We start from the raw sequence: 72,089 nt of genomic DNA, 5'->3' as shown, positions 1-72,089 counted from the left end.
TTATGCTACAAAAATCAGGTAATGCCACTAAGTTACCATAATTTTGCTTGTTGGGAAACACAGGTACAATATCGTGAGAATGGGGTCGAAGAACTTATGCGGTCAACCTTGATCACGTGCAGTCGATGCGGTCAGATAGGGCACAACAGGAGAACCTGTCAAAACGATCCTCGACCCCCGACACCGACTAGTCAAAGGAGTGGAGCATCTTCTAGCCAGCCGCAATCTGGTGCGGGGCCATCTTCAAGTCGATCAACTGCCGCACCGCGGGCTGCTCCGGCCAGACGAGCACTAGCAGCTGGGAGAGGGCAGCCTACTCGGGGGACAGCAGGAGCGGCAGGTCCACCTCGTCCAATAAGCGTCACCAGGAGGGCTCAGAGGTGTGGCCGTCGCAGAAACGCAGATTAAACTTGTGGGTGTCATTGTGGGATTTTGTTGTGGTGTTGTGTTTCATTTTGTGAAAATCACGTGCAGTCTGCCTTGTTTTGTCATGAACTTTGAACTTTACGGACTTCGATTGAAGCCTAGCATTTCAGGTGGTTTTTGATTTTTTGGACATGGTATCCCCATGGGGATGGCAGACTGGTGATGATTTTTGTCAGGTTTATAGTGAATCTATGATCCAACTTTCGTTTGTTGTAAGCATAACAATCTACAGTTTATGGTTATGAACTTTGCATAGATATTTTTGGCTTTCATGTTTGATATGTCTTACTTTTCGCAATCATTTTAGGGTGTCGAAATTTAATTTACGTTTTATTATCGCCAATAGTACCAAATATAATTCACATTTTATTATCACCATCAGTACTAAAATAATAACAAATGTAGTACCAAAATATTAACACACCAATAGACATTTTATTATCACCATTATACGAAAATAATAACAATGTAGTATCAAAATAATTAGTCGTAGTTTACTATTACCAAAATAATAACAAATGTAGTGCCAAAATAATAACAACTGCAGTACCAAAACCAATAGTACTAAATGTTATTCGCATTTAATTAACACCATTACTACCAAAATAATAACAAATGTAGTACCAAAATAATAACAAATGTAGTTGTCTTCCCCAAATCAACTGAACATAATTGTATTACACTAAGCTTCCAATAGACGGATCTAATTTACCAAACTAATAACCATAGCAGCAATTGCAACAACTAAAGAACAACAAGCAACACATACAAGAAAAAATTCTTTCCCTTTACATCCAGCTCCCACTGTCCGACCACACTTTCGATCTTCACAACTTTGTGATTCAACTTCGTCAACGTCTTCTCGACGAATCTGCCCAACAGAATCCTTGTCCATCGACTTTGGATAACACCATCGAAAAAAATGACAACCCCCAACCTTACCTTTCTTCTCGCAAACGAAGTACAACATACCGTAAGATTCTCGTCGTGCGTCAGCCACTATTTTGAGACTTGCTCTTTGGCGACACCAACAATTTTCGTACTCAACTCTAAGCCAACGACACCCGTTTCTTCCTTCACCCGAGTAACTTTCCTAAGTACTTGACAACCTAGACATTGAAGAAACAAAGAAGAAAGAAGGAAATGAGAGAAGAAATAGACAAAAGGTGAGTTGAGTAAAATATATATAAGAAAGGGAAAAAAAAAGTTTGATATAACTTGGTGCTAAAATCCAAATATAGTAGTGAGGCAATCTGCCACAATAATAATGACATCAATTGGAATTACAAACCTACCCTATGGGACATGGATGTCATTCTGAATTGGAAAGGGGGTATTTTAGTGACGAGGTACCATAAACGATATAAAATAAAGATCAGGTACCGTTTTCGTGCGAAAGTGAAAGATCAGGTACCATTTATGTAATTCACTCTAGAATAAAAGCAAAGTAATTAACAAACGAATATTAAATAAATAGGAACTGTGTAAACCAAAGTCGTTACTAACACATCCCTAAAATTCTATGAGTTTAGTTACACATAATGAAATAATCTAAACACATAGAAAACATAAGAACTTTAATAATTGAACCCGGAGGTTGAATCTTGCAGTCTTGATCTTCTCTTGAATCCACTCTTCAAACTCCTTAAGCAATGATAAACAATGGAGGCAACTCTCAAATATTATGCTCTGAAAAATATGCATCAAAAGGATCATTTGATGAAGCTTTAGGGGGTATTCATATCCTCCAAGTCGTGTGTCATGATATTGTAAACCTTTAGCATAGTATGGTAAGTCTTGGAGAGAAAATAGGGCAATTTCTGTGCGCTTCGTTTTTCCAGCGGTCACAGGCAATGATTCCGTAGCTTCTGTATCTCGATCAACGGTCGCTGCACTTGTTACGGCGGTCACTGGCAATTATTCCGTAGCTAGTCGCTGGGCATGTTCTTCTTTTCAACTCTATTTTCCAAAGCGGGCCGCTACATGTGCAACGATCGACAGCGTCTAACGGTCGCTGGTTAAGATGCAACGGACCGCTAGCTGGCTCGAAAACTCTAGATTTCTAATTTCGACTTTTGCTACCGTTTTAGGCTTTATTTTACACATTTCTCACAAAACACGTCAAAATACTATAATAGATCAAATATGCAAATAATGGACATATAATGCAACTTTGACACTAAAAACGGGCCCAATAAAGGCTAGAAAACAGTTCAAAATCAGAGCATATCAAGATCCATATTATTACTAGTATTTAATGGTGGGTCATAGCATATCAAGATCCATATTATTACTAGTATTTAATGGTGGGCCCTAGTGATATAAGCGGTAAATAAATTGATGTATATAGGTAATGAGTTTGAGAGAAGTTTCCGTAAATAAATGTAATTCTAATGAATTTGTAGTATTACTATGGTTCCTTGTATTAGTTTACTCAGGTTGATCATTTCTTTGTAAGGATGATCATTGTTGAAAATATGAGCGTTTCTACCCGACTAGAACAACCTAGATTTTACATAGTCTGCTATCTACCTATTGTTTGGATCTAATCAAGTTTATGGTGATTGTATTGCAATCAACAAATATTAGATTATGTTTGATTGGGGCTATTCAAGTGGAGAAGCGATGTTCAAAAATATTAAATTTACAAAATAAAAATAAACGAAACTATATACATGAATTTACGATAAACTAACTTACAATTGTAATTTCAATATAAAGAATGACTAAAAAAGATCTATATCTATACAGGATTGTGATCAATTGAGATTATTTAAGCTAATTGAGAAATAAGATGCAATATTAGCCACTCATTTTTATTAAATGAGTGGTCTAGATTTTGTCATACAATAAATAATTTTAGATTAATTTAATATGAAAGGGTATAATGGTCATTTCGTGTTTTAATTAGGGTTCAACCACTCATTCTTCAGCCACTCATCCTCCCAAAACTCGCCTCCTAACTCAGACGAGTCCGACTTGACCGTCACCAGCTCCTTCCTCACCGGAGTCGCTGCCGGAGGTGGAATCCTTAGCTCGTCGTCTGATGCCTCGAGCAGATAGCCTATATCCGGCCGCGATTCGCCGGAATCCGACGCCAATTCGATGATTTCTTCCTCTAACCCCTCTGGATTCGCCGCTCAGCTGGTTCTTCTGGCTGCTCACGCTCAATCCGGCGGCGGAGGAGAAGATCCTAATCGAGCTCTGCACTCCTCAAGGAGTCTTGCGGCGGTGAATCGCCAAGTGACTCGCCGAGGCCGTGCACCTCATCATGGAGCTCTGCGAGGGCGGGAAGCTGTTCGACCGGATCAGATCTCTCCAGATCGATTTCCTAACTTTGTATTCACAATTTAGCTAGGTGTATTTTCAGTTTCTCTCTCAACAATTGATTATTTGATGCTTTTCTGCTGCTGCATTTGGATTTTGATCGATTGTGTTGCTGTAATTTTAATGGAGATGTAGCTAAATGCATTTAGATTTGATTGGATAATTCTAGTTAATTCTGGGGCTAATTCTTCGATTGAGTTTGAAATTGATAGGGTCTTGTTAGGTTGAGATTATTTAGCTAAATTGAAGAATTAGCCCCAGAATTAACTAGAATTATCCAATCAAATCTAAATGCATTTAGCTACATCTCCATTAAAATTACAGCAACACAATCGATCAAAATCCAAATGCAGCAGCAGAAAAGCATCAAATAATCAATTGTTGAGAGAGAAACTGAAAATACACCTAGCCAAATTGTGAATACAAAGTTAGGAAATCGATCTGGAGAGATCTGATCCGGTCGAACAGCTTCCCGCCCTCGCAGAGCTCCATGATGAGGTGCACGGCCTCGGCGAGTCACTTGGCGATTCACCGCCGCAAGACTCCTTGAGGAGTGCAGAGCTCGATTAGGATCTTCTCCTCCGCCGCCGGATTGAGCGTGAGCAGCCAGAAGAACCAGCTGAGCGGCGAATCCAGAGGGGTTAGAGGAAGAAATCATCGAATTGGCGTCGGATTCCGGTGAATCGCGGCCGGATATAGGCTATCTGCTCGAGGCATCAGACGACGAGCTAAGGATTCCACCTCCGGCGGCGACTCCGGTGAGGAAGGAGCTGGTGACGGTCAAGTCGGACTCGTCTGAGTTAGGAGGCGAGTTTTGGGAGGATAAGTGGCTGAAGAATGAGTGGTTGAACCCTAATTAAAACACGAAATGACCATTATACCCTTTCATATTAAATTAATCTAAAATTATTTATTGTATGACAAAATCTAGACCACTCATTTAATAAAAATGAGTGGCTAATATTGCATCTCATTTCTCAATTAGCTTAAATAATCTCAATTGATCACAATCCTTAATAGATATAACTAAATTTTAGAAATTGTTGCATATAGAGTGAGATCTTTCCACATATCTATTCCTCTACATTCCTCATAACTTTTGCATGCCTATATATAGAGAGAGATCTTTCTAGTCCAACAACCAAGTACATCATGAAAAGCACGTTATTCACGGAGACATCAAGCCTGAAATCTTTTTTCTTTGATCAAGAGGTATGGTTCAAAAGTCAAATATATGCAATTTTACCTACGCTAAAATATGTTATTAAGTCATATACATTGAATCATAAGGTTGATATTCCAATTCAGAATTGCTGTTACAATTTTTCTCACCATTGATAATTATATAAATATATATTCAAATAGAGTATTAAAGCCACCCCAGATCAAACAAAGTCTACTACATAGCTATTGTTTGGATCTAATCAAGTTCATGTTGATTGTACTATAATCCGCAAATATCAGACTATCTGGACTATTCAATTGTAGAAGTGATTCTCATGCCTTCGCCATGACCAACCTTGCACAGATGGTCACTCCCCAAAACAAACAATAATGATGGAGAACTACGGGACCTGTAGTGAATAAAGCTGATGGTATGCTCGTTAATGTTCTTGCATACTATTGGCCTTAGTACACGGCCATCGTCACACCTGCAGATCACGACGTCATGCTCTTCACTGTCTCCAAATGCAACGGACACGCAGGGTCGTGTATCGGGTAGTAGATCTAATTATAATGTTTTGGTTTTCATAGAAAGAATTTAACTTGTTTATGTGTTTTAATACATGGTTCCATTTTCCTTTTTGGTGTATGTGAAGAATGGCGATAGTGAAGGTCCCGAGTGTGGCGAAGCGGAAGGTGAATTTCATGGAAGTCAACACCACCACTGGGGTGTCAAAGGAAGCTCAACTGGATACTCTAAGTTGAGCTTCCTTTGACACCCACATTCGAGACCTTCACTATCGCCCATCTTCATATGCACCAAAAAGGAAAGTCTAACCATGAATTAAAACACACCAACAAGGTAACTTCATTCCATGAAAACCAAAGTATTATAATTAGATCCTTTACCCGATTCACGACTCCGCAAGTCTGGTTTATTTGGAGACGGTGAATAGCATGATGTCGTGGTGGTCATGTACTAAGGCTAGTAGGCAAGGTCATGAACAAGCATGCCATTGGCCCTGTTCACAACTAAAGGTCATGTTATGTTTTGTATATCCAATTTATCTCATAATTGTTTACTAATGTTGCTATATGCCACACTCCATAACGTATATTGCGGTAAAGCGGTGCATGCAATTATAATTAAAGAAGGTATAATATTGACAAACTCAAATTTTTTGTTGTATCATTTGTGCATTCTCATCCAATTAATTGTTATTTTGGAGTTTGATGTGTTTGGCATTGGTCCATCAGAATTCAGATAACCCGGATGGGCGCTAATGTTTATGAAGGTAGATTACATTGAGTTTCACTCGCACGGGTACCATTGGTCCAGTAGACCACTTGGGCAGGGTAGACGCTAAATTTTATAAAGGAAGTGTCCAGAGAGTTTCAAATTATTTAAGTCCGTGCATCGCATGGGCGTGACACTAGTTTTGAATAATACTCTGTAACATCCCGAGTTTTCGTACACTAATTTTAGAGTATAAAAAAAATTGGACGAAAAGACGATAGGAATTTAAATTGCAAGGAAATTTAAGTTAGTAAACTACAATTATTGGAAGAAGGAAAAGAGAATAAATTAGTACAAAGTACAACACATGCTATACAACGTGGATACATAGAGCTACGAGTAAGATTCCGAGCTATAAGATTCCTTTCAAAGCTACATTTCTACGGTACAAGATCTTATACTCTACTCTCTTCTCTTCCCCATCCTTCTCGAATTTGGCATCCCATAAGACTCTAAATTTGACAACCAATAACACCAAGGATCCTGCAAGAATTTAACACCAAAAGGATTATTTGAAATAGACTTCACAAATACTCAAGGTTGGGGACTTCTCCAAAATAGCAAGCATGACCAAACTTACACCAAAATGGTATACAATTGGATAAACACAAGGAAGAGACAAGCTGGCAGCCCCAAAAATAGGAGCCTTTGCCCCCAAGACTTGCACAATTAAGTAAAGAAATATGATGCCAAGAAAGAGATGAGCTGGCAGCCAAATATGAGAGTCTTTGTCCCCAAGTTTCCAACACAAGAGGCCTATATAAGCAGCCCCATACCCTTCCCCTCCCCTCTCCTTCAGACACCACAAATTCACTCAAAATCAAGGAGTGCAGCAAGGAAATGGGAGGAGCAAGAAGGCGAGGAGAGGCAGCGGCAACACGGAGGAACAGCCGCATAAACCGAGGATCCACCGAGTGAGGTAAATACCTCAACACCCCATGATTAGGCAGGAACTTAGAAAATTTAGAAGCCTCAACAGTAGCAAAGAACAGAATTTCCATGTTAAGCTCAAGAACTTAGAGCTTTAGAGATCTTTCATCACAAGATAAAATAAGAATCGATCATAAGCTGCCTTAGCTAATTCAATGACAAAAGATGCACCAAGGTTTCACCAACAATCAATTTCAAGAGACTTTAATACCACAAAGCTACTGCCCAAAGAGGAACTCAAGATACTAACTAGATAATGGAAGTGAAAGAACTTAGCTTTAGGCTGATCGAGAAGCTGTCCGACAATGGTCGAGCGACGAAGGAGATCTCGTCGGAGGGAGCCGGGGAGAGCGCATGCAGCAGCGCTGCTTGCCGGAGGGAAAGCTCGGCGGAAAGCTCGATGCAGAGAGCTGATGCAGGGCGCTGGCAGCAGCGACGGAGATTCGGCGAGCGGCGGATGACGAGCAACGTCGGCGGCGGTGCCGTGAGCTCTCCAAGCCAGAGTGAGAGGAACCGGCGGAGGGGAAAGGCGACGCCTTCTTCCCTGTCGGCGAGATCGCTGGAGGAGGCGAGAGGTGGAGAGAGGTTCCGTCTCTGTCAGAAGAAGAGGGAGTTCGATAAAGAGAAAGCTCGACGGAGTGTCCGGTGACGGTGCTGCGATCCCCGGAGAAGAGCGGCGACGGAGAAAGCCGAGAAGAGTTTTAGGAATTTCAATTAAAAAAGAAATGAGATTTGGGGGAGAGAAACCGATGGTGGAGAAGGAGTATATTGGGTCTTTGTTGGGCCTATTCCATTACTCTTGATTTAATGCTATTTGGGGCTGATTGTGTTTAAGCTTGGGGCCAATAAGTAAATAAGTTAAGGTGGACCGATGCTAGTTGATTTAAGAAATGAGTTGAGAATATTAATTACATAATAGACCAAGTAATTCAAGTCAAGAAGTGGGCTACGAGATTGGGCCAAGAAAATTTATTAGTATGGGCTGAGATTAATTTTGTTGGATCGATATTAATTTAAGGGTTGAGTTGGAGCTCAATTAAGTAATTTTTCCCGAATAAAACCAAGTTCCCGATGATTGGAAATATTAAAGTTTGAGACGCGAAGGGGCCGACCGTCGACGCCATGGGCGGCCTTAAGAAAATTCAAAGAAAAGATTTAAGAAAGGATTTTCCAAGAACCCATAGTTTATTATTAATTGCTCAAGTAATTATTTTAAAGATAATGGAATTTCTCCGAACATAGTAAAGTGAATAAATAAATTCTACAAAGTAATGAAGCCGAGGTGGGATCTAGAAAATCCTATAAGCCAAGACTAAGGATATAGGTGCTATACCATAGGGTACATGCATTCCTTCTAAGGAGAAATAGTTCAAGTACTAATTAGCGTGCTACGCTATTTATTTTCAAAGGATAAATTGCTCGAGGGCAAGTGGGGTCAAAGCGAATAATTGAATTGAAGAATAAGCATATCAGGTGGGCTTTCTTTATCCAGCACACTAGTGTGGATAAAAATCAAATACTTGCGAAATTATGAAAAATCATCTTTTCTCAAAATGGAGCTATGATTCTTTTCAAATTGTTGTCATGCCATAAATGTTCTGTTTTGATGAATGTCATGGACTTTCATGGATTGTCACGGAATGGATTGTCATGGATTTTCATGGACTGTCACGGAATGGATTGTCATGGATTGTCACGGAATGGATTATTATGGATTTTTATGGATTGTCGTGGAATGGATTGTCATGGATTTTCATGGAATGATGGGTGACCGTTGGAGCGGCACTTGACTGGAATGAATGATGAACGATGAATGATGAACGATGAATGATGAACGATGAATGATGAATGATGAATGATGAGTGAGGATTTATGACAGAACCTAGTCTGCAGTCGAACTTTTAGCTCACAAAAGAACTTAGTAAGCTCGGGCCCTTTTAAGAAAACCCCCCGTGTGTTACTGTGATGGCTTGACAACTATATAATGCATGTTTTGTTTTCGGCACGTGTCCACTGAGTACTCCTGTACTCAGCCCTACATGTATTTATAAATGTGCAGGTTGAACGTCAAGAGGATGGAGTGATGATCGGAGTCGATGTTATCAAGTTGATCTCCCAACGATTCGTGTCTTCATACACGAAGTCGTTTAGCAATGACTTATTCCGCTGTGCTTTTGTGCTTTTAGAATTATGGAACCTCACCATCAACTCTGATTTAATTGAGGGGATGTCTATTCTGTTTTCAAGACCATATAATGAAATACTTGGCTTCTATGATATCAATTGACTTGGCCTTGTGAAATTCTCAAGTTCTAGCCCTTTTCTTTTCCCCGCTTCTTTAATCCCTCTTATTAGTCACAGTTTACCCGTTTTCGCTATCCTTAACAAAATGCGGTCGTGACATACTCATAATTTAACAATTCCTATATAGAAAGGTGAAACCATTTACATTAAATTAAATTCAAATGAATTTGTAGTATTACTATGTTTACTTGTAGGGGTGTCAAAATGGATATTGGGTAATTGGATATCCGATACCCGATTTTTCAGGTTTCGGGATCGGGATCAGGTTCGGGTATAAGATTTTTGGATTATTGGATATCGTGTTACCCGATACCCGATCGCGTATACCCAAATTATCCGAATTACCTGATTTTCTAATTTTATTTTAAAATTTAATAAATTATTTATTTATTCTATTATTTTAAAAATTAAATAATTAAATTTTAGTAGTTTTTTTTCTCTTAACCCTGAACTACTTCAAGTTTGTATCAAAATTCGAACTACAAGTTGTATTTCTAAAAGTTTATAGTTAGTTTTCTTAAAAAAATAATTAAAAAAAATAAAACAAAAATCCAAAATTGGGACTTGATATCCGAAATAATTTTTGGATCGGGTATCGGGTATTAGATTTTGAGAAATTCGGGATCGGGTATCCGCGGATACCGGATACCCGATTTGACAGGCCTAATACTTGTATTAGTTTACTTAGTTGTTGGCGACTCACTTCATAATAATTGAGTTCCTTTTTCTTCCTTATTATTACTACAATCGCTATGCATCCGCATTAAAAAATATGAAATGACTCTACATGTAACAATAGTTAATATATTGTTGCATTGGAATATATGTATATAGTGCAGTTACAACTCAAGCAGTTGTTTCAACTTTCAACTTTCAACAAATTCAAAGAATGCATGTTGACATGGGTATGTGGTTTATCTTTTTCTCTTGAAGCATTGATTGCGTATACATGATTACAAAATATAGATAGTAACGAAATCAAAATTGAATTTCATTTTCAGAGCTTCATTAACAATTTCTCTCACCATTTATAATTATATAAATATATGTACAATAATAGTATTAAATACACCCATCAGAATTGTTTGGGGAACTGATAATTTCTTTGTAAGGCTGATCATTGTCGAAAACATGAGGGTCTCTACCCGACTAGAACAACGTATATCGTACTTAGTCTGCTCAGCGTTGCATGTCAAGTCAGTTCCGCTTGCTGATATGTCGAATTTGCAAAATCGTATAAACAGAGTAATCTGAATCGACTTTTCTTCAAAACTCTTAGATATGTCAACTGTACATAAAAAAATGTGTAAACTTTTCACTTATAAATAATTGGACCAACTAATTGGAAAGTCCATTACTAATAAACAATTTAGGCTAAAATGTCCACCTTCGACTTCTCTTCTCATCCAATACGCCTCAATCTTATCTTTTCCCCCAACATCTTCTGGCTGACTCCACCTATCTCCAGTACCCTTGATCTTCACCGGTCGTCTCCTGCACTTTCCTTGTCCTACACTGGCACCATCTTCTCCATCAGCCAATATGCCTCCACTACATGTAAGAATTTCAAATTAAAATCAACTATACATTGTATATTGCAATTTCAACAAATATTTATTATTGAATGCTTAATCACACCGGAAAATATGTTTTCAATTGCCCTTAGAGATGCTCTTAAGTCTTATCCATCGGAATAAATCACTTCTGATACTTGTTCTTATCTACGGGAAAAAAAATCTCCATTCGTAGTCGTCAATCGCCGACTTAGCTTATTATCTCCTTTTTCCCTACCCGCTCTCTCCCCGGAGCCCCCATACAAATATCAAGCACAAAGAAAGAAACACGCTTTTGATTAATAGAATTGGTTTTTGTAGAAATTTTCCGTGTCCATATACCAAACAATCTATTCCAATTTACTTATGGAGATATCAAGTCAGAGAATTGTGCATAAGAAATTCATCCTCATTCATGTGTGATCTTGAGGCTGCTGACCAGAGAAGAGCAAAGAAGAGGAAAACAATTCATGATTTAGAAAAGAAAAACAATTCAATTTCGGTGGTTCTGCCGAAATATGTTTGAAGAGGAAAACAATTGCAGGAGATGGTCCAGCTGATACGCTCAAAAATGTTTGAACAATTCGAGGACCTGCGGCAAAACATGTTCGAGCTCGAATTGAGGTCCTCGAATGTTTGAACAGTACAAGGTCCTCGAATGTTTGAACAACCAATGAGGTCCTCGAATTGAGCAGTACAAGGTCCTCGAACATGTTTTCCCGAAGGTCCTCGAATTTCGGTGGTTCTGCCAAAAAAAAATTCAATTCAATTGCAGGAGATGATCCAACTCGAAGAGGAAAACAATTCAATTTAGCAAAGAAGAGGGAACAATTCATGATTTAGAAGAGGAAAACAATTCATAAGAAAGAAAAAAAGAAAAAAAAAAAAGAGAGAAAAAGTGTGAAAGGTTGTGAAAATAAGAAAAGAAAATAAAAGGATTGGAAAGTAAGTGAAGGAGATATATAAGTGTTGAAAGTGTCTTGAGTTTAGAAAAGTGGAATCAATTTTACTCTACTTGGGATATTTTTATTTTGAGTCACTTTTTAGCCAAATATTCCTCACCTACCAAAGAGCCTACATTACAAACAAAGATAAAGACCTTTCGGACTTTTGTTGTTTAATCACATCTAGTAGAGGAGGGAATAGACTTTGAGCAAGGCTATGGTAAACTTTGCATGATGCATGATTTGAGTGCTATTTATACACATTACCTTTATACACTTTGAGAGTGAGAGAACACTTCCCATCTTTGGAAGTTTGCCACATGTGAGTGCATGAATTCAAGGTGTTCCACGAGTTAGTAATGAAAGTTCACTAATAAGCCTTGCTTGATTTGATTGCGTTAGTACATGCTTAATCTATTATTTCATCTTTTGAGACAATTATGACGTCTAGTCCTTGTGCATTCCGTGCATCTATTTTGTGTCTTTATTGTTTTGTTCGAGGACAAACAAAAATATAAGTTTGGGGGAGTTGATACGCTCGGATTTTGCACTGTTTTAAGGCCATTATTTGGTCCGTTTTTTATGTCAAAGTCACTCTACACGTCCATTATTTGCATATTTTTATCTATTTTGGTATTTTGACGTGTTTTGTGAGAAATGTGCATAATTGAGCCGAAAAAGGGAGCCAAAACGCAAAGTCTGGAAATCTGGAGTCAGACGGTGACCGGCGACCGCCGCGAAGTTGCGCGGCGACCGCCGGCGCCTGGCGGGCAGAGTAGTGCAGCGGACTGAAAATTACACTTGGAAGAGAAGTCTCGCCCGGAGACCGCCGGAAGTCATGCGGCGGTGCGCCGCCGGAGAAACAGACTCTCTGGACTCCAACGTGGCAACCACCGGCCAACGTGCGGCGGCCCGCCAGAGAAAGGTGGCGAATCCGAGATGCCCCTGATTTGCTCCAAGATTTACCATATTTTGAAGATCTTTTCCTTCTATAACAAGGATTGGCTTTCCCCTATAAATAAGACCTCAAGCTTCATCAAATTAGAGAGCTTGTACTTGCAAAATAATTCATAGAGATTAAAAGTTAGAGTACTTCACTTGTGCAAGGAGTTGGAGAAGGATTTCAAGAACATCAAGAACGACAAGGATTCAACCTACGGGTTTTATTTGCTTTAGTTTTATGTTCAAATTGTCTTCCCTTCAATCTATGTGTTTAGCTTATTTCATTATGTGTAACTAAACTCATAGGATTCTAGGGATGTGTTAGTAACGACTTTGGTTATATAATTCTTTTTTCTATTTAATATCCGTTTTGTTTTTACTTTGTTTCTTCCCTAAGTAGTTCTGATTTTGCATGATTGAGTGACACAATCTTGTATGATTTAATATAACTTGCTTCACAACTGTGAGAGAGTTCTAGCGAGTTAGATTCACTTAGTAGACGCTACAGTTAGCTTCCCTTAAAACGACACTGTTAATTGAGAGTGAGGACTTTCAAGGGTCTTAGGAGCTTTATGGAGTTACGTGTTAGGATTGACAACCCTAATTTTGTAATCAACGTTTGCGTCGCATGAGCATAAGCTAGGTGACTCGTCTTATCAAAGTAATAACTGTGCTAGGGTATTGTAGTTTGGAATTTGTATAACCATAACTGTGAACGCACATCCCTGGAATTCCCTTATCTCTATATTTTATCTCGTGATTTATTTGCATCTAGTTGTTATTTGCTTTCGAATATTTTCTGTTTTCAAAAGTTTTCAAAATCTCTTGTTTCTCCAGATAGTAATTGAGTTCTAGTAGAGGATAGACACTTTGTGTTTGCCTTCCCCGTGTTCGATATCCTGGTACTGACCTTTAGCTATACTATATATACTTTGTATACTTGCAAGTTTATTTAGTGCTAATAAAAAGTGCATCAGGGTCCCCAGATCAAACAACGACATCAACGCGCTCAACCAATCCGACCTCTTCAGCGAAGTTTTGAATGGTAAAGCGCCGACCATCAATTTCACCGCTAACAACCGCCAGTATAAAATAGAGTACTATCTTGCCGACAACATCTATTCGAAGTGGACAACCTTCGTGAAGACGTTCAACAGCCTTATATACGAAAAACATGATCTTTTTGCGCAGAAGCAAGCGGCTGCTCGCAAGGATGTGGAGAGACCATTGGGGGTTCTACAAGCTCGATTCCACATTATCAAATCTCCGGCTCGTACATGGTTTATGAAGAATATGGCCGACATCATGTATACGTGCATAATCTTGCACAACATGATTGTCGCTGACTAAGGACCTAATGCCGGAGTTTTGTTCGAAACTTCGAGAAGCTCTACCGCAAGTAATCCGCCTCGCAGTGGAGTGCATTCTTCTTTGCAAGAGCAAATGTGTGTTCGGGCAAGGACACGTGATTCTATCGCTCATGCCCAATTCTAGGAGGATCTAATGAAGCATATTTGGGGCAAAATTTGGCAACCGTTAGACGATCACCGCATCACTTTCCATGATTATGCGGATTTCAATTATGTATTTTTCGTATTTTCAAATGTTGTAATTTTCGTGGTTTTTAATGATTTTATGAGTTATTAGTATTAATTTAATATTTAATTGAAATATTAATTGAATTTGTTGGAAATAAAAATAAAAAATGAAATTGAATGAATAGTTAAGGGATGAGATGGTTAAGTGATGGAAGGTTGCAGGTGCTGTCTCTTAGTTAAGAGATGAGGTTGCAGGTGCTGTCTCTTAGTTAAGAGATGGGGTAAAAAGTATAGTGGGGGCCATGAACAGTGAAGGAATGAGACGGTATTGAGACAGGGGTAGTAAAGCAACAATGAATTGTCTTAAATACAACCGGTAATACTCTTCCTTTTCGAATAAACAATAATACAATAAATTCTTTAATTTTCCCATATTATATTAATGATTCAAACTTTTATAATACTATTTTGATAGTTCTTCTATGCTCTTCGACCAGAAAAAATTCATGATGAAATTAAATTCTAATTGAATAATTATGCAAACATTTATTTAAAAGCAATCATCATTTAAATGTTTTACTAATACATAAGTCAAGATACCACATATTATAAATCTATAATATAGAATATTGTAAATAATAATTCTGAAGAGTATAATTCACGTAAAAGATGTAAACAAAACATAAATAATAAATCTGCAATATATAATTTGGTATATATATATTTCATCAATTCACGAAAAATAGTCTTATTTGCTATTTTTGCGTGTCCACGAAAAGAGTCTTATTTCAAAAATGGAAATATTCTCTTATACTTTATTCACATTTTCTCATTTTCTTTCTTACTATTTTTTTATCTTCTCTCTCTTACTTTTTCTCTTTTTTTTTTTCTATCCTTCTTTATCTACCTTTTCACCCCCTCTATTAATTCACAAATTTCTCATTAAAACACATGTCGTTCACAATTAAGACTATTTTTCGTGAATGGAATAGGGAGTAATAATTATAAAAATAGTCTCATTTGCCATTTGTGCGTGTCCACGAAAATAGTCTTATTTCAAAAATGTAAACATATTTACATTTTCTCATTTTCTTTCTTACTACTTTTTATCTTCTCTCTCTTACTTTTTCTTTTTTTTTCTTAATCCTTCTTTATCTATCTTTTCACCCCCTCTCCTAATTCACAAATTTCTCATTAAAACACATGTCGTTCACAAATAAGACTATTTTCTGTGGACGGAATAGGGGGTAATAATTATAAAAATATATTTTCACATAAAATGAATAAAAATATAAAATATTACAGAGATTGCACAAAAATACTACCATATAGGTCATAGAAGTTGGGATACAAACCGACAACCTCAAAGCAGCAAGACTAAAGAGTAAGAAAGAGATAGATAGACAAATAGATAGAAAAGTTTTTAGGCCATGTTTGGTTGATAGGAAAGTAAAGTTGGCAAGGAATATAATTATTGGGAAAATGAATCCCGGGAATATGATTCCTAATAACTTTACTTTCCCGTGTTTGGAAAATATCAAGATTTTAAATTTTATATTTAAAACCAAAAAGGAATAATATTTTAAATTTACATGGCAAAAAAAAATAAAGAAAAAAAACCGCGAAACCGAACCGAAACCACTACGAATCGTCCAAAAACCGGTGGTTCGGAACCGATACCGAAACCGCCGGTTTTCGAACCTAAACCGAAACCGTGAAATAGCCTCACGGTTCGGTTCCGGTTCCATATTTTCCAAAACCGGAACCGGCAGTTCCGAACCAAAACCGCCGGTTCATGAACCGTGGGCAGGTCTATGGTAGGCGGGTTGACGGTGGTCGCAATTTCTTGGGCAGGGGTCGGTATCGCCGGCATTCCTCCGGCCAGGCTAAATCCAGCCAGGGTCGCCGTCCAATCCTTGTTCGGGTCTTGCTGCCTGAGATACGCCGCCAGTGCGTCTAAAGGAACCATCGCCGAAATTTGTGGCGTCGGTGTTGGTTGCGATCATTGTGGACTTGGCGGCCGCGTCTCCGCTGTCGTTCGAACTTCTGGGTGGTTGTCGTTGGTGGTAGAGGCTGGGTTGTTGGTTGCTTTCTTCTTTCCCATGGTTTGTTTCGGTGATGGTTCTGTGTTTCCGGTAGTGGTTCACGGTGGTTATTTGGGGGTGGTTGCCGAGAGCGGTTGTTTGGGGCGAGATAATGCAGGTAAGGGTTTGTAAAGTGAAGGGAGATAGGCGGTTGGAGCTATTATAGAGTGGTGGGTGGTTAAGGGTTTTGATCGGTTATAGGCGGTTCCAGGCTGCGACGTTTCGGGAGAGAGGCGGTTGGGCGTCCTTGCTGCTGATTGGACGTCTCCTGTCACATCTCTGTTTCACGCGCCTTCCCAATCACTGTCCTCGCCATGCAAAGCTGCACCACATGGCTAAATTCAAACCTTCACTTAATACCTCCCTTTACTTAACTAAAATAGAAATAAAGTGAACAAAGGGACTCTTAAATAAAATTCAGAGTTTCACCAAATTGGTATCCTCGTGGTCCGTACGTACTCCAAATTAATATTTAAGGTCCAAAAATCTTTTTCGTATATTTAATATTTTCCTACTTGCTTAAAATCAAATAACTAAATATTCACAATATTTACATCATTGCTAAGGGCGTTTGAAATTCTACCTGGTTAATAAGCACAAATCATATAAAGTTGGCCCGGTGGAACTCCAAACCCCTTTCTTACTGGTCATTAGACGCTATTAAGATGTAGTGGAATTTCTTCCGCTACACACATCTCCGCATTTTCTCTATATATTTTCAGCCTATGCCCATTTACGACAAAAGGTTCGGAGTTAGGGATACTCCCTGAAATCTCGACCGCTCCATTAGCACGCAGTGCGGTGATAATGTAAGGTCCTTCCCATTTTGACTTGAGTTTCCCAGGCAATCTTCAGCCTCGACTGGAAGAGTAGTACTTTCTGTCCAACTTGGAGATCTTTGGTCCTCAGATTCTTATCGTGCCACATCTTTGTTTTTTCCTTGTACCACATGGCTTAGTCGAATGACTCCAATCTGAGTTCTTCCAGCTCTTGTAGTTGTAGCTTCCTTTCCTCCTCACAGGCTCTTGCATCCATGTTAACTTGTTGAACTGCCCAATACGCTCGGTGTTCAATTCCCACTGGTAAGTGACACATCTTTCCAAAAACAATACGGTATGGGAACATCCCTATAGGCGTCTTGTAGGCTGTTCTATATGCCCATAGAGCATCTTCCAACCTTGTGCTCCAATCCTTCCTAGAAGGGTTGACTGTCTTCTCCAGGATGCTTTTTATCTCTCTGTTAAAGATCTCCGCTTGCCCGTTGGCTTGAGGATGGTAGGGACTAGATTGGCGGTGATGGACCCCGTACTTTTTCATCAAGGCTTCAACTGTACGGTTGCAAAAATGAGTTCCCTGATTGGATATGATTGCCCTTGGTATCCCGAATCGGCTGAATATATGACTCTTGAGGAACTTAGCAACCTCCTTGGATTCACAAGTGCTCGTGGCCTTGGTTTCGATCCACTTTGATTAGGGATGTCAATTCAACCCGTGGGCCGGCCCGAACAACCTGGTAATATGAGCGGGTTAGGGCTGTAATTTTATTACCTGAATACAAAACAGGCTAAATGGGTTGGCCCGAACGGGTTGCGGGTCGGCCTGATGGTAAAGTAAAAGAGAAAATAATGTTGAGAAGACTCTTGTCAACATTATCCTCTTTCTTACTTTACCATTTCTCCACTTTAACTATTTTTTATGATTTTTATAAAACGGGCGTCCAAAAGTGACCGGGACTCCTAATCGCGGACGAAGGGAGTATTATCTAATTCTATGGATTTACTCCAAGAAAAATCCTAGATGGATTAGGATTAATATTAATATTAATTTATTTTATCCTATGGACTTGAATAGATTTAATTCTATTAAGACAAATTCTAGATGGATTGAAATAAACATTAATCAAAGTTATCCTTATCTTTTGGATTTATATCCTAGATAGATTAGGATAAGGATAATATATAAGAAAATCCTATTTAATTGGATTTAGATAAATTAATTTATCGAAGAAATCCTATGTAATGTTTGATATATTCTAGATGTCTATTCTAAATTGAATTAAGATTTGTATAAATCTTGGTTGATAGGATTTTATTTTTATCTTATGGAGTATGATGGAATTGTTTCTATCTAGTAATATCCTAGTACGATTTAAATAATGATAATCCTAGATCAACGTTGTCTTGAATTGAAGGATTTGATTTTATCGAAATAAAATCTAGAATAATCCTAAATTGGTTTAGATAGTTAACTCTATCTTGATAAATTCTAAATGAATTTGGATAATTATTATCCAAGATAAAACTTAATTGTGTAACTGATTCTCTCTTGACTAGATTAAATAATTGTCGTTACTTATCAAGTGTGTTTAAATGCCATGCATTAAATGGATTTATCTGTTTATTTGGTGTTTACCTTTTTAAGTGGATTGTCTGTCTTATCTGCTTATGTGATAATTATGCAAAAATCATATAAAATATCTAAGCGATAATTACAACAAGTGCGTTGTATACGGTCTCCATCGGTTGGTTTGCAAATTTGTGAAGCTAGTTTCTAATATTATCGTCACCCATGCTGTGGGGACAATAATCCTAAGAAATATCAAGTTCATAAGGGCAGACTTCTCAAATATAAATAGTATGAACTAGAAAGTAATTTCTAATATTATGCCACCCATGCTGTGGGGACGTTCACTTTAAGGTAACACAGTCGGTTCTATGCAATGCTTTGCAAAAGAAAAAGAAGAATTTCACTACCCAGATAGGCTTAGACTACCTATCGTGAAAGGTTGCAATGTCAGTCCGATTATTTCTAAGCCTTTCTGAAATAAGATGACGTTGGTGTGGTATAGCACTGAATGGATCTAACAGCAAAACGTGTCTTTATGCTATCTACTGAAAGACTATGTCTTGATAAAATACTATTTCTTAATCTACCTACGTTAGCATTGAGCATACGGTATTGATTATGCACTACTTTGACTTATCAAATGGTGCGGGTTTTTCGCACCCAATAATCCTGATATATTGGGTAGTGGTGATTAATATCTAGCGGTGCTAGGATTGCTATTATGTTGAATCGTGCGCGAGGTGAGTCTCGTTTGATAATGTCCTCAAGAGGAGCTCAAACAAGGTTTTATTATTCAGAAAACTGGCCAGTTGGAGTTTTATCGCTCTATGAATAATAAATAAGTGTTTCTTGCTAAGTCCACTCTTGGAATTAATAAGATGTTAATTAATTAAGTCCATAGCAGACATTAATTAATTAATGGACATTTATATCTTAAGCGCGAGAAATAAATAATATAAATATTGGAAACCCGAATTACTTGTAGTTTCGGATTTGGATGGGGAGTGCAATATTACTTCTGTAGTGGCTGCTCGTAATATTCCAATTAAAAGCTTATAATAAATTGGGGTTCAATTTAATTAGTAAATAGCTAATTGAAGGAGCCCATATCCAAAACCTTCCATAGATCCCTGACTGGGCCCAATATGAACTTAATATAAATAGGAGAATAAAGGAGAGACATAATGACAATAATTAGTAGAGGAAATTTTCGCCCCCCTCTCTAATTAGTAGAGGAGCTCGAAAATTCTTCAGCTCTCCTCCGTGAGGAATTTCTGTCTTCTTTTTTTTATTCGAGTCCTAGTATTTTGATAAGATTAGTCCACCCTGATATCGAGATACAGTTCGAGAACCAGTCAGAAGATTCGTGGTCTAGTATTGAAGATCATCGCGGAGAAGGCGCGAGCAATCGTCGATTCTTTGGAGAATCAAATCGGTAACCCTAAACCGTAGAAAGCATGTTTAGGATTTATATTTTCTAAGCATGAATTATTTGCGTTCTAGCATGCAATTATCTGATTAACATGTGAATTGATTAATCGCATAATCGGTCAAATAGATCCGTATCTGATTTATTTGATTAATCGCATAATCGGTCAATTTGGCTGGAGGATCATATGGGGCAGCAGTCGCAGCAGCGAGGACAACTCTCGTTGGCGGCTGGGCTGTTCTACGCAGCAGCATCGGAGACACAGCAGCGTCGGAGATCACCCGGACAGCAGCTGCTGCGAAGGCGGAGTCGCAGCAGCGACGGCGACGCAGCAGCAGGCTTGGACGGAGAGGGTTTCCTGGGCTCGAATGTCGACGGAGATGGCTGCGTTGTGCACGAGTTTGTGACAGCAGCGACGTCTTCGAGCAACGGCAGTTTTTGTTCTAGTGGAAGCCCCAAGGTGGGGTGCATGCAGTGACGTCGTCACGCAGGCAGCAGCGGCGAATTTCGAGTGGGAGAACGATGGCGTTAGATTAGGGTTTTCCCTATGTGCAACGAAGAATCGTCTCATCTCGTGACTTCGCTTTCCAAATTTAGTTTAGGGTTTCCTGACCCTTGGAATTAATTTTGAAAATAATTCAAGATTAATTTAGAATCAAGATTTGAATATATCTTGTGGATTTTATACATTATATAAGATTTAATTTCGTATTAAATCATGGATTAATCATAGATTTTATCCTTATTTTATGGATTTGTAGGGATTTAATTCCTAGATGAATCCTAGTTAAATTTGGATAATGACAATCTAATTTTTATTTATATCCTATGGATTAATGTGGATTTATCCCTAGACAAATCCTAGTTGGATTTAGATAATGATAATATTATTTTATTCTTATCCTATGAGTTTATATGAATTTATTCATAGATAAATTCTAGATGGATTTGGATAGTGATAATATAATATTTTATTCTTATCTTATAGATTTATATGGATTTATTCCTAGATAAATCTTGGATAGATTTGAATAATTATAATATAATATTATCTTATTCTATGGATTTATATGGATTTACTCCAAGATTAATCCTAGATGAATTAGGATAAACATTTATATTAATTTATTTTATCCTATGGATTTGAATAGATTTAATTCTATTAAGTCAAATTTTAGATTGATTAAATTAAGAATTAATCCAAGTTATTCTCATCTTTAGGATTTCTGTCCTAGATAGACTAGGATGTTAATGATATATAAGAAAATCCTTATTTAATTGGATTTAGATAAATTCATTTATCTATGAAATCCTAAGTAATGTTTGATATATTCTGGATGTCTATTCTAAATAGAATTAAGATTTGTATAAATCTTGATTGATTGGATTTTATTTTTATCTTATGGATTATGATGGAAGTGTTTTTATCTAGTAATATCCTAGTACAATTTAAATAATGATAATCCTAGATCAACGTTATCTTGAATTGTAGGATTTGATTTTATCGAAATAAAATCTAGAATAATCTTAAGTGGATTTAGATAGTTGATTCTATCTTGATAAATCCTACATAAATTTGGATAATTATTATCCAAGATAAAACTTAATTATTTAATTGATTCTCCCTTGACTAGATTAAATAATTTTCGATAATTATCCTGTGTGTTTAAATGCCATGCATTAAATGGATTTATCTGTTTATTTGGTGTTTATCTATTTTAAGTGGATTATCTGCTTTATCTACTTATGTGATAATTATGCAAAAACCATATAAAAATATCTAAGTGATGATTACAACAAGTGCGTTGTATACGGTCTCCATCGGTTGGTTTGCAAATTTGTGAAGCTAGTTTCTAATATTATCGTCACCCATGCTGTGGGGACAATAATCCTAAGAAATAGGAAGTTCATAAGGGCAGACTTCTCAAATATAAATAGTATGAACTAGAAAGTAATTTCTAATATTATGCCACCCATGCTGTGGGGACAATAATCCTAAGAAATTACAAGTTTCAGAAGTTCAAACAGAATTGATTAGATAGCTTGGTTTTGTTATCAACACATGAGCATTGTTATGGGAGTGTGTTGTAGAAACAAGATTCTGTAATGCTAAATCTGATGATCGTGCTTAGGCAACATTTGGCGGCCATGCCGTGCTGCGGTCTCTGGACTATTCGTCGGTGTTGTGACCAGTAAAAATGCTAAAATTTTAATGCGTATTGACCTCTGCTTGAGGGTACAAAATTTTAATTTTACAGTTGCCAGATACATAATTGTTTTATGGTTATTTGCGATTAGGTATTGAGCATAAGTATGTGATAATAAGTTTATTTGCCAAATCTTCATTATGTCATTTAATATTTGTCTGCGATCCTTAAATAAAGTAAACTCGAATGCCTAAATTATGTAGACTGGAAACGAAAATGGATAAGATTCTCATCGCTGAAAGCTTGGAGTTTATACTCAATGATTCATGTCCTCCATTTCCTCGACATAATTCCACAAAGAATGTTCGAGAATGCATTATGCATGTACTTGACAAGCTCTTTGAGGAATAAGGTCAAGCTATTTTCCTTTAAGTAGCTCGACAAGTCTTGGTTAATGACGATGAAAGATGGATATCAATAGAATCTGTCAAGATGATTCGATTGGAATATCCTAGAGTGACAGAATGTTTTGAGGATCTTTTGATCACTCAAATAGTTTCTGACACAAGTCATCGCCTAAAGTAATAAGAAATGACTACAAGAAGGTTTAACTGAAAAGTAGAAAATCTTCAGAATAATAGTCGTTATATTACAATTAGAGGAAAGTAACATGATAGATGACGAATTCATAAAGGCTGCATTTTTCTTAAGTCCTAGTTCATTTGAACAAAAGACTAGATATTGAAATGGGAGAGCCTGAATTGTCATCAAAGTTTGTTTAAAGCGAGAAAAGATGCTTTTTGAGTTGGATTGACTTCTTTTATAGAAGGACAATGACTTACATGACAATGCAACTTCTAAGTAAGAGATCTTGATCCAGTTAGGTTTTTGTTGCAGTGGGAGCTATTAATGCTCAACTATTGTTTTATGGTTGATGCTTAAGGCATCATAGTATTAAAATAATATAAGTGTGACAAGGTTGAGTATTCAACAACACGTCAACTTCTTAATCATTGAATGATAAAGTATTTATGGCTCTTAGTCTTAAGGCCAAGAAAATACTTAGCAATTGTTCGAACTGATCTAGACTATCAAGATTTTAACATTTCGTTAAATAGCTTGAGAGTTGAGAAAGTCTGTTTGATGCACTATGAGTTAGAATCATTTGATTTTTCAAGAGATTCAGAATACTTATAGAAGTGCAACATAGAAAGACCAGCAAGTCTCAATGGTTTATACCATAAGGAGACGAGCAAAGGGTTATGATTAGTAGTGGGAGTCTAATCTCCATTAACGAATCTAAGCATTCATCTAATGATGAGTATTGAGGCATGTTTTATGGTTTGTCCCAAATGATGTAAGGTTATAAGTTCTGTGATCTTCAAAGATATAATTCTTGTATGAAGATCAAGAGATGAACTACAGGCCTAACAACGTGATAACTCTCAAAATAAAGAGAGAGATATCGGATTTTCCACATTACCAAGAAGTCATACCATTAGAAACTTTTGCACTAATAAAATCAACTTCAGTACCTAAGATTGTAAGAACCATTTCGTAGTGGGAGCGTTCCACTGGAACACAACAAGTACATGGGTCTAAGAGTGTCGTAAGACTCAGTCTTAGATTAACTTGAGCATAATCCCTTTAACTACAATGTAGCATTGGTTAATTTGGATAATCATCTTTGAAAAGGTGATAGATTCCATATTACAATCTAAGAAAGACAACATGTTTTACAAGACTTGCAATACTATCTACAGGCTGCGTCAGTCAGTGGGAGGAAGTATCTTTGCAAGTGTAAATGTGGATCTCAAATGGCTAGACAATGACAATGGGTTATGCCCAAAGAGAATTATCTTCTCGCTATCGTTGTGCCAGGATTTATTTGATCATATTGTCTATTAGAACTTACATAAATTAGAATGTATGTATTATGATTGTCAAGACAGCCTTCTATAAATAGAAGTCTTGAGGAAATCATCTACTAGAACATTCTAATGGAAATGTAATTAAGGGCAAGAAACGCATGATTGGAAGCTAATATAGACCTTCGTGGTCTTAGGCAAGCATCTAAATCAGAGTATATGCGTTTTATCAAAATTGTCAAATATTTGGAATGTGACTTGTGTCCTTAACAGTGCTGTAAACACAAGGAAGTTGAAAGTGCATTACATATGGTATTATTGGTACTCTACGATGATGAAATCTACAAAAGTTGCAAACAACTAAGATTGGCATCTGGCGTAGAAAACTGGTTGTCTGCCCAGTTTAAGGTAAAGGATTTAAGAGAAACTAATTGCATTCTTAGCATCTAAGTCCTTTTAAGATTGCTAGAAAGAAATGTTGAGATTCTCTTAGGAATTCTATATCCACACATTGCTTGGAACATTTTAGCATTAGAAATTCCATGAAAAGGTTTATACCTTTTCAAGATGGAATTGTCTTGCCTCTAGTCAAGTGTCGTTTGACGCTTGGTGAGATCAAGGATAATGAGACTAGTTACGGAGATAGTTGTCTCATGTATGCTATAATGTGTACTAAGTTTGATATTAGTTGTGCTTATGCATGAAAAGTATATATCATATTAACCATGGCAAAGGACTTTGATTGAGGTAAAGAGTATACCATAGTGCTTGAGAAAGACTAATTGCTATATTCTAGTTTACCAGTCATTCATGTAATGTTCTTGGGGTTACACTGACTTAGTTTTATGACTAATCAGTGATCGAGTAAGTCATCCTCTGAATATGTGCTTAAATTAGGAGTATCTTCCTAATAGCTTTAATCGTAAGTTTGAGTATGCCTATTAGTATTACATTTGGAGTATGACTCCAGTGAAGGCTAACTCAAGGGACACACGAGCTAATAAAGCTAAGCAATCACATAGAGAGATGAAATTAATTAAAGATCAAGTACGCAACAAAGACATAATGGTGGAAAAGATATGATCATAGAACAACCAAACAGATTTTTCACATAAAATTCCTTTGTGGCAACATGTTCAAACATGATGTGAAATGAATGGTAGTTCGATATATCTAGTACCAAGACCTGCTTTGTGTATAAGTGGGAGAGTTTTTGGCAGTGGGTATACTCGAAAGCATGTTTTGAGTATAAGTGGGAGATTGTTAGGTTTGGTATACTGAAAAGCATGTTTCGAGCAAGTTTCGCTCGAATAGAATCTTGCTTGTATACGTAAAACTCTATAATCCACTTTTAACCCGATTCAGTATTATTCGAGCAGTTTCGCACGAATAGAATCAGTATATTATTACATTGTGTTTGCTTTTGCATTTATAAGATGTTTTATAAACATTTAAATGTATAAGAAGCAAACAAAGTCTAAGTCTTTTGCTTAGTAGACTGGTTGTGGGCGTCGTCCACTTTAAGGTAACACAGTCGGTTCTATGCAATGCTTTGCAAAAGAAAAAGAAGAATTTCACTACCCAGATAGGCTTAGACTACCTATCGTGAAAGGTTGCAATGTCAGTCCGATTATTTCCAAGCCTTTCTGAAATAAGATGGCGTTGGTGTGGTATAGCACTGAATGGATCTAACAGCAAGACGTGTCTTTATGCTATCTACTGAAAGACTAGGTCTTGATAAAATACTATTTCTTAATCTACCTACGTTAGCATTGAGCATACGGTATTGATTATGCACTACTTTGACTTATCAAATGGTGCGGGTTTTTCGCAACCCAATAATCCTGATATATTGGGTAGTGGTGATTAATATCTAGCGGTGCTAGGATTGCTATTATGTTGAATCGTGCGCGAGGTGAGTCTAGTTTGATAATGTCCTCAAGAGGAGTTCGAACAAGGTTTTATTATTCAGAAAACTGGCCAGTTGGAGTTTTATCGCTCTATGAATAATAAATAAGTTTTTCTTGCTAAGTCCACTCTTGGAATTAATAAGATGTTAATTAATTAAGTCCATAGCAGACATTAATTAATTAATGGACATTTATATCTTAAGCGCGGGAAATAAATAATATAAATACTGGAAACCTGGATTACTTGTAGTTTCGAATTTGGATGGGGAGTGCAATATTACTTCTGTAGTGGCTGCTCGTAATATTCCAATTAAAAGCTTATATTAAATTGGGGTTCAACTTAATTAGTAAAAAGCTAATTGGAGGAGCCCATATCCAAAACCTTCCATAGATCCCTGACTTGGCCCAATATGAACTTAATATAAATAGGAGAATAAAGGAGAGACAGAATGACAATAATTAGTAGAGGAAATTTTCGCCCCCCTCTCTAATTAGTAGAGGAGCTCGAAAATTCTTCAGCTCTCCTCCGTGAGGAATTTCTGTCTTCTTTTTTTTATTCGAGTCCTAGTATTTTGATAAGATTAGTCCACCCTGATATCGAGATACAGTTCGGGAACCAATCAGAAGATTCGTGGTCTAGTATTGAAGATCATCGCGGAGAAGGCGCGAGCAATCGTCGATTCTTTGGAGAATCAAATCGGTAACTCTAAACCGTAGAAAGCATGTTTAGGATTTATATTTTCTAAGCATGAATTATTTGCGTTCTAGCATGCAATTATCTGATTAACATGTGAATTGATTAATCGCATAATCGGTCAAATTGATCCGTATCTGATTTATTTGATTAATCGCATAATCGGTCAATTTGGCTGGAGGATCATATGGGGCAGTCGCAGCAGCGAGGACAACTCTCGTTGGCGGCTGGGCTGTTCTACGCAGCAGCATCGGAGACACAGCAGCGTCGGAGATCACCCGGACAGCAGCTGCTGCGAAGGCGGAGTCGCAGCAGCGACGACGACGCAGCAGCAGGCTTGGACGGAGAGGGTTTTCTGGGCTCGAATGTCGACGGAGATGGCTGCGTTGTGCACGAGTTTGTGACAGCAGCGACGTCTTCGAGCAACGGCAGTTTTTGTTCTAGTGGGAGCCCGAAGGTGGGGTGCATGCAGCGACGTCGTCACGCAGGCAGCAGCGGCGAATTTCGAGTGGGAGAACGATGGCGTTAGATTAGGGTTTTCCCTATGTGCAACGAAGAATCGTCTCATCTCGTGACTTCGCTTTCCAAATTTAGTTTAGGGTTTCCTGACCCTTGGAATTAATTTTGAAAATAATTCAAGATTAATTTAGAATCAAGATTTGAATATATCTTGTGGATTTTATACATTATATAAGATTTAATTTCGTATTAAATCATGGATTAATCATAGATTTTATCCTTATTTTATGGATTTGTAGGGATTTAATTCCTAGATGAATCCTAGTTAAATTTGGATAATGACAATCTAATTTTTATTTATATCCTATGGATTAATGTGGATTTATCCTTAGACAAATCCTAGTTGGATTTAGATAATGATAATATTATTTTATTCTTATCCTATGAGTTTATATGAATTTATTCATGGATAAATTCTAGATGGATTTGGATAGTGATAATATAATATTTTATTCTTATCTTATAGATTTATATGGATTTATTCCTAGATAAATCTTGGATAGATTTGAATAATTATAATATAATATTATCTTATTCTATGGATTTATATGGATTTACTCCAAGATTAATCCTAGATGAATTAGGATAAACATTTATATTAATTTATTTTATCCTATGGATTTGAATAGATTTAATTCTATTAAGTCAAATTTTAGATGGATTAAAATAAGAATTAATCCAAGTTATTCTCATCTTTAGGATTTCTGTCCTAGATAGATTAGGATATTAATGATATATAAGAAAATCATTGTTTAATTGGATTTAGATAAATTCATTTATCTAAGAAATCCTAAGTAATGTTTGATATATTCTGGATGTCTATTCTAAATAGAATTAAGATTTGTATAAATCTTGATTGATTGGATTTTATTTTTATCTTATGGATTATGATGGAAGTGTTTTTATCTAGTAATATCCTAGTACAATTTAAATAATGATAATCCTAGATCAACGTTATCTTGAATTGTAGGATTTGATTTTATCGAAATAAAATCTAGAATAATCTTAAGTGGATTTAGATAGTTGATTCTATCTTGATAAATCCTACATAAATTTGGATAATTATTATCCAAGATAAAACTTAATTATTTAATTGATTCTCCCTTGACTAGATTAAATAATTTTCGATAATTATCCTGTGTGTTTAAATGCCATGCATTAAATGGATTTATCTGTTTATTTGGTGTTTATCTATTTTAAGTGGATTATCTGCTTTATCTACTTATGTGATAATTATGCAAAAACCATATAAAAATATCTAAGTGATGATTACAACAAGTGCGTTGTATACGGTCTCCATCGGTTGGTTTGCAAATTTGTGAAGCTGGTTTCTAATATTATCGTCACCCATGCTGTGGGGACAATAATCCTAAGAAATAGCAAGTTCATAAGGGCAGACTTCTCAAATATAAATAGTATGAACTAGAAAGTAATTTCTAATATTATGCCACCCATGCTGTGGGGACAATAATCCTAAGAAATTACAAGTTTCAAAAGTTCAAACAGAATTGATTAGATAGCTTGGTTTTGTTATCAACACATGAGCATTGTTATGGGAGTGTGTTGTAGAAACAAGATTCTGTAATGCTAAATCTGATGGTCGTGCTTAGGCAACATTTGGCGGCCATGCCGTGCTGCGGTCTCTGGACTATTCGTCGGTGTTGTGACCAGTAAAAATGCTAAAATTTTAATGCGTATTGACCTCTGCTTGAGAGTACAAAATTTTAGTTTTACAGTTTCCAGATACATAATTGTTTTATGGTTATTTGCGATTAGGTATTGAGCATAAGTATGTGATAATAAGTTTATTTGCCAAATCTTCATTATGTCATTTAATATTTGTCTGCGATCCTTAAATAAAGTAAACTCGAATGCCTAAATTATGTAGACTGGAAACGAAAATGGATAAGATTCTCATCGCTGAAAGCTTGGAGTTTATACTCAATGATTCATGTCCTCCATTTCCTCGACATAATTCCACAAAGAATGTTCGAGAATGCATTATGCATGTACTTGACAAGCTCTTTGAGGAATAAGGTCAAGCTATTTTCCTTTAAGTAGCTCGACAAGTCTTGGTTAATGACGATGAAAGATGGATATCAATAGAATCTGTCAAGATGATTCGATTGGAATATCCTAGAGTGACAGAATGTTTTGAGGATCTTTTGATCACTCAAATAGTTTCTGACACAAGTCATCGCCTAAAGTAATAAGAAATGACTACAAGAAGGTTTAACTGAAAAGTAGAAAATCTTCAGAATAATAGTCGTTATATTACAATTAGAGGAAAGTAACATGATAGATGACGAATTCATAAAGGCTGCATTTTTCTTAAGTCCTAGTTCATTTGAACAAAAGACTAGATATTGAAATGGGAGAGCCTGAATTGTCATCAAAGTTTGTTTAAAGCGAGAAAAGATGCTTTTTGAGTTGGATTGACTTCTTTTATAGAAGGACAATGACTTACATGACAATGCAACTTCTAAGTAAGAGATCTTGATCCAGTTAGGTTTTTGTTGCAGTGGGAGCTATTAATGCTCAACTATTGTTTTATGGTTGATGCTTAAGGCATCATAGTATTAAAATAATATAAGTGTGACAAGGTTGAGTATTCAACAACACGTCAACTTCTTAATCATTGAGTGATAAAGTATTTATGGCTCTTAGTCTTAAGGCCAAGAAAATACTTAGCAATCGTTCGAACTGATCTAGACTATCAAGATTTTAACATTTCGTTAAATAGCTTGAGAGTTGAGAAAGTCTGTTTGATGCACTATGAGTTAGAATCATTTGATTTTTCAAGAGATTCAGAATACTTATAGAAGTGCAACATAGAAAGACCAGCAAGTCTCAATGGTTTATACCATAAGGAGACGAGCAAAGGGTTATGATTAGTAGTGGGAGTCTAATCTCCATTAACGAATCTAAGCATTCATCTAATGATGAGTATTGAGGCATGTTTTATGGTTTGTCCCAAATGATGTAAGGTTATAAGTTCTGTGATCTTCAAAGATATAATTCTTGTATGAAGATCAAGAGATGAACTACAACGTGATAACTCTCAAAATAAAGAGAGAGATATCGGATTTTCCACATTACCAAGAAGTCATACCATTAGAAACTTTTGCACTAATAAAATCAACTTCAGTACCTAAGATTGTAAGAACCATTTCGTAATGGGAGCGTTCCACTGGAACACAACAAGTACATGGGTCTAAGAGTGTCGTAAGACTCAGTCTTAGATTAACTTGAGCATAATCCCTTTAACTACAATGTAGCATTGGTTAATTTGGATAATCATCTTTGAAAAGGTGATAGATTCCATATTACAATCTAAGAAAGACAACATGTTTTACAAGACTTGCAATACTATCTACAGGCTGCGTCAGTCAGTGGGAGGAAGTATCTTTGCAAGTGTAAATGTGGATCTCAAATGGCTAGACAATGACAATGGGTTATGCCCAAAGAGAATTATCTTCTCGCTATCGTTGTGCCAGGATTTATTTGATCATATTGTCTATTAGAACTTACATAAATTAGAATGTATGTATTATGATTGTCAAGACAGCCTTCTATAAATAGAAGTCTTGAGGAAATCATCTACTAGAACATTCTAATGGAAATGTAATTAAGGGCAAGAAACGCATGATTGGAAGCTAATATAGACCTTCGTGGTCTTAGGCAAGCATCTAAATCAGAGTATATGTGTTTTATCAAAATTGTCAAATATTTGGAATGTGACTTGTGTCCTTAACAGTGCTGTAAACACAAGGAAGTTGAAAGTGCATTACATATGGTATTATTGGTACTCTACGATGATGAAATCTACAAAAGTTGCAAACAACTAAGATTGGCATCTGGCGTAGAAAACTGGTTGTCTGCCCAGTTTAAGGTAAAGGATTTAAGAGAAACTAATTGCATTCTTAGCATCTAAGTCCTTTTAAGATTGCTAGAAAGAAATGTTGAGATTCTCTTAGGAATTCTATATCCACACATTGCTTGGAACATTTTAGCATTAGAAATTCCATGAAAAGGTTTATACCTTTTCAAGATGGAATTGTCTTGCCTCTAGTCAAGTGTCGTTTGACGCTTGGTGAGATCAAGGATAATGAGACTAGTTACGGAGATAGTTGTCTCATGTATGCTATAATGTGTACTAAGTTTGATATTAGTTGTGCTTATGCATGAAAAGTATATATCATATTAACCATGGCAAAGGACTTTGATTGAGGTAAAGAGTATACCATAGTGCTTGAGAAAGACTAATTGCTATATTCTAGTTTACCAGTCATTCATGTAATGTTCTTGGGGTTACACTGACTTAGTTTTATGACTAATCAGTGATCGAGTAAGTCATCCTCTGAATATGTGCTTAAATTAGGAGTATCTTCCTAATAGCTTTAATCGTAAGTTTGAGTATGCCTATTAGTATTACATTTGGAGTATGACTCCAGTGAAGGCTAACTCAAGGGACACACGAGCTAATAAAGCTAAGCAATCACATAGAGAGATGAAATTAATTAAAGATCAAGTACGCAACAAAGACATAATGGTGGAAAAGATATGATCATAGAACAACCAAACAGATTTTTCACATAAAATTCCTTTGTGGCAACATGTTCAAACATGATGTGAAATGAATGGTAGTTCGATATATCTAGTACCAAGACCTGCTTTGTGTATAAGTGGGAGAGTTTTTGGCAGTGGGTATACTCGAAAGCATGTTTTGAGTATAAGTGGGAGATTGTTAGGTTTGGTATACTGAAAAGCATGTTTCGAGCAAGTTTCGCTCGAATAGAATCTTGCTTGTATACGTAAAACTCTATAATCCACTTTTAACCCGATTCAGTATTATTCGAGCAGTTTCGCACGAATAGAATCAGTATATTATTACATTGTGTTTGCTTTTGCATTTATAAGATGTTTTATAAACATTTAAATGTATAAGACGCAAACAAAGTCTAAGTCTTTTGCTTAGTAGACTGGTTGTGGGCGTCGTCCACTTTAAGGTAACACAGTCGGTTCTATGCAATGCTTTGCAAAAGAAAAAGAAGAATTTCACTACCCAGATAGGCTTAGACTACCTATCGTGAAAGGTTGCAATGTCAGTCCGATTATTTCCAAGCCTTTCTGAAATAAGATGGCGTTGGTGTGGTATAGCACTGAATGGATCTAACAGCAAGACGTGTCTTTATGCTATCTACTGAAAGACTAGGTCTTGATAAAATACTATTTCTTAATCTACCTACGTTAGCATTGAGCATACGGTATTGATTATGCACTACTTTGACTTATCAAATGGTGCGGGTTTTTCGCAACCCAATAATCCTGATATATTGGGTAGTGGTGATTAATATCTAGCGGTGCTAGGATTGCTATTATGTTGAATCGTGCGCGAGGTGAGTCTAGTTTGATAATGTCCTCAAGAGGAGTTCGAACAAGGTTTTATTATTCAGAAAACTGGCCAGTTGGAGTTTTATCGCTCTATGAATAATAAATAAGTGTTTCTTGCTAAGTCCACTCTTGGAATTAATAAGATGTTAATTAATTAAGTCCATAGCAGACATTAATTAATTAATGGACATTTATATCTTAAGCGCGGGAAATAAATAATATAAATACTGGAAACCTGGATTACTTGTAGTTTCGAATTTGGATGGGGAGTGCAATATTACTTCTGTAGTGGCTGCTCGTAATATTCCAATTAAAAGCTTATATTAAATTGGGGTTCAACTTAATTAGTAAAAAGCTAATTGGAGGAGCCCATATCCAAAACCTTCCATAGATCCCTGACTTGGCCCAATATGAACTTAATATAAATAGGAGAATAAAGGAGAGACAGAATGACAATTATTAGTAGAGGAAATTTTCGCCCCCCTCTCTAATTAGTAGAAGAGCTCGAAAATTCTTCATTTCTCCTCCGTGAGGAATTTCTGTCTTCTTTTTTTTATTCGAGTCCTAATATTTTGATAAGATCAGCCCACCCTGATATCGAGATACAGTTCGGGAACCAGTCAGAAGATTCGTGGTCTAGTATTGAAGATCATCGTGGAGAAGGCGCGAGCAATCGTCGATTCTTTGGAGAATCAAATCGGTAACCCTAAACCGTAGAAAGCATGTTTAGGATTTATATTTTCTAAGCATGAATTATTTGCGTTCTAGCATGCAATTATCTGTTTAACATGTGAATTGATTAATCGCATAATCGGTCAAATAGATCCGTATCTGATTTATTTGTTTTGTACAAGTCTTCCGTTGTGCAAGCGGCACCAAACCCCAGCACGTTCATGACGTGGACTATCACGTGTCAGCCATGGTGGCTTTACCGCGTCAGACTGACGAGGTGTCATCCCGCTTGGCTCGCTGATGTGGAAACGGTTGTGGTCTAAAAAGAACTAGACCATCCTAGGGTCGACCCTAACCACCGAGACACAAGACCAGGCCTAAAGAAAAGTCTGAAAACCAATTGCCAAGATCCAAGGACAAGGACACAGGCACAAGCACGAGCACGAGCATGAGCACGGGCTCGGGCTCGGCCTCGGGCTCGAGGCTCACGGCTCGCGGCAGGGCGGGCTGCGGCGGCGGCGCGCGTGTGTGCTCTTCAGCCCATCTTAGTCCACTAGAATTATTACATGTAATAATCCTTGTTATTGTACTTGATTAATAAGCTTGTTACTTTCAATGTGGAATAATTAACTCTCTTAATTAATCCTCTAGCTTCTCTCATATCTCATTTAGTTTGCAATTTTACACAACTTTAATCCATTATTTCTCACTCACCGGTAATTGGATTTGAGAAAATGTATATACCACGGTCATCTACTCCTAATGTAGATCGATGCTATATTATTTAATTCCACAAAATTAAATATCACGTTGAAATTATAATCGGTCAAAGTCCATTGACCGACATAGATTCCAACAATCCCCCACATAAGTGAAAATAGCCAAATGCATATGCATGCTGACACAAGCTCAACCCTCGAGAGGTATATAAGCATAAGGATAGGTAGCTTTTAACTTTGAACCTTCCATAGTCAACGCCATCGGATACACAGGCGGACTAGTAGCGCGATGCTTTGAACTAGTCCCCCACGGCATGTACCGAGACAATGGTGTTAACACTTAAACACCTCAACCTCATCCGTTCTCACGTTTTGTGTCCTTTGCGGCCTTGGACACCACTTTGGATTCATAAGTGTGTAATTTGAAGCGGCCACACTTCACACTTACAAAGGTGATTCCTACTCGAGTATCTTGCCATACTCGATCTCTTTGAGAACTCAATCTCCTTGAGATCCTTATGAATCATTAAAAGACATAGACTTAGCCTTACCACAAGGCAAGTGTAACGCCTCGAACTCTATAAAATGGGGACGCTACTAAAATACTAAAATTCTAATAATAAACTGGTTACTTTTATTTTAAAGACATAAAACGATTAAGATGTGAATAAAAAAAATGAAACGATTTAACGAATTGAAAAGAGAAAACATCATTTACATTTTACTTTAGTACTTAAAGAAAACACTGTCATTTAACACTAACAAAATATATATAATTTGACCTAAGAAATTTCCCATCATCATATAGAAATACATATACAGGTATACGCAACAAAAATAATGTATATATACCTCAGCTTGTTAACTGACCGGAAAAAAAAAAAAATCTTCCATGTCAGAATCACATCACAATTTTATCGGATGTTAGAACCACAGCCCACACATAATCACCATTACTGCTCACATGATTTTAAAATATAAATAATGTCAAAACTATTCATTCATTGTCAAATATTGGGCTGGGATACCGTGGACCACGTTGACCGCTGCCCCGTCACCGACTCCTTAACCTGAAAAACATTAAATAACAGGGTGTGAGTATGCGAGCACACTCAGTGGGGAATACGCTGCAAGCAGTTATAACCAATTGTGTAATGAATCATAACATAATGAACCATCTCAACTTTGCTGACATCTATATGAGACTAGTCTCGGTCCCTCGTGGACCTGACCCTCGTGGGCTATTGGTGGGCTGTCAGCGACCCATATGATCCCTCGTGGGCCCATAAGCTCTTATGAATGACGCACGACACAACAATGATTATAACCATATAACCACTACGCTTACAGATAAAGTAAACCCCACCTCGAAAGCTGAAATTCAAAATAACCTCCTCAAGCTTGGTTTAGGTTGTCCATCCTCGAGCCTTGGATGTGCCATTCCTAGAACTTAAGCATTTTAACTTAGTCTTTAAACTCTCAAACTTAAACTTGACAAATTTAACTCATTTAAACTTGGAACAACTTAATCTTCTACTCCCTGCGTCCCACTTAAGATGACACGTTTTCCTTTTTAGTTTGTCCCAACTAAGATGATACATTTCCTTTTTTAGAAATTTTCTCTCTCCAATTAATATACTCAACCACTTTTTCTCACTCCTATTAAAATATCTATCTTTCTTTATCTCTCTACTTTAATACTTACACTCACCTTTTCTCTCTCCAATTAAACACTTTAACCAATAATTCCTAAAACCCCGTGCCGGCTAAGCAATGTGTCATCTTAGCCGGGACGGAGGGAGTATTTTAAAACACATAACCAATCAAGCATAGCAAAATAACTTCCAAATAAAACAACAAGGAATCATAATCCACTTTTAAGCAATTCTTTTATCCAACATAATATTAACATAAGCTTTAACACCTAGACAATTTCATTCAACTCACAACACACTCCATTTTAATCAACTACAACAAAAAATCCAAACAAACCATCAAGTATAAAAGCTGTCAAACTACTCATACGATAAACTGAAATAATTCACAAAACAATACGAAACGGTATTAGTCAATTCCAAGAAAAATCACACATCCTCCCTACATCATTATTTAAAGCATATCTCAAGTTCATAATCATCTCACACCAATAGGTTACTCAAATAAAATCAACAAGATCACTTTCACTACTACTATTCACAGCAGAAAGTACTAACTTTGAAAATTCATTCCGCTCGACTCATAAGTCGAAAACCAACGAAACCAAAAGCAAAACAAACATATGAACGTCAGGTTTACGAGGATTAATTTTGAGCTTGAAATTCCTTTTCGTTTAGGATATATGATTACTTTTCAAGAACCTGCCAGAAACAGGGCAGTCCTTTTAGAAAAATTCATAATAAATCAATTTGAACTTGGTTTAAACTGAATTTTGGTGAAAATGTAGAAGACATCTAAGGATAACTTCTGCTAAAATATGAGCCGAAAATGAATTCATTTGGTCTGTCAAATAAACCCCGAAACCCACTGTTTAAACAGTATACTCATTGGCTATCAAAGACATTGCTCCAAAGTTAATTTTCTTGATTCTAAAATAAAAGTATAGTTTCAAAAGCATCAACACAAATCAAAATCAAGCATCCCTTTGTATCTAGGGTTTCAATAATCCTACTAACTAAATGAAAATTGATTCAAACCATCACCTCATATAACTTCATCCCCAACTACCAAGTAAAAGAAACTAAAACAATCAACATAACTAAAATCCCCAATTCTAGACAAAACATAAAAATTCTCACTTTTACACATTGACGACTAAAAAGCACAAAGCTTGAAATCAAAACCACAAACATCAACTTAGGAAGTGAGATAATCCAAAGAGGAATTCAATTTCTACCTTAATTCGCAAGAAACTTGAGTTTGGGGAAACAAAGCTTCATCCTTAAAAATCTATAAATGGAGGTTGGAGAAGATGGAGAGGGAGAAGCTGCGAGCAAGGAGGGGAGGGCCGATTGCCGGCGGCCATGGCGCCACCGGAGGAGCAGAAGATGGCGGTGGTCTGGAGGGGAGCAGAAGCTGTTGTACGTGGGTGTTTAGTGTAGAGAGAATTTAGTGTGTGTGTGTGTGTGTGTGTGTATGTCGGTGCTAGTATCATAAGTGTAGTGGGTTCTACAAGGGTCTATGTGTGTTTAGATATAGGAATGGTATTTTATTTTTCATTTCCTTAAATTAAAGCTGACCCACAAACACACAAGGAACGAAAATGATTATAATTGACATTAATCAAACTCTCTATTTTTTCTAATTTCCTTTCAAATTTCTTATATTTACTAATTTCACCAATAAATCAAAAATAAACACTTAAACCTTAATAAATTTGCTAGGGCGCATCCTCGGTCTAAGTCGGACAACCTGTAAAACATTTGGAAAATGAACTCATTAGTTCAAAACCTTTACAATTAATCAATTGACAGTTAAAAATTTCAAAAATACTTTCAAAAATTTCAAAATATAATATTTTTATTTTTAAAAAGATACGGGGTATTACAGCAAGCTTTCCAACATTTTATTGCTCTTTAGGGAATAAATGTAGATGAGTGTTTCACAGGCATCATAGGCATTGAATTTATTCAATATCTTCTCAACATAATGAGATTGAGTTAAGATGATTCCATCGGATGTTCTTAGAATTTTCATTCCAAGAATTACATCAGCTAGACCCATGTCTTTCATGTCAAAGTTTCTTTTTAACATGGCTTTCGTCTCGTTAATCACTTGAGTATTGCTACCCATGATTAACATGTCATCAACGTAGAGACACACTGTAACATATCTGTTAGAATGAGTGCACATTCAGATCCTAGTTCTAGAAGAATTAAAGGAAGAAGGAATCAGAAAACTAGTCGTTAGGAAGTTAGTTATTCTGTTATGAAAGAGCAGTTATTAGCTCTTGTTCTTGTTTTTCTTGTTTCTTGATTCTTGTTTCTGTTAGCAGCAGTTACAGATTGTATGAGCTTTATATATTGCTCGGTTATTCATTTTGTATCTTAGATAATGAGTAGTGAGTCAGTCAATAAAAGAGAATACCTTTCTCCAAGAAACCCTCTTCATCATCTTCAAGATTAGTGTGTGTTTTTCTGTGTGTGTGTTATTGTTTCATATTGTGAGTGTGTGAGATAATCTGAGAGATTAGACCTTGCTGAGGTAACAAGTAACGCCGTCCGTTGGGAAAACTCTTTGAAGCTGAGTCCCAGAAGTTTTCAGACGATTTCAGAGATGGCAGCAAGGTTGGATGCAGAAGTATTCACAGGCAAAAATGACTATGGCCTGAGGAAGACGAAAATGAAGGCTGTGTTGATTCAGCAGGGTTTGGCTGCTGTTCTTGCACCTGCAGAGAAAGGGAAGGCTCCAATTCTTGATGAGAAATCTTAGGCCAAGATGGAAGAAATGCAACTCAAAGCCCACAGTGCAGTGATCTTGTGTCTGGGAGACAAAGTGCTCAGAGATGTTGAAGAATCCAAGACAGCCATGGATATTTTGGAGAAGTTGGATGAAGTCTATTTGGCTAAGTCTTTAGCAAATAGACTTTGCTTGAAGAAAAGGCTATATTCCTACAGTTTTGCTGCGGATAGGTCCATCACAAAGCAGTTGGAGGAGTTTAACAAGATTATAGATGATCTTGGCTCTGTGGATGTCAAGATTTCTGATGAAGACAAGGCCATCCTGACACTCAATGCTTTGCCTAGCATTTATGATCAACTCAGTGATGCCATCATCTATGACATAGATAAGCCAATCACCTATACAGAGGCGTATTGAGCTCTCATGGCCAAGGAGCTCCAGAAGAGTACCAGCAAGGGGTCTGATCTACAAGCTCCAGAGGCCCTAAATGTAAAGAAATTCAAGAAGCCTAAATTCAAGAAGAAGTATGAGGAAATTTCCAAGGCATCCACCTCTGATACTCAAAAGGAAACCAGGTCATGCCACTGGTGCAAGAAACCTGGGCATCTAAAGAAAGATTGCTTTGCATGGAAGAAGAAGCAGGCCTCTGAGGGCAAAGGAGGTCAGAACACCTCTGATTGTGTAGAAGGTATTGATCCTCCATCCCAACTTCTGAATGTGATAGGAAATGGGGTAAGTCAAATGTGTATTATGGATTCTAGGTGCAGTTTTCATATGTGCCCTAACAGAAGTTGGTTCCATGATCTCACTGAGGCAGATGGAACAGTTCTCCTTGGAAACAATAATATTTGCAGGATCGGAGGAGTTGGGAAGGAGAAGCTGAGACTCCAAGATGGTTCTATTAAGATCATGACTGAAGTGAGGTTTATTCCTGAAGTGAAGAGGAATTTGATCTCTCTGGGGATGTTGGAGCAGAAGGGTTTCAATACCTTGATGAGTCAGGGAAAGATTCTAGTGCAATCAGGGAATCAATTAGTTATGGTGGCTGAAAGAGAGAGTACACTTTACTACATAACTACTGTAGCTGTTGATGGAGAAAGCTACTCCATATCTAATGAAAATATGAAGCTGAGGCACATGAGATTAGGCCACCCAGCTGAGGGTAGCTTGAAAGAATTGGTGAAAAAAGGTCTAATCCCTGCAGAGGTCAGCAGCAAGTTAAATCGCTGTGAGCAATGCATTCTGGGGAAAGCAAAGAAAGCCCCATATCCTACAGGTATACACTCATCTACAGCTCCTCTTGACTATATTCATAGTGATCTTTGGGGTCCCTCCCCTGTAAATTCAGTTGGTGGAGGGAGGTACTACTTGTCTATTATTGATGATTACACTAGGAAGTTATGGGTGTATATTTTGAAAGATAAATCAAAGACTTTCTCTAAGTTTAAATTGTAGTGCAAAGAGCTGGAATTAGAGAAAGGCAGGAGTGTGAAGTGCCTTAGGACTGATAATGGTCTAGAATTTCCTTCTGCTGAGTTTGATATATTTTGTAAAGAAAAGGTCATGAAGAGGCATAGGACAGTCCCTAGCAACCCTCTAATGGGGTTTGGTGCCCCTTGCACAACGGAAGACTTGTACAAAATAAATAAATCAGATACGGATCTATTTGACCGATTATGCAATTAATCAATTCACATGTTAAACATATAATTGCATGCTAGAACGCAAATAATCCATGATTAAAGAATATAAATCCTAAACATGAATACTACGGTTTAGAGCTACCGATTTGATTCTCCAAAGAATTGTCGATTGCTCGCGCCTCCTCCACGATGATCTTCAATACTAGACCACGGATCTTCTGACTAGTTCCCGAACTCTATCTCGATATCAGGGTGGGCTGATCTTATCAAAATACTATGGCTCGACTCGAATAAAGAAGACAGAAAATTCCTCACGGAGGAGGAGGTGAAAATATCACAGAGAAGAAAATCAAAGGAAAAATCGTCTCCTACTCAAGAGAAGAAAGAGACGCTATTTTCTATAAAATAATTGTGTTTTTTGTCTCCTTTATTCTCCTATTTATATTAAGTTCATAATGGGCCCAGTCAGGGATCTACGGAAGGCTTTGGATATGGGCTCCTCCGGTTAGCTTTTTACTAATTAAATTGAACTCCAATTTAATATAAGCTTTTAATAGGAATATTACGAGCAGCCACTACAGAAGTAATATTGCACTCCCCATCCAAATCCAAAATTACAAGTAATCCGGGTTTCCATTATTTATATTATTTATTTCCCGCGCTTTAGATATAAATGTCCTTTAATTAATTGAAGTCTGCTATGGACTTAATTAATTAACATCTTATTAATTCCAAGAGTGGACTTAGCAAGAAACACTTATTTATTATTCATAGAGTAATAAAACTCCAACTGGCCAGTTTTCCGAATAATAAAACTTTGTTCCAGCTCCTCTTGAGGACATTATCAAACGAGACTCATCTCGCGCACGTTTCAACATAATAGCATTCCTAGCACCGATAGATATTAATCACCACTACCCAATATATCAGGACTATTGGGATGCGAAAACCCGCACCATTTGATAAGTCAAAGTAGTGCATAATCAATACCGTATGCTCAACACCAACATATGTAGATTAAGAAATAGTATTTTATTAAGACCTAGCCTTTTAGTAGATAGCATAAAGACACGTCTTGCTGTTAGATCCGTTTAGTGCTATACCACACCAATGTCATCTTATTTCAGTAAGGCTTAGAAATATGCGGACTGACATTGCAACCTTCCACGATAGGTAGCCAAAGCCTATCTAGGTTGTGAAATTCTTCTTTTTCTTTTGCAAAGCATTGCATAGATCTCACCGTGTTACCTTTAAGTGGACGTCGCCCACAACCGGTCTACTAAGCAAAAGACTTCGACTTTGTTTACTTCTTATACATTTAAATGTTTATAAAACATCTTATAAATTCACAAGCAAACATAATGTCATAATATACTGATTCTATTCGTGCAAAACTGCTCGGATAATACTGAATCGGGTTAAAAGTGGATTGTAGAGTTTTACGCATACAAGAAAGATTCTTTTCGCGCAAAACTTGCCCGAAACATGCTTTTCGGTATAACAAACCTAACACCCTCAACAAAATGGGGTTGCAGAGAGGATGAACAGAACTATTCCGGAGAGGGTGAGATGCATACTTCTAAGCTGTGGTTTGAGAAGCAAGTTCTGGGGAGAGACAGTGTATACTGCTGCCTATCTTATCAACAAGTGCCCTGCTACAACTCTAAAGTCTGAGACTCCAGATTGCATGTGGTATGGAGCTCATAGTGATTATTCAAAGTACAAGGTGTTTGGGTGTGCAGCTTATGCACATGTTAGACAAAGTAAGCTTGAAGCTAGGGCTCTGAAATTTATAATGCTTGGCTATCAGAAGAGTGTTAAGGGGTATAGGCTTTGGTGCATTGGCCTGGGAAACAGAAGGTGATTATTAGCAGAGATGTGGTGTTCACTGAGACTCAAATGCCCTATCTGAAAAAGGATGCAATTCCTAATGAAGTTGACAGTGACTTCTTAAAGGTGGAGTCAGGTGGCCAAGGTGTAGGTGGAGTTAGTGACTCTGAGAGTGAGTCAGAGGCTGAAAATGAAGGTGCTTCTAGTCAAGATGGAGGCACATCAGAGACTACAAGAGAGTATCAATATGAAGGTGCTTCTAGTCAAGATGGAGGCACATCAGAGACTACAAGAGAGTATCAATATGAAGGTGCTTCTAGTCAAGATGGAGGCACATCAGAGACTACAAGAGAGTATCATAAAGGCAAAAGAAATGTGGGACCTCCTAAGAAATTCTCTGATGAGGTCTATTATGCTCTATGTGCTGCTGAAAATATTGAGCTCACTGATCCTCTCACTTTTAAAGAAGCTATGAGGAGTAAGGATAGAGAAAGATGGATAGTGGCTATGAATGAAGAAATTGAGACTTTACTCAAGAATAAAACCTGGATTTTGGTGGACAAATCTCAGTTGAAATCAGATGAGAAGGAAATGAAATTAGTAAGCTGCAAATGGGTGTTTAAGAAAAAGGTTGAAGATACCGATAAAGAGAGAATTAAATTCAAAGCTCGTTTGGTGGCTAGGGGGTTTACACAGCAAGAAAGTGTGGACTTCAATGAGGTGTTTGCTCCTATGGTGAAGCACACTTAAATTAGAATATTACTTGTTGTGGTAAATCAGTTAGATTGCGAATTGCAGCAGCTTGATGTTAAGACTGCTTTTCTCAATGATGATCTAGAGGAAACTATTTTCATGGATCAGCCTGAGGGATATGTGAAGGTTGGAGATGAAAACAAGGTCTGCTTACTGAAAAGGAGTCTTTATGGGCTTAAGCAAAGTCCTAGGCAGTGGAACAGAAAAATTGATGAGCAGATGGTGAAGATTGGTTTTCTACGGTCTAAATTTGATGATTGCATTTACATAAAGAAGAAAGGCAACGCTCCAGTAGCCTATCTGTTGCTTTATGTGGATGATATGCTCCTTGCTGGACCATCTATGGCTGAAATACAAAGAGTCAAGGGAAGATTTGAAGTCTAGCTTTGAGATGAAGGATCTGGGTGAAGCAAGAAAGATCCTTAGTATTAACATTCAGAGAGACAGAGGCTGTAAAAGGTCGTGGCTATATCAATCTGACTATGTTGAGAAAGTTTTGAAAAAAAATCAATATGGAAAATGCTAAAGCTGCTACAACACCTTTATCACAAAGTTTTAAGCTATCTTAGGAGCAGGCTCCTAAATATAAGAGGCACAGGAGATGGAGTCTATTCCTTAAGCTAGTGTGGTTGGAAGTGTAATGTACACTATGATCTGTACTAGGACAGACCTAGCCCATGATATCTCAGTTACTAGCAGATATATGGCTGATCCTGGGAAGGAGCATTGGAATACTCTATCCACTGTTCCATCGGCCTTAAATTTCTTTTTAAGCACCCATTAGCATCCTAAAGGTTTAGCACCTTCGGGAAAATCAACCAACACCCAAGTGTGGTTTATCAAAATTGAATCAATTTCGCTTTGAACAGCTTCTCTCTAATGCAACCCGTCTGGGCCAACAAAGGCTACTTTTATTGACGTTGATTCTTCATTCAACATAAAAGCAATGTAGTCAGGACCAAATGTTTTTGGTGTTCTGATCCTACTACAATGTCTTAGTATTGCATCACTTGGACCAGGCCTTGCACGCTTACGCGATTCGGGCTCTTCATCCACTGATTTAGAACTAGTGGCTACATCCACTGTTTTAGAACTAGTTAGAACTAGTTGCCTCATCTTCAATTCTTGTCTTAGAACTGATTGAGACTTCTTCTTTGTCCTTGCAAGGAAATGTATTTTCGAGAAATACGACATTCCTTGACTCGATTGTTGTTCCTACTGTAATAGTTGATATTTTAGACTTGTGAACAACAAATCTATAAGCACTACTGTTAAGTGCATATCCAATGAAGATACAATCGACTGTTTTAGATCCAATTGTAACTTCTTTGGTGGTGGAACCATCACTTTCACCAAACACCCCCAAACTTTGAGGTATTTTTAGGATGGCTTCCTTCCTTTCCACAACTCATAAAGAGTGATGTCTTTTTCTTTGAGTGAAATTTTGTTTAGGATATAGTTGGCTGTCCAGATAGCCTCCCCCACATGTTATGTGGTAATCCTGAACTTAGTAGCAATGCATTCATCATCTCTTTTAGAGTTTGATTTTTGCATTCTGCTACACCAATAGATTATGGTGAATATGGAGCAGTTGTTTGATGAATTATACCACTTGTGTTGCATAACTCCTCAAACGGGGCTACATACTCGCCTCCTCTATCACTTCGAATCATTTGATATTACAACCAAGTTGATATCTCGTGCAATCATCTATGAAAATGATAAAGTACTTTTTACCACGTCTAGTTTGCAATATCTATAAATCACATACATCCGTGTGAATTAATTCAAAGGGTTTCGTTTTCTGTTCAACTGAGTAAAACGGTAACTTAGTCATTTTCTCCCCAAGACATATTTCACATTTTTCTTGGGTATCCACTTCAATTGCCTTTAGTAAATCTAAATTTACTAATCTTTTCACGGCTTTTGAATTTACATGTCCCAATCTACAATACCACAAATTTGAAGACTCGGTCAAATAAGAGGAAGTAGATGTTTTATTATTATTAGCCAATGGCTTCGTGACACTTCGAGTTTCCACACTAAGCTTGAAAAGTCCATCGATTACGTATCCTTTTCCAAGGAACTTCCCAAATTTATACAAACCAAACCTATCGGACTCAAATACAAGTTTAATCCCCTTATTAACTAGTATTGATCCTGACACTAGGTTCTTGCGGATATCCAGGAGGACGCCAAGGATTTCGGAGGATGCTTGATTCCCCATGTTAATCTTCTACCCTTCAACAGGAGTGTATGAGGCAAACTTGCTTATGTCGGAGCAGACATGAGCAGTAGCGCCGGTGTCGATGTACCAAACCCCCTTGTTATCAACAAGGTTCACTTCTTCGGTGACCACAACAATGAGGTCATCTTCATCCCAGTCCTTAAACTCCTATTCAACGACGTGGGCTGCCGGCTTCTTCTTCTTGCTTCGGCAGTCTTTGGCAAAGTGGCCAATTTTGCCACACTTGTAGCATTCGTCTTCAAACTTTTTTGTAGGCTGCTTTCCCTTCCCCTTGTCCTTCTGATTTGGGCAAGGGCGTTTGTTGGAGTGACCGCCCCGCTCCAACAAGTTGGCTTTGGCCTCAAGTGGACCTTTATCGTTTTGATCAATTTTGCGCACGTCGGCCTCGATGCACAGTTTCACGATCAAATCTTCAAGCGTCATCCTCTTTCGCTTGTGCTTGAGGTAGTGGTTGAAGTCCTTCGAATTGGGAGGAAGCTTCTCGATGAGTATGCACCGTACAAAGTTGTCTAGCAAAATCATCCCATCAGCCACGAGTCCGTGGATGATCATCTGGAACTCTTAAACTTGTTCCATGACTTGTCTAGAGTCGACCATTTTGTAGTCCGTAAATTTGGATACTACAACATGTTCATTACTTGCACCATTATCGATACTATACTTTTTCTTTAGGCTTTCCCACATCTCTTTGGATGTGGTTACAATGGAGTATACATTGTACAAACTATCATCTAAAGCACTTAGAATGAAATTTTTACAAAGATAATCTCCTTTGCGCCATGCTTCATAGTCTACCAAGATCTCGAGCCTCGTCTCTTGATCACTTGGCGCGGGCGGCTCGTTCTCCGTGAGGAAGTTGGCGACGCCCAATGTTTTCAAGTAGAACAACATCTTTGGTACCACCTCTTGAAGTCAGATCCTCTAAATTTAGGTGGCTTCCGTTGCCCCCGAAGGAGCCAACAATATGGTTGGGTGTAGAGCCCCCACCATTCAGTTTGGGCGTACAGCCCGCCATAGTCGTACCGGACCCGAAGAAACCGACACCCTTGTGAGACTCGAAGGCCCCAACACTCGATCCAATAAAGGATCCGATAGAACCACTAAAAGTGGAACCAACCAACCCAATGGAGGAGGATCCAACAGTGGGCCCAAAGGGGTTCGAAAACCCCCATGAGAGAGTTGATGAAGAGGTGAACCCAGGGGTTGGAATCATCGTCGGAATCGACAATGTGTTAACCGCTGGACCAGTGGTCGCCATGGTGGAGGAAAATGATGGCGGTGGTGGTGGCTGGAATGTTGGATTCGAAAGTTTTTAGTTTAGTTTAAAGTCCAAACTCCTTCAAAAGCAAGCTAATATCTCGTCTTGTGATTGTTGGTTTCTGGATTACAAGAGATAAAAGTCGGGCGTAATACAACCCAAAAGAAAGAATACAAAAGAACAAACTGAAATGAAATTACAACAGAAAATTCGAAACAGTAAAACCGTAAAAGTATTTAGCCGAGTCAAGGAGTCCTCTTTCCGCTATCAGCAGAGCTCCGGCGAACTGGATGGAGGAGATGGCAGAGCTTCGACAGAAAGACAATGCAAAGAGGGAGAGAGCTTATGACGCAAGATGCTTTTTGAATTCTAGTGTGTAGAATGCATCGAAAGGCTAGCCTATTTATAGCCTCGGTCCACTGTAGGGGGTCAACAGCCATGATGGCTGCCATCATTGCTAGACCGTAACGATCGTTGGTTACGAGGCGTTACAAGCCGTTACAGAGCTGAGAGGTGTCATCCCGCTTATGTCACCCCGCTTGGCTCGCTGACGTGGAAACGGTGGTGGTCTAAAAAGAACTAGACCAGCCTAGGGTCGAACCTAACCACCGAGCCACACGACCAGGCCCAAAGAACAGTCCAAAGACCAATTGCCAAGATCCAAGGACAAGGACATGAGCATGAGCACAAGCACGAGCACGGGCTCGGGCTCGAGCCTCGAGGCTCGCGGCGGCGGCGGCGGCGCGCGCGTGTGGACTCTTCAGCCCATCTTAGTCCACTAGAATTATTACATATAATAATCCTTCTTATTAAATACTTGATTAATAAGCTTGTTACTTTCAATGTGGGATAATTAACTTTCTTAATTAATCCCCTAGCTTCTCTCATAGCTCATTTAGTTTGCAGTTTTACACAACTTTAATCCATTATTTCTCACTCACCGGGAATTGGATTTGAGAAAATGAATATACCACGATCATCTACAAAATTAAATGTCTCGTTGATATTATAATCGGTCAAAGTCCATTGACCCGCAGAGATTCCAACAGAACAAGCATTGCATTGGCCATGTTCCCTCATAGTTGAGGTGAAACTTTCCGGCACGGAGTTTAAGAAAGAGATGTTGAGTGTGTTAAATATATAGATAAAAAAGTAACAGAGAGAAAAAGGTTGAGAGAAAAGTAGAAACTGAATAAAGTAAAGAGAGTAAAGAGAAAAAATTTATTATATAAGGAAATGACTCAACTATAAGGGAACGGAGGAAGTAGTTTGTAGGAAAAACATAGAAAACATGAGAACTAAAATAATAGAACCCAAAGGTTAAATCTTGTATCCTCAATTTTCTCTTAAATCCACACTTCAAACACCTAGGATCATGATGAACATTCTCTCAAGAATACGCTATGGAAATTATGTAGCAAAGGCTCCCTTTTAGTGATCCTTGAGGGGGTATTTATAGCCTTAAGATTCGTACCTCATAATATGGTAAATATTCAGCACTGTATGGTATGTCATGAAGAGGAAGTAGGAAAAATATATGCTCTGTATTTTCCCAGCAGGCCGCTACACGTTGTCCAGCGGTCGCTGCAAATCATCATGTAGCTTCTGTCTCTTAATTAGTGGTTGTTGGACGTGTTCTTCTTTTCAGCTCTAATTTTTTGAAGCAGACCGCTACAAGGACATTGGTCGATGGCGGCCAATAGTCGCTGGCTGAACTGCAGCGGACCACTGGCTGGCTCGAATATTCCAGATTTTCATCTTCGACTTAAAATTATTAATTTATTGGTATTTAAAAATCCCAATTTTAAATTTAGTTATATAAAATTAAATCTATAATTGAAATAAAAAATAAAGTGGAGGATGGCCAAGGGAAGAAGATTATAATTTTGAAATAATATCGATTTAGTAGATCATTGAAATAATATCATATTGAAACAGTTAAAATGTGAAAAGACGAAATTGCCCAACAGCCCAAAAGGTCATTTCGAGAAGAAAACAATGCAAAAGGGGATCAATTTTGAAAAAAACCCCTTAGTCCATGGACTACTAGAGATATTTTTAAAGTCCAATGACTATTGACGAGATAAATCCATAGTCCAAGGACTGTTTTTGTTGTTCACTCAAATAGATAAAATATGCAAATAATGGATATGTAATGCAAATTTGACTGACAAAACGGACCAAATAAAAGCCTTAAAACAGTGCAAAATCTGAGCGTATCACTAGGTAATCCATAAAACCAAAACACAACAAGACAAATCATTCAATATCATTTTCCGTCTAAACGGGCTCAAAAGCAGTAAGCGCAGTTTGGAACAATGCTGACTTTATCACACTAAAAAAAATATTTTGTTTATATTAATATAAAGCCCACCTCGACTGATTAAAGAGTTCCATGTACTCAGGTTTCTGTACTCCGATCTAAAAAGTCTCGTGGTGTAAAAGTAGAAAACGGCCATGATCAAGAGCTGGATTCCAATAAGTGCGATAGTCCATCCGCGGGATTATAGCGGTTCCTTCTGATCCTAAAAAACAGAAATAAGAGTTGGTTGCTATGAAAGTAAAAAAAAGGCAGAAAATTTGAAGGATAATCATGGATGTTTTGTATTGGAGATTCGGTACAACCAGCGTGGTTGTTCGGAAATCCCCTTTATAAATAAAAGTAACAACACATTTATCAGATCGAGAACACATCTAATTAAAATGCATGCATCCTTATTAAATTTCTTTGTTTCTTATTCGACCCTAAGAAAAATTACAATGATTCGCATTCGCGGCCACCAGAGGCGTTGCTTGTGACGCCGGCCGGCTACTCACGTTCCCAAAAAAACTCCTCCTTCGATCCCTCTTAATTTCTTGAATAATTCTCAAGTTAAATACATAACCAAAATTCATAAATAAGCTCAAATTAATTATTCCGAGATAATGAATAATTACACTTCGTAATTAAATTAATAAGACCTTATAAGCATCAGTCCACTAATTTAACCACGGAATAGCCCACTCAAGTGTTTTAATTATTAATCAGGCCCAAGTGAAGTTCAAGGCTTGATTTAATTGGAATTGGCCCAAACTTCTTCTTTATCCGCGGATGAGAGCTCGTCTATCTTTGGGATGTCGTCTATCTTTGGGATGTCCGTCGCGTTAGCCTAATGCAATAGCGGACGTTCCCCATGCCCTTCCCGCTAGCCTATGGCTAGTCCGTGCTGACGTCCGCTATAGCAGATGCTCTTAGATTTTAGATCAGAGAAGCCCAACGTATTATATATTCCATCCGTCCACAAAAAAATAGACTAGTTTTACTACTTTGGGGTGTCCACCAAGACTAAGTCTAGAAATGAAAACTTTTCAATCAATACTAACCATACACATCATTTTTAATATAGACTAATCCACTAATACTCATTCCACTACCTTTTCTTTCCATATCTCTTACTTTACCAATTATATATTAAAACTCATCTTGTAATTTAAATTGACCTCTTATAGCATTGGCGAAGCACGTTAGGGCCAGGGGGGCCATGGTGCCGGCACCAATTTTAGTATGAAATATAATATACACAGATATTGGACTTAAAATATTATAAATGTAGTGCAGCTGGTCACCGTCTATGTCTAAGGTGATAACTTGTGATCGAATTCACTTGATTACAGAATTTCTGTTTGACTTCTTATTCTGATTTTTTTTTTCTTCCATTTAAATTACAATATTCAATGCAATTTAACTGTAAAAAATAATTTTCAGATTTGTAAATGAGTAAATATAGCATATAATTTTATTTTATTTTAGAATTCTGCTCCTTATTTTTAAAAAAAGTAAATTCTTTAATCTATTTGGATATCATTTATATTGAATTTTATGAGTTATCTAATGAATGATAACTAAAAGAAATAGTGAAATAATAAGATTTCGTGGTTACATATAGATGAAATAGTCAACAATTTGTTTAATAAATATTCATCATTTGTATTACTAGTTTCTATTGATCATGCCCTAGTTATTTCACTTATATACTCACTCGATCATTAGAGTAACTTCAATTTATTAACATTCGTACATCCTCACTCGATCATTAGAGTACATTTATTTATTTATTTATTTGCAGTTGTCTTTTCCTCGTATGCACTCACTAATAGCACAAAAAAATTAGTAACTTGGTGCTATTCAATTTATTAACATTCGCACATCCTCACTCGATCAAAAAATAACTACTTGTGATTCACAAAATACACATAGTAAAATAACATGACACAAACATGATCAATTATGTTACATAATACAAAATACTCCCTCCGTCACATCCTATGTGACACATTTTTCTGTTTGTGATGTCCCCACCCTATATGACATATTTCTTAAAATAGAAACATCACTCTCTCTATTCACAAAACAACACTTTGGGATGGAGGGAGTATTTAATTTCTCGGTCCGCGAAAAACTAATTATTACTAATTCACAAAAATTTATTTTCATCATTATATCGTCTAAAAGAATACCCAAAAATTGCGGGCCCTACAAGATCTAACCATTCAAATTCGATTTTCATCGGAATAAAGCTAGACGAGTCTCAACCTCCAGTAAAAATATCAGAACGCTCAGACAATATTTGGACCTTTAATCGTGCCAAAAAATGAGACTATGCTGAGCAAGAAACTTGAAAATACATTTTTCCCTCAGATTTCTTTCTACACATTTTTTTCTTTTATCATTTGTAAATATGAATAACTCCTAGAATAAAGATAGGGTTTTATATGTTCTCTTTTAATCTATATGACTAGTTAACTTAGCAAAATCCATTATATCTATGCCTATAGGAGTCCTAACTAGAGGTGGGTGGGTACGGTATACCGTACAGAGAATACCATATCGCATACCTTACCGAAAACTGCGGTATGAAAAAATATCATACTGTTACAATACCGAATTTTTGGTATAACTATTATACCGAAAATTCGGTATGGTTAAATTTTGATATTGTTACCTTACCGTTATTGCTGTATACGACACTTTTACGGTACACCGAAGTTCGGTAACTATTTTATATACAACATTTTAGGAGTAGGATTTTCGAGGTTTTTTTTCTTTTTAAATCAATTTTATATTTAAATATATTAAATATTATATAATATTTAATATTTCAACATATACCTCATATTTGATATACCACGGTATATCGCGGTATAGAAAAATTGATATCAATACCATATCGAATGATTTCAATACAGTATCATATCGTACTGAAAATTGCGATAAATAAAAAAACATGTATTTTTGATATTTTTCCCCATCCCTAGTCCTAACCCAACAATATGCACTCCTTCAATAACATAATGGGGAAAAGTCGCAGTTATAAAATTCTTCTTTTTAAACAATTCCTTCATTTGACGAAAAAGCATGATCATGTCAAAACGGGTACCTGCGGTATCCGTACCGGATTTTGTGGGTACCCGACAGAAATTTTAAAATTTTTACCATCCGAAATCTGACCTGTGATGTATTGCGGGTATCCCGATACCCGCATCAGGTTACCCGTACCCGCAGGTACGGATACCCGCCCCCGAAGCCTGCAACGTAAAGGATTGAACAATTATCAATATTTATACAAATTATGATTATGCCTCTTGCATATACCTGCCGATGTTGAGATTCTTCTTTCCTAAAGCTTCCTGCCTAATACTCCTTTTCCACTGTAAATCCTATACTCATTTCATCTACTAGAATATTTATTTTGTTAGCTCATCATCTGCTAATGCTAAAACTTCCTCCCTTTCATTAATGGCAATTAAGGTATAGAAAAAAATGTTGATTTGTAAGTCATCTATAACGACAATTCTTGTTTTCCAGAAATTGAAGTAATTCAAAATAATTTCAAATTTGTATGAAAGCATAATATTTTTAATGAAATAGAATAGAATGTGGTGTGTTCGTGATCTCAAAAACACAAACTATTAAAACATTCGTATCCAAAAATCAATTAGCAAAATTTGTTAGTTAATTCATGTTTCGATATTACTGATCTAATTAGATCCCTCTTTGTATACCCATTATGACATTGAATATTTCGAATGTGAGGATTTAAGAGTTGGCTGTCAAGTTTTCCCAAATCAGTAGTACAGTGAATGATGGTTTCAATTAGTCTTAAATAAAGTTTAGGTAAGTGAATATACGAATTAAGGATGTAACTTGAGTTTTATAGCTACAGGTTGAGCCTTTTTCTTACTTTAGTATATTTGAGTTGGGTAATTATTTTTAATCAGGTATACCCGATACCCGATTTACCCCCAATTTTAATACCCGTTCCCTACCCCAAACCCGAATTTTGCGAGTAGCGTATATCCGCTACCCGTCGGGTATCAGGTTGGGTAAGAAATTACCAGTTATCCGCTCCGTTTCGACACCCCTAATAAATTTATATCCACTAGAATAAGTGGATGCATTCAGCATGAATAGAATGTCGATGAAATTTAGGAAAAAAGACGTTGAATTATTGTCATCATTCACCAAAATATACGTAATATATCTATTAATTTGGACTGAAAAGTGAAAAAGAAAAGGAATTTGCAACCAATAGTAGGTCCTAATTTAATTTCGTGAATCTTTACCAAAGTAAATCACCCCCATATGTTTTCGCTCAAACTTTAGATTTGACCTTAAAAAAGTATAAATCAACTTTTCATTTCGTCTACCTCTGCTTAATCACGTTGTGGTTAGTATAGTTCTTACATTCAATTTGTTTACTGATAATCGTAGACATGTATAACATGTTACACGTGTAACGTCAGTGACGTTAATGATTTAATATCCGTCATTAATTAAACGTTTAGCAAGTTATTCTGGACCAGACTGACTTAATTTATTAGATATATTAGTTTTTTTTCCAATTGAAATTATTTTTAAAAAACAATTGTGTCCAGTTTTATTTAAATGAAACATAATATCATAAATAAAAGTATCATCTTTCAGTAAGTAGGGGTGGGGAAATGGTCGTTCGGTTAGAACCGAACCGATTAGTCGGTTAACCAACTCCCTTTTTTTCCAAATATAAGAACCGTAACCAAACCTTTAGTCGGTTCGGTTCCTTAAGGAACCGATTGGTCCTAAACGACAGGTTCTTCGGTTCCACCGAAGGAACCGAAGGAGAGAGTAGTGGTGTGGAGAGTTAGACATCAGCCTCTCGTTGCCTCGTCGGAGAGAGCAGCGCAACGAGGAGAAAGCACCAGCCTCGCCGTTGCCAGCTTGGGAGAGAGCAACTGTGCCGGCGTGCTACGAGATTTTAGATGAGAGAGCTCACGAGTTATTTGAATTGACTTCATTGACTTGGTAATTTTTCATGGAAGATAAATCAATGTACCTATATTAGTATGGGATTTATAAGTTATTCGCTAATACTCCATATTTATCTAATACGTTTAAGTTCTAATTTTAATAAACAAAGTAGTTGTCAGAGAGATGATTAGTGTTTTCTCTTGTTTGAAATGCAGAAAAATTATAGACATAGAGTTTGATTTTTATCACGACATTGTTCTTTGAAACTTGAAAATGGTAGGATTTATGAAATTAAAATGAATCTATAAAAAATCAAAATTAAACCGACTAATAAGTTCTTCGGTTCTAACCTTTCGGTTCTCAGTTAGAACCGAGAACCGCCAAATCCTAATCCCACTAACCATGACCGAACCTTAACCTTATTTTTTCGGTTCTCGGTTAACCGATAACCAAAAAAGTATGGTTCGGTTCTCGGTTAACCAAGAACTGAGAACCGAGAACCGTTTCCCCATCCCTATTCTTTTTGTTACCACTTATAAAGTGTTGATTCAATTTACTCCTTCCATCCACAATTATATGGTAAAATTTGACTGGGTACGAGTTTTAAAAAATGTGTTGAATTTTCATTGTTATTCAAATTGATTTGGTTCTATGGTTTTACACTCCTTTAAATAGGCTCAGGAGTAAGATAATTAAGGTAAAGATTTACCCTAATTGTGATTGCCTATTACACGATAAGAATCAATTATTGTATTAGTCACCAATCTCCTTGATTTATTGTTCTTTGACTTGATTGCCTCTTGATTTCTTTCTAACACTTCCCCTCAAGTTAAGTGAGGGGATCACCCAAACTTAAGTTTCCCAATACCTCGTGAAAGCTCTTTGAGTCCACGGCCTTGGTGAGAATATTGGCTAGTTGGTCCCCATATCTGACAAATGGTAAGTCAACTACCTTTGCTTCTAAGTTATCCTTGATAAAGTGACGATCCACTTCGACATATTTTGTCCGATCATGTTGCACCGGATTTTCAGATATGCTGATAGCTGCCTTATTGTCGCAGAATAGCTTGTAGGGTCCTTGTGGCATTAATTCCAACTTTGTCATGAACCTTTTGACCAATAGGATTTCAGTCAATCCACTTTTGATGCTTCGAAATTCTACCTCAGCACTTGACAGTGCTACCACCTTTGGCTTCTTACTTCGCCAGGTGACTAGATTGCCTCCAACAAGTGTAAAGTATCTTGCAATTGACTTCCTATCATTTGGATTTCCCGCCTAGTCAGTGATTCACTTAGATTTTACATGACTTTAGAGGGTAGTTTTACTTGGTTTTGATCATATATTGTGTACTTTGAGACATGGTTATAGCTACTTCTCTATTATGTTGGTATTTTGACCATTTTGTGAAGAACGTGTAGAAATATGTACAAAATATGTGGATGTGCAGCTTCTCAATGTTCGAGACAGCTTATCTGGAGATTTTGAAGTCCGATTCGCATGTAATGCATACCATTCTCTTCGCCTTCGAAAGAGCTTCGTGTGGATATCTTAAACGTCTCAATTGGAGTTCGGTAGAAGAAGTTATGGCCGTTTTACCAAGACTACGCAGAGCAGTGACATAGCTGGCGACCCGCCAGATTCGCATGCAAACGAACTTGGCGACCCGCCAGCAAAAGACGAGAAAAATGCCGTAAGCAGCTAGCGACTCGCCAGCTTCAACGCACACCTAACCTGGCGACCCGCCAGCTTCGTTCGACAGTTTATTTTGGGCCCAAAGTCAACCCTAGGTATATATATGCCTAGGAAACGCCTCCAAACACAATTTACACGCCTCCTACCCCAAAACACCACTTTTTCACCTATGAAGAAGAGAAGAACGAGCAGAGGACGGGTATTCATCGCAAGATTGAAGACGAGACCTCCAATCCGCCCCATCCAATTCTAGGAGTTTCTACCTTTAGTTTTATTCTTGTTAAAACAATGTTTTTGAATATTTCTTTGAATATTTCTTTGACTTTTGTGTTGAACATGAGTAGCTAAATTCTTCGTAGAGTTCTACGGGGGAGATACAATGATTCTTATGTTTAATTGATTTCCTTTTTCTATGCCTTGGCTCATGTGGTTATTTTGACTCCTCTTGTGCTTATACATTTATTTGATTGATCACCTTATAAATGCATGTGGATTTTACTACAATACCTGGGAAGTGAGTAGTTTAATTTGAAAGAAGAGAAGTTGACGTCTTTGCCAATATAATCGACAGATTTGAGCCTTTGAATGAAGCTAAGTATCTTAGGAGCTTTTAGGAGTTGTTATCTTAGTTCTAGGAAGGACACTTCGGTTCTAGGTAGCAATCTACAAATTATATGCTTTGAGAAAAGATATAGTTTTACCTTAGTGATAGCTTAATAACCCTTGAGACCCTTTGTTGGCATAGTTAAGAAGTTAGTTGAGCGTAGGATAGTTGTTATCGATCCCGTAGGATTCTACCCTTCTCATCCTTGATCTACATTCGTTTTCTTATTTGCTTTCAGTTCTCTAGTTGCTTTTAATTGTTTTTACCTTGCTTTTAAGTAAATTTAGAAAACCCAAACATTCCGATTCATCTAGATAGTATTTGAGGTTGGTTCGTGGTAATTAGGTCGACACTCATTGTCTCTGTGGGTACGATACTCTTTGCTTACTATTTGCTACATTAGCCCCGTACACTTGCGGGTATACTTGTGTTAAAAATTAGTTGAGTCAGTCAGCATCTATGAATCTGTATATATCCATATGTCTATGTTTTTCGAACATACCTACATGGTCGGTTGTATCTTTCAAATATTAGACAATACACAACACTGCTTCCCAATGGGCTACTTGGGGCCTGTGCATAAACTGACATATAACTTTTCAATGAAACGTTGGTATCTTGTGCGATGAGTAGGTTCTGCTCCTTCTACTATCTGCAAGCCATGGTTCCGAACCATAGGGCTATCGGCAAGCTTACAATCCAACATTCCAGTTTTTGCTAGCAAGTCAAGAACATACTTCCTTTGATTAATAAAGATTCCCTTTGGAGACCTTAGCACTTCCGCACCCAAATAGTCCAAGGTCCTTCATCTCAAATTCAGAAAATAAGTTTTACTTTAGCTGACCAATTTCTTCCTCGTCGTCCCCTGTGAGGATCATATCATCTACATAGATGATTAGACATGTAATATTCCCTCCCCTTTTCTTCAAGAACAGAGTATGATCAGAATGACATACAACTTTCCAATGAAACGTTGGTATCTTGTGCGATGAGTAGGTTCTACTCATTCTACTATCTGCAAGCCATGGTTCTGAACCATACGGTTATCGGCAGGCTTACAATCCAACATCCCAGTTTCTGCTAGCAAGTCAAGAACATACTTCCTTTGATTAATAAAGATTCCTTTAGGAGACCTTAGCACTTCCGCTCCCAAAAAATACTTCAATAGTCCAAGGTCTTGAAGGAACTGGCAGCGGATGTGTTCGTTTTTATAATTTAATAATTAATCGAACAAACAAATCGCACAATAATCAGATATATTTAGCAGATTATTTAGAAAAATTCTATTCGCGTAATTCTCACATATATCATGCTCATAACTTGAACTAATCATGCTTTAAGTATAATTGTATCCTAAAACATGCTTTTCTACGGAGCAGAAATAATACCTTATTAATTCTCCAAAGAATTGACGATGGCTAGCGACTTCTCCACGTGACGCTTTGAATACTAGACCACGGATCTTCTCTCTGGTTCCCGAACTGTACTCCAATATCAGTGTGGGCTGATGTCACCGGAATACTAGGACTTAAATAAAGAGACAGAAATTCTATTCCACGGGTGAGAGGGAAAAATAACGCAACTCCAATAAGGGGGGGGGGAGGGGACGAAAATTTTGAGTAATAAGAAGTATTGATTTCTGTCTCCTTTATTCTCATGTTTATATTAAGTTCCTTTTTGGGCCCAGACAGGGATCTATGGAAGGTTTTGGATATGAGCTCGTCCAATTTACTTTTTACTAATTAAATTGAACCTACAATTTAATATAAGCTTTAATTGGAATATTACGAGCAGCCACTACCGAAGTAATATTGAACTCTCCCCATCCAAATCCGAAATTACAAGTAATCCGGGTTGCCGTTTTAACTTTCATTTCTCGTGCTTAAGATAAAAATGTCCATTAATTAATTAATGTTTGCTATGGACTTAATTAATTAACTTCTTATTAATTCCAAGAGTGGACTTAACATGAAACCCTTATATGTTATTTTATAGAGTGATCAAACTCCAACTAGCTAGGTTCCGAAAAATAAAACCTTGTTTCGCGCTCCTCTTGAGGACATTATCAAACGAGACTCACCTCGCGCACGATTCAATATAATAGCAATCCTATCACCGCTAGATATTAATCACCACTACCTAATATATCAGGATTATTGGGTTACAAAAAAACCCGCACCATTTGATAAGTCAAAGTAATGCATAATCAATACCGTTTGCTCAATGCTAACCTACATTTATTAAGAAACAAATATTTATCAAGACCTCATCTTTCAGTAGATAGCACAAAGACACGTCTTCTGTTTGATCCGTTCAGTGCTTTACCACACCAATGTCATCTTATTTCAGTAAGGCTTAGAAATATGCGGACTGACATTGCAACCTTTCACGATGGATAGTCTAATTCCATCTAGGTCGTGAAATTCTTCTTTTTCTTTGTTTAAGACTGACCGTGTTACCTTAAAGTGGACGTCGCCCACAACCGGTCTACTAAAACAAAGACTTAGACTTTGTTAAGTTAACTTATACATTTAAACATGCAATTAACATCCATTAAATGTAAAACATAACAACATTATGACAAAAATAATATGTTTTATTCCTTAGAAAATAAAATAAGAGTTTTACAGTATTCGTCACTCGAAACGTGATTTCTAGTATACAAACTCTAACAGGTCCTTCATCTCAAATTCAGAAAATAAGTTTTACTTTAGCTGGCCAATTTCTTCCTCGTCGTCCCCTGTGAGGATCATATCATCTACATAGATGATTAGACATGTGATCTTCCCTCCCCTTTTCTTTAAGAACAGAGTATGAGAATTACTATGTAGATATCCATACTTCTTCATAACCTCAGTGAAACTCCCAAACCAAGCTCTCGATGATTGCTTCAATCCATACAACGTCTGCTTAAGCTTGCATACTTTCCCTCCTTCAAAGTCTTTAGAAAAATTAGGTGGAGCTTCCATGTAAACTGGTTTTAGAAGTTCGCCATGCGGGAACGCGTTGGTGACATCAAATTGATGTAATGGTCATTCCTTGTTTGCTGCAATGGAGAACAAGACCCTGATTGTGCTCATCTTGGAAACTGGAGAGAATGTTTCAGCATAATCAACTCCGTAGGTCTGAGTATATCCCTTATCTACCAGCTTTGCCTTATACCGCTTAATTGTCCCATCCGGTCTTCTCTTGATGGTAAAGACCCATCTACATCTGTTCGCACACCTTCTAGTTTTAAGCATACTTCCCATGTCTTGCTTTTCATTAGTGCCTTCATGTCTACTAACATTGCCTTCCTCCAATGAGCTATTTTCATAGCCTCTTCAGCAGTCTTTGGTATCTCTTCTTCCTCATACAGAGCAGTTGTGAAAGCTCGAGCCATTTCTGTGAGGTGAGCTTTAGCCAAATTTTCCATTGAGTATATGCTTTTAGCCCTATCTTCTCAGGACAGTATCTCTTGGGTGGAAACCCTCGAGTGCTTCGTGATGGAAAAATATATCAACCAGTATGACCATCAACGGCTGCAATTTCACTCTCATCTACACCAGAATTGTCAGAGGCAATAATTGTACTCTCAAATTCAGGTTCAGGAATTACCTCAGATATCACTAGAGGAGGACCAAGCTGTGACGCAATTGACTGTTGTGACCTGCTCAGCGATGACACTAACTTGCTCTGTTGGTTCCAACTCAGAGTTGCTTGACTGTGATATTGACCAACTTTGGGGTCCAATAACACTCTCGCTATGTTGGTTTCTCTCCCCCTGCTCCCGAAGTTGGTAAAAATACTCATATTCAAGAAAATTACAATTCATCATAGTGATAATTTTCCTGGGCGAAGGATTATAACACCGATACCCTTTTCGATTAATCTCATACCCCAAAAAAACACATTTTATGGCACGTGCAGAAAATTTGGTTTTCTCGTGTTTTGGAACATGCACATATACTGAGCACTCAATTATTTTAAGCGGAAGAGTGAGAGGTAAAGGGATTTCTGCCAATTTCAAGGAGTTTGAAGTGGTGTTTTCATGTCAGTATTTTTGTGGGCAGGCGATTAACAAGGTACACTGCGGTGGCTAGGGCTTCAGGCCAAAGAAATTTTGGAACATTTGAGTAAAAAAATAGAGCACGAGTTATTTAAAAAAGTATCCTATTTTTCCTTTCGGCTAAGTTCGGGTGTATAAGGAAAAGTAGTTTGGTGAACTAACCCCCGTGCTTTAAAGAATTCGCTCATATCCCGATTCACAAATTCTTTACCATTATCCGACCTAAGAACATTGACGGTTTTCTTAAATTGAGTCTGAATCATTTTCAAGTGACAAATTTTTCAAAAACCTCAGATTTATTTCAAAAAATATACCCAGGTCATTCAAGTGCAATCATCAACAAATATCAAAAAATATTTAAAACCATTACCACCAATAATAGGCGCAGGGCCCCAAACATCAGTATGAACTAAAGAAAAAATATCTTTAACACGAGTATCACTGGATTTAAATGATTGTCTATGGCTTTTTGCCAAAACACACGACTCACAAGAAATGTCTTTAAACTAGGAAAACTTGGGAATTTTTTTTTTAAAATAACCCGAGGAATGATTACCCATTCTATGGTGCCACAGCCAAGCTTCTTGACTTGTGGAGTTATTTCAAATAATGTGTTTTTGCTCTGAGATACATTTAACTCAAATACCCTGATTCATCTTTTGGATAATTGAACAAACTGTTTCTTTTGTCAAATGCTGTCCAAGCATGAATTCGCTCCAATTCTCCTTTTTTTCCGCTTCTTAAATCATCTTCCAGTCGCGATCAACCATTCTTTCTATCCTTAGATAGAGCGGGTGTATCATCAAGAAACACAAACATTTAGAGATACATGATTGGGCAGGAAACCCAAATGATAGAAAGTCAACAGCTGGACACTTTACTTTTGTGGGAAATGGAGGAGCAAGAAACAAAAGGTTGTAAAACTGTCAAGTGATGAGGTAGAATTTCATTGAATCAAAAATGGATTGACATAGATATTGTGGCTGAAGAAACTTATGACAGAGTTAGATCGTAAGTCGTCTCAACCATGTACGATGTTGTGTGATAATAAAGCTGCCATGTATCTCTAAGAATCCAGTCCAGCATGATAGAACAAAGCATGTGGAGGTTGATCGACATTTCATAAAGGAAACAATTGAGGCGAAGATCCTGAACTTCCTTATGTAAAATCAGAGGATCAAATAGCATACATTCGGACTAAGACTGTGTAAGCGACATCATTCCGAGAGGTATTGGTCAAGTTAAGTATCAGTAATCCAATCACATAATGTGAGGCAGAGTGTTGGGAAAAAATCGTCTATAATCAATAAATTGTTGTATACCTTTTATAGGATATTCTGTTTAGCATAATTATAGTTTACCATATAAATTTTAATCCTTGCCTTTAAGAGGTGTATAAATCCCTTGTGATTACTAACCTAGTTGAATGAAACACATTCAGAAACCTACTGGTACTATCCGTTTATCAATACTCAAACTTATAATTGAGATTTCCCGACACTTGATTAATTAGTTGAAGAAAAATTTAAATTATGAGTACTAATACATTATTCAAACACTTACCTAACACATATTTGAGATTTCTCAAACCATGATTAATTAGTTGAAGAAAAACTAAAATTGTGATTACTGACACTATATAATTAGTTATCTAAGAAGTGTTTACTAAATAAACATGTATATGCTAAATTTCATAATTCTGATATATTATATGTTCCCTCCGCTCCACTTTAGCAGTCCCAATTCATCATTTTTTAGTATTCCACTTTAGGAGATTCGATTGGAATATTCCATAAATAGTAATAAAGTCATATATTCAACTAACTTATATCTACTCACGTTTTATTATAAAACTAATATATAAAAGTAGTACTCACATTCCACTATCTTTTCTCACCAACTCCTCTTTACATTTATTTCTTAACATCCATGTTGAAATCAGATGAGACTCCTAGAGTGGGACGGAGGGAATAGGATTTATTAATAAGCTGTTAACACTTAAAAATTAAAACCATCATTAATAACGCAGTACCTAAAAATAATGAATATAATTTTCCTGAGTACAAATGTTTCACTCGTAACCTACTAATTTATAGGAGTAAGTATATTAAATGTTCCACCAGTTGGCAGCACGTAGTTGTAGTGACCTTAAGGTCATGGGTTTAAACCCCGTCACCCGTTGGGAGACTTTCGGCCTTGATAGAAATCCATGGGTTCCATGGTGATAGGAGGAGGGCCTATAAGACTTATATGCTAGTTTTAGTTTTCTTTTGATACCGATGTGGGACAGTTATATGTTATATTTTTAGTTTCAATCGCCAACACCCTCCCTCAAACCCTTCAAGGTGAACCTTGGAGGGATTGGACTTTTTTCTAATCGATTGGATAATCAGCCCGATTTTTTTTTCGATCGGTTGGACCACTTGGCCCAAATTTTTAAATCTAGATATACTGCTGGATCAGTTTTTTTTTCGGTTTCGGCCCAAATATACTGCTGGATCAGTCTTTTTTTCGGTTTCGGCCCAGATATACTGCTGGGTCAGTTAAATTTGACCCACAGTCGGCGACCCGCTCTGATACCATGATAGAAATTCATGGGTTCCATCCTAAAACCAATTGGTGATAGGAGGAGGGCCTATGAGACTTATATACTAGTTTCAGTTTTCTTTTGACACCGATGTGGGACAGTTATATGTTATATTTTTAGTTTCAATCGCCAACAGGCCTTAATTCGCAAATCCGGTCGAACAAGATTAGTCGAATTCCGCCAAATGTGGGTTTAACACACTTGTGGTTAAAGAAACAAAAATATATATATTCTACTTAACTAAAAAAGATTAGGTAGGTTGCTTGGAGTATTGTATCTTAATCTTCTGCTATCCTATTTGAGAAAATTCGATGGAGCAATTTTGAAAAGAGTGACATTTGAATAATTATATCAGTGGAAAAGGGAGTTTATATCATTTTAGTTTTGAATTTGAAAATAAAAATCGATATGTATTATGAAAGTGAAAGAGAAGAGATAATTAAGCGGATAAAGTTGTTGATGTTAAGAGTTTAGGAAAAGATGAGTAAAAATTATGTGAAACTAATCAAAAGTTAATTAAAGAGTTCTTGTTCTCTGTGGTTTTTCGACAAAATATGGTAATGTGAGTTTAACCTCAGTTATAAACATAATAATGACTATTGTCTTATGTATATTGCTGGGTATGGTTGTGCTCACACGAACTCTACAGTAGATACTATTCATTTTGGGTAAAATCTATATATGAATTTGTGCTTGAGATATTTTCTGAAAGATCTTATACTAACGGATTAGAGTTGCCCTTATATATTATTTGTACATTTTCTAATACTTTGACGTGGAATGGTTTGGACCCCAACAATCCTCGACTCTAATACCGCTATTTGATACAACGATCCATGCCCGATCTTCACATTAGTATGTATTGCTCAAAGCGTACAATATTCATACCAAGACCTCAAGACCAAGAAGACCACACATGTCTCATTTCACCACAGGTTTTAATCGAGGTCACACATACATACTGGAGAATTTGCAAGCGATCGATCTAACCTTACAGGTCCTCCGAAGCTAGGCCCTGATATCATTGTTAGGTATAGCGGTGCACACCCAAACTCCTCATTAATATGACATTGTCCGCTTTGGACAAAACCATTATGGTATTTGTTCCTTAAATATTTCTCAAAAGGCCTAGGAGAATGCACCACTTGTCGAAGGAGGAGGCGTGGGTTGTGAATGCTCTTATACTAATGGTGTAAGGCTTGCACATGATAGAAATCCACATGGTTCCATCCTAAAACCAATTGTGGATAGGAGGAGAGGCCTATGAGACTTATATAGTAATTTCAGTTCTCTCTTTTACACTGATTTGTGATAGTTATATTTTTATTTTTAGCTTCAATTGCCAACACCCTCCTTCAAACTTTTCAAGGTGAACATTGAAGGAGTTGGACTTTTTTCTAAATGGTTGGACTAGACCTTTATCGAACTGGCCCAATTTTAAAGCTTAGATATTCTGCTGGGTTAATTGTTTTTAAGTTTCAATATAGAAACTAGAAATACTGCTAAGTCGGTTAAATTTGGCCCATAGTCGATGATCCGCTCTGTTACCATGATAGAAATTCATATCGTTATAAAATCAATTAGTGATAGGAGAACAGACCCATGAAACTTAGTGATCTCATTTCTCTCCTTACACCTATTTGGATAGTTAATATTTTTTATTTTTTATTTTGATTGCAAACAATACTTATATATATGATATATCAAATCGAGAATTAGAAAATATTCAAGCAATATATAAGTAAAGCCTCTAATCTATTAGTATAAGTCATTTAGAGAATATTTCGAAAACAAAAATCGTAACATTTTGCCTAAAATAAATAATATCATAATAATTTCAGATGCGCACCACCATATTTATGAGCGGATTTACCTTGAGTAAAGGAAGAGCAAATGCCCCGCCCCATATTTTCCAGTACATGTATATATTATTTATTATCAAATTTATTTTTCTTAATCTCTCCTTACACCTTAAAATCTTCAACTTTTTTTATATGTAAATTTTGCTCGCTACTATAAATTCCTAGCTTTGCCAGAGCGTATCCAATATATATTCCTGCCTTATTTGATCATGTATAACATAAAGTGGCTAAAGTGTATAGAGGAAATAAATGGACACGAAAAAGGCAAAGAATTTTATATTGTGATAAAAAAGAGAGAGAGAAAAGATAAAGATGACGAAAAGAAAAATATGCAAAAAGACAATTTATAGATAATGAAAAATGAAAAGGTGGATGAACATGGATAATAATTACCTGATATTGTAAAGTAAAAATAATGTGCCCTTCATAAAGGAGATGTTAGTTTTGACTCTGGAAACATTTTTTTCAGACATATAATTACTTCAGTAAATTGTAGTATTACCTATTTTTATTTATTCTTTACTCTACAGCTAATTAGGCATTATAATCAACTAACACGATCATAATCAGCACAGCTTTGGAACATAGATTGTATATAATCTACTGATTGAATATCTTATTAGGACGATTATTAATCAACATTTTTTAATTATGATTAATTATGATGATTGGTACAACCTCCGTCCAACCACAATATGCACTAGTATTTTTTTTTTAGTCCATTCTCCAATAATATGCACTTTCTAATGAAATGAGATCCATTCTCCCTTTATAATACTTAAATTACTTTTCTTCTCTTTTTCTTACTCTGCTGATTGTGCATTAAAATTCGTGTCTAACTAAAAATGTATACTCTGGTAGGACGGAGGAAATATATATTTCTTTTCCACATACTAATATCACTACAAAAACTTATATTTTAGGGATATAAAAATCGAGATGCAATTAATAACATTGAAGTTTTTAAAAAAATAATTATAAATTAAGATGTAAAAAAAGCGTTCATAAAATGAGCAAAAATTATTATAATATTTGTTATGAAACAGCTTGAGATATCACTTAAAAATAAATTCAGATACAGCAAAAACGAAGGTACTCTTTGCTAAAAATATTATTATTCTGAAATAAATTACATGCATGCATGCAATAGTATTATAAACATTCGATTTTTTTCCATAATTTATGTAAACATGTATTTTGATGCAACGGAATCATTTTTTATTCCACTAAGTTGCATTATATTAAACGATTAAATGTAGAGTTGCCATAATTCTTTGAACAATAATGTAAGGCATTCCCAATATTGTGTATTATATAATTAAATAATTTAAATAGAGAGACACTTTCATTTGATGGTGACACCACCTTCATCAATTTAACTTTATAAGTTACACGTTACAATATCCTAGCACTGACCTTTATCTATGGAATCAGAATTCGACACATATAAAGGCAAGAAACTATATGTTTGACAAGCACAACTTCAGATATACTACTACTAAATTGATTCTTTTTATTAAAAAATAATATCGGCAGAAGTTCTTTGCGCCAATTTTTAACGATCAAAAAAATAGTTTCTTTTTGGTACAAAAAGAATATAATTATTGCAGGACATTCAAGGAATATAACATATGTTAACATTTGCGCTGAGAGATATGCATATATATTGATTTTATTTGGAATTCTGAATTTGTAGTTCCTACAAGTGGATGAATGTGGAAATTCCGGAATTGATTTTTGTTTGCATTATTTTGTGTAAATTGGGGGGCATCTCATTATCGATGAGTGTTATAACTGTTTAGAGCAATTATTATAGTAGTTGTGGTTCATGCATCTTTTCAAGCTTGTCCACGTAAATTCAAGATTATTTTTATTTTTTGTTCCATTAATTGTTATCGTGAATATGTCAGTAACAACATAACATGTTCTATTTTATCTGATGGATTAACAATTTAGAGGAGGCAAAGAATTAAAGTAGTATCAAGAATTATACTTTTAAAATTTTTGGAGTAAATTTATTCCTATGAAGCTAGTTGTAAAGGGAGCAGTATGATTGTTTAGTAATTGAAGGACCTTATTAAGTAGAACTTATTCCAGCTCAAACACATGTCCGTCTCCAGCAAATAAAACTCCCTTTTGAAAAGCTAGAAAAAAGCAACCGAATATAAGATTTCCTGTAACATTTTTTGTCTTATACACATCTGATACAGTAGTTTCACTTTCGTAGATGCACGCAACTTATAACTAATTAATATTACTACTCACTCTCTGTTCCATAGTAACGTAGGCGTTTATTTTCGTGCCATTTCAAATGCGCATTTTTTTGAACGAAGGGAGTCATATAATGTTTTCTCGTTCACTTAACATGCATAAATACATAATGAAATATACTATAAAGATATATGCATGATTTGTAAAAAGGATAAATCAATATATACATGATCCATTTAGATGTGACGTGTATGATGACATATTAGTAAAAAGTGAAAAAAAGGACTTTTAGTCTTAATTAATAATGAAATAGGCAATCCATTTCCCGTATATATTGAAAGCTTTGTTTCCCTCTTTTACATGTGATTATCTTCTTCCCTTCTTCTCCTTTATATAACCACAATCCCCATTTCACTTTCCTCATCAATATTGGCTCTTGTTTACATTCTGTCTCAAGAAATGATGCCTCCCGAGCAAGAAAATGGTGTTGCAGCAACTAATCAAACCGACCCGCCCATTTCAACAAGTAATGTGAGTCCCTGCCCCGAACCCGACCGGGTCCGCTTCTCGGTCCTACGTCACTCCCTTCACCCCATCACTCTTAAGGTAGGTAACTTAACAAAATTACAATTACTTATAATCGCTAGTATATAGTCTCGTTCAGGCTTTGCTCGCTTTCATTTTCAAAAAAAAAAAAATTATAATTACTTAATCATCAATTAATTTACAAATTATATTAAATTACCAACATGCTTGGAACAGTTCGAGGACGTGTCGTATTCGATCAAGATAGAGAGCGGTCAAGGCCGGGGCTGCTGCTCATCGCCAAAGCCCAAGATCACCCGAACCATACTCCACGGCGTCAGCGGCACAGCCCGGCCCGGGGAGCTTGTGGCGATGCTTGGCCCATCCGGGAGCGGCAAGACAACCCTCTTGACCGCCCTGGGCGGGAGGCTGCCCGGGAAGATCTCGGGCAGCATAACCTACAATGGGGGGCCCTTCTCCAGTGCCACGAAGCGCCGCACTGGCTTCGTGGCGCAGGATGACGCGCTCTACCCGCACCTCACCGTGCTCGAGACGCTCACCTACGCCGCCCTGCTGAAGCTGCCCAGCTCCCTCACGCTGAGGGAGAAGGCAGAGCAGGCGGAGATGGTGGCGACCGAGCTCGGCCTCACGAGGTGCGGGAATAGCGTGATCGGGGGGCCATTGCTGCGCGGGGTGTCGGGCGGGGAGAGGAAGAGGGTCAGTATAGGTCAGGAAATGCTGGTGAACCCGAGCCTGTTGCTGCTCGATGAGCCCACCTCCGGCCTCGACTCCACCACAGCGCAGCGGATCATCGCCACGCTGCGCTGGGTGGCGCGTGGCGGGAGGACAGTCATCACCACTATACACCAGCCCTCGAGCAGGCTCTTCAGGATGTTTGATAAGGTGGTGGTGCTGTCGGAGGGGAGCCCTATTTATAGCGGCGCCGCCTCCAAAGCTATGGATTATTTTGCTTCAATTGGATATGAGCCAGGGTTTAATTTCGTCAATCCTGCTGATTTTCTCTTGGATCTTGCTAATGGTAACATTCAATCTCTCTCTTTTTCTTCTTCTATTCCAATGTTATGTCGTCAAGATATTAGTTAATTTCCTATTTAGAGTTTACTACTCTTACATTCTCTTGCTCCAACCAATAGTCTTAATAGTGAACTATACCAACTTTGATGTAGAATTGATAAAATAAAAGACATAAATAAAAATATTTATATTTTTAATCCAAGTGAATAATAAGAGAAATGAAAGGTAGGCGATTAATGTGAGATACTATTAGTTGGAGAAGAAGAAGAAGATATTATGATCTATTGTATCGAATAATAGACATATATACGTACTATAAGCACACTTGAGTCTTATTGCATTGTTCGATCCATGTATATTCTACTTCCTCTACCTTAATAAAAATGAAATAGTTTTCTTTTTTAAAAGATCACATTAAAAATGACACATATTTTTATATGAAAATATCATCATCTCTATTTTTTTTTTCACTCTATTACATTATTCTGGACGTAATGAGTATAATATTGGTTTCTGACCTAAAAAGGTGTAAGAATTACGTATGGTCGTCTTTGTTGGACTCTAAAGAATAGGTTTAGTTGGATTCTATGTATAATTCCCAAATGGCTGATTTGACATAAATATATTCCCCAATATCGTATATTTTAATGAAATAGTACTTCATCTATTGTCCTCAGTTTTGTGGTCAGTATATAGTTTTATTTAATTGTTGGGGGGCCAACAAGCCTATTGCTTCATCGACCACGTACATATGCATCTCCAAAACCACTAATAAGAATGAAAAGATAATATATCCAATTCCACGACATATAAATCCAGGCTAGCTATACAATAATACACAACTTTTACTTTTTGGGCAACTAAAAAATATTGTTTGTTTAAATTAAAGAAGATCCCATCCCTGTATGCGAGCTTTTGACCAAATAAAGCTTCCAATTCCATAATTGCCAGGACTCTACTTTACACTGGCCCCATTATAAAAGTAATTAAATTCTATAAGCTAAAATCATTAAACAAATAATAATATGCACTTTCAATTAAATTCATGCAGGTGTCACTCCAGATCCAAGACAGGAAGATGATGATCAATATCAAGAATTCCATGGGAGGCAAGATGATCTTCAGTCAACCAAACAATTCCTCATTCACTCATACAAAAAGAATTTGCATCCTCTTCTCAAGGAAGAAATTCATCAACAAGACCAACACGATTCCACAAAATCATCATCAAGATGTACGTAAATAAAACAAAATACCTCTATATTTATAAATTCTCATCCAGGGTGTGTTATAATGCTAACTTTTCTTAACTTACTAACTCATCAACATAGTGTATTAAAATGTGGATACAATGATATTGAAATGTCAACACAATTTGAATGTCATCGTATTGAAATTTTTAATACATTGCGTTGATGAGTTAGCAAAGTTAGCAACTTAAGAAAGTTAGCAACGTATCACACCTCTACCCATCCATACATCATTACAAATATATGTTCCAGTATTCATGATGTATATAGGTTGGGACAATCAATGGACAACCAACTGGTGGTTGCAATTTAAGGTTTTACTAAGCAGAGGACTAAAAGAAAGAAAGCATGAATCATATTCTGGCTTAAGGATGTTCCAAGTCATGTCTGTTTCAATTCTATCTGGACTTCTATGGTGGCACTCCGACGCCAATCACATTCAAGATCAGGTAATAAATTAAACTAACTACCAACTAGATAAGTTAAAAAATAACGTTATTGTAGTACTAAACAAAAGCTTGTTTCAAAAAATAGGTGGGATTGTTGTTTTTCTTCTCAATTTTCTGGGGTTTCTTCCCGTTGTTCAATGCCATATTCGTGTTCCCTCTAGAGAGGCCGATAATCATGAGGGAGCGATCCTCGGGCATGTACCGCCTCTCGTCTTACTACATTGCAAGAATGGTTGGTGATCTACCAATGGAGCTAGTTCTACCCACCATATTTGTTACAGTCACATATTGGATGGGTGGCCTAAAGCCCTCCCTCATCACTTTTGCCCTAACACTAGCCATCGTCCTTCTGAACGTGCTAGTGGCCCAGGGGCTGGGGCTAGCCCTAGGCGCCATCTTGATGGATGTCAAACAAGCCACGACTCTCTCCTCGGTGTTGATGCTCGTGTTTTTACTGGCTAGCGGGTACTACATTCAGCACATACCAATGTTCATTGACTGGATGAGGTACATCTCCTTTTCCCAGTATTGCTATAGGCTCTTGGTCGGGGTACAGTACTCGGTGAACGAGGTGTACGAATGCGGGCAAGGATCGTGCAGGGCGTATGATTTTCCCGCCATAAAATCCCTCCAAATTCATAACATGGCGCTTGATGTGGCTGCTTTGGTGCTCATGCTTCTCGGGTATAGGGTTTTGGCTTATCTAGCTTTGAGGTTGGGACACCAACACTAACACTTTCTCAAATTATTTCTGCAAATGTATCCAACTTTATTTACTGGACTTAATTTATTATTTTGTAACATCTACTTTGTTCAATTGAAATTCAAAAGAACTTCGAGCCCTTTTTTTATTTATTTACTCCCTCCGTCCCCCATTAAGAGTCACACTTTTCCATTTCGGTCCGTCCCCAATTAAGAGTCACACTTCAATTTTACCATAAATAGTAAGTAGGTCCCACATTACACTAACTCAATTCACTCACATTTTATTATAAAACCAATATAAAAAAATGGGTCCCACATTCCACTAACTTTTTCAACCAACTTTTCTTTACATTTCTTAAAACCCGTGCCCGGTCAAAGAGTGACTCCTAATAGGAGACGGGGGGTGTAACAGCCCGCCCTCCTAGGGTACAATAAATGCGGCGGCTGTTACCCAAAACCGACTCCAAGAAATCAATACATGGCTAGGGTTTCATTCAAAGAATACCGACCAAAGGAAACGAAGGAAATATCAGAGTATTTAATGCAACAACTTAACCTACAAACTTAAACAGGTAAACAAAAGGTAGTTTCATAAATGACGATCAAAACTTAAGAGAATGACATAGGTTTCAAGATAACGTCACGAGAAAAGTATAAGGCCTCAAAAACGAAGAAGAGTGCCAATCAACCAAATCAATATCAGAGTATTAGAACTTAGCGGAAAACGACCAAGAGAAAAAGCATAGCTATGTATGGAGACACAACTACACTTAGAGTTCAACATATCCATTAATTAATTGAGCTGCTCAACACCCGCCACCGCTCGTCATCATTCAACCTGCACATAGGAAAAACACATGCAGGGCTGAGTATTTTGAAATACTCAGTGAGCTCGTTGCCAAAACATTTTATTCAAAAGTTATGCCACCCTTACCAAGTGAACTCGAGTTTTAAGCAGTTAAGAGAAATATCACGAGTATCACAAAATATTTTCCATAGACTGGCCAGTCAAAATAACTCCCCATTTTCTCATCAAATTCCACAATCACATATCACAATCTTTCCATGGTGCGACGAAAGCGTGGCCACGCTTTTCGCCCACGAGACCGGCCGACTAGCTAGGACGGCTCCCGATCCCCTCGTGTACACAGCCTGGTAGGGTTTGCGGCCCATGCTCAGACCCGAATTCGTATATCATATCCATAGCCCTATAGCCCAATGGAGCGAACTCACAAACTAGGCATCAGGCACACAATCTCACAATAAAACAAACATAGGCATGGCATAACTGTTAAACCACCCTTATAGCTCCGATAATTATCTTTGATAAAATAAAAGAGAGTTTTTGAGAGTAAAGCCCACCTCGACTGCTTAGATTTCAAGTAGTTTCGCTTTTCCGTTATCTGGCTTCGCAACCGAGGTTTCACCTTTAAATTCACATAGGCACATATTCACAAATTAGGTTCAATTATAACTCTTAACTTATGCATGTCTCGTTACTTCCCTCTTTCCCATC

The 72,089-nt window shown here is 37.0% G+C and overlaps 2 protein-coding genes and 3 long non-coding RNA genes across 8 annotated transcripts in view; 3 read left to right on the top strand and 2 right to left on the bottom strand.

The window, feature by feature from the left end:
• The window catches only part of LOC125221379 (uncharacterized), a 2,496-nt gene extending 1,858 nt beyond the window's left edge, over nucleotides 1–638 (top strand). Inside the window, exon 4 of the mRNA XM_089066275.1 lies at nucleotides 64–638. Coding sequence (XP_088922401.1) covers nucleotides 64–408 — 345 coding nt within the window. The 3' untranslated portion in view covers nucleotides 409–638. The remainder of the gene's footprint in view (nucleotides 1–63) is intronic.
• Nucleotides 639–6,427: 5,789 nt separating this feature from the next.
• On the top strand, nucleotides 6,428–9,446 carry LOC125216076 (uncharacterized). Its single transcript, XR_007175349.2, has 2 exons — nucleotides 6,428–7,133; nucleotides 9,204–9,446. It is a non-coding gene; the product is annotated as an uncharacterized LOC125216076 (long non-coding RNA).
• A 25,584-nt stretch (nucleotides 9,447–35,030) lies between these two features.
• On the bottom strand, nucleotides 35,031–37,373 carry LOC148931210 (uncharacterized). Of its 3 annotated transcripts, none has more exons than XR_016136798.1 (3): nucleotides 37,101–37,373; nucleotides 35,574–35,656; nucleotides 35,031–35,277 (listed from the first exon to the last, which is right to left on the bottom strand). It is a non-coding gene; the product is annotated as an uncharacterized LOC148931210 (long non-coding RNA). The 3 variants fall into 3 exon arrangements; XR_016136797.1 differs by having other exon boundaries at nucleotides 35,574–35,650; XR_016136799.1 differs by lacking the exon at nucleotides 35,574–35,656.
• An 11,175-nt stretch (nucleotides 37,374–48,548) lies between these two features.
• Nucleotides 48,549–49,175, bottom strand: LOC148931209 (uncharacterized). Its single transcript, XR_016136579.1, has 2 exons — nucleotides 49,097–49,175; nucleotides 48,549–48,862 (listed from the first exon to the last, which is right to left on the bottom strand). It is a non-coding gene; the product is annotated as an uncharacterized LOC148931209 (long non-coding RNA).
• Nucleotides 49,176–66,971: 17,796 nt separating this feature from the next.
• ABCG21 (ABC-2 type transporter family protein) lies at nucleotides 66,972–70,719 on the top strand. Of its 2 annotated transcripts, none has more exons than XM_048118204.2 (5): nucleotides 66,972–67,215; nucleotides 67,372–68,173; nucleotides 69,221–69,403; nucleotides 69,690–69,868; nucleotides 69,954–70,719. In XM_048118204.2, exons 1-5 carry the CDS (start codon nucleotides 67,069–67,071, stop codon nucleotides 70,599–70,601), a joined length of 1,959 nt encoding a protein of 652 aa, XP_047974161.1. In that variant the 5' UTR covers nucleotides 66,972–67,068; the 3' UTR covers nucleotides 70,602–70,719. The 2 variants fall into 2 exon arrangements, with proteins under 2 accessions (XP_047974161.1, XP_047974160.1); XM_048118203.2 differs by having other exon boundaries at nucleotides 69,672–69,868.
• Nucleotides 70,720–72,089: the final 1,370 nt, after the last annotated feature.

Source organism: Salvia hispanica, chromosome 3 (genome assembly GCF_029641045.1).
Source record: "Salvia hispanica isolate PSC_SH4W2 chromosome 3, Shi_PSC_v1, whole genome shotgun sequence".
In the NCBI taxonomy this organism is placed as follows: Eukaryota; Viridiplantae; Streptophyta; class Magnoliopsida; order Lamiales; family Lamiaceae; genus Salvia; species Salvia hispanica.
This window is presented reverse-complemented; position numbering and strand designations above follow the sequence as displayed.

Coding starts and splice junctions, on each gene's coding strand:
- ABCG21 (XM_048118203.2), top strand. CDS start 67,069: ATGATGCCTCCCGAGCAAGAAAATGGTGTTGCAGCAACTAATCAAACC. Junction 67,216..67,371: donor TTCACCCCATCACTCTTAAG/GTAGGTAACTTA, acceptor TGCTTGGAACAG/TTCGAGGACGTGTCGTATTC. Junction 68,174..69,220: donor TCTCTTGGATCTTGCTAATG/GTAACATTCAAT, acceptor AAATTCATGCAG/GTGTCACTCCAGATCCAAGA.